Here is a 71,890-nt window from a genome sequence, read left to right on the forward strand (position 1 = left end):
TGGTAGAGCAGCTAGAACTAGAGTTTGAATATCCTCCCTCCCAATCCAAAAAAGAACCAGAGGCCTAGGAGGAATTCCCAGCAGCATCTGTGCTCCTGTAGCCTGGCAGAGATGGGTCCATGGGGAGCTGCATCTCCAATCTCCAACAGGCCCTCCTGCAGGGATGGGAAGATGGTGCTAGGAATGCAGGAACACCTCTGGTGAACGCTTCTCCTGATTCTGGGTTAGAGTGAGTGTTTGGGGCAACAACTAAGGCTTCAATCTCCTCCTCAGGCCCCAAACCAGCCAGGACCCCACCTCTGACACCCTTTTGACTAGAATCCAAGGCCCCCCCCGAAACTAAGGACCAGTTTCTCTTTCTCCTCAAATCTAAGAGGTGCTCTTGGGCCAGAAGCCCTCACAAGGTCTCAGAGCAGCCCTGCACGTTCTCATGGCCGAGGTCCAGAGATAATATTGTTCCAGGCGTATTACTCCACCCGACATGCTGGAAGTCAAAGCTGGCAACTCTCTCCAGTCTCCGAGGCAAAGGGAGCAGTTGCACAGGCGTGGGCCCGAAGGAAAATAAGGCTGCAGGTTAGACTTGGATTGAATTCCAAGAGAAACAAAGAGGCCCCAGCAGGGAACTGGGATTGTCTGGGCAGAGGATGCCTCTTTGTGTTGGATCAAAATGGGAGACAAGACAGACTCAAGGTCACAGGGCTAATTAGTGGTGGGGTAAGGACCAGAATCCCAAATCCGTGGGGGAAATATGATACCTGTGGGGAATTCCCAGGTCATGCCTCACCTGGCCCAGGGTGGGAGAGATCAGAGTGCCGTACAAACATAAGGAATTAACAATTGATTATTATTCCCTCCTTTAAAGAATGAGTGGCTTCCAGAAATGTTGGCCACAAATAGCAGTGGCCCTTTTTGGGGCTCTTACAACGTGTCAGGAGTTAAACAGATGGCATCACTCAACACACACAACGAACGTCATTTTACTGCTGGGGGGTGTGGGTGTCAGGCAGCTTGCCCACAGTTACACAGCTTGTAAGTGGTAAGCTGGGATCACACCGGGCAGCCTGATTCCAAAGACTGAATCTTCCCACTGCACTACATTACTTCCTGCTTCATGAGGTGGTTTAGGGAGGCTTTGGAGTTTGGCTGCTGGAGTTTGTATTATATGACTCTAAATAAGTTCATTAATCTTTCTTGCCTCCGTTTCCTCATTTGTAAAGTGGAAGGAAGAACGCTGGCTACCTCTGTGAAAATTAAATGAGTTAATTCTTTAAGAGCTGTTAGCCGAGTGCCAGGCAAATAAGAGAGCATCAGGTTTAGCAATTATTATAGTGCTGCACAATATACGCACATTTCTGTTAACCGAGTTGTATTTTCCATCCAGCTTCCCTTAACAAATGGGAAAATCACTGCAAGCAGAAAAGCATGGATCTGTGATACATTGTTAAGCATACAAAAGATGCAGGAAAGCTTTTCTTTAATGATGTACTTAAAGGAATATGGCAAGTTTTCAATCTGTTTGAAACAAGCCAAAAGCATCTCTTCTGTCGTTAATCTAAAGGCGCGTCTCTCCACACTGCATTCACTGCCAGGGGGATGTGTAACTAATAGTGGGTTTGCTTTTTTTTTTTTTTAACATCTTTATTGGAGTATAATTGCTTTACAATGGAGTGTTAGTTTCTGCTTTATAACAAAGTGAGTCAGTTATACGTATACATATGTCCCCATATCTCTTCCCTCTTGCATCTCCCTCCCACCCTCCCTATCCCACCCCTCTAGGTGGTCACAAAGCACCGAGCTGATCTCCCTGTGCTATGCGGCTGCTTCCCACTAGCTATCTATTTTACTTTTGGTAGTGTATATATGTCCATGCCACTCTCTCACTTTGTCCCAGCTTACCCTTCCCCCTCCCCATATCCTCAGGTCCATTCTCTAGTAGGTCTGCATCTTTATTCCTGTCTTGCCCCTAGGTTCTTCATGACCTTTTTTTTTTTTTTAGATTCCATATATATGTGTTAGCATATGGTATTTGTTTTTCTCTTTCTGACTTACTTCACTCTGTATGACAGTCTCTAGCTCCATCCACCTCACTACAAATAACTCAGTTTCATTCCTTTTTATGGCTGAGTAATATTCCATTGTATATATGTGCCACATCTTCTTTATCCATTCATCTGTTGATGGACACTTCGGTTGCTTCCATGTCCTGGCTATTGTAAATAGAGCTGCAATGAACATTTTGGTATAGATGCTACCAGAAAACTACTAGAGCTAATCAATGAATTTGGTAAAGTAGCGGGATACAAAATTAATGCACAGAAATCTCTTGCATTCCGATACACTAATGATGAAAAATCTGAAAGTGAAATTAAGAAAACACTCCCATTTACCATTGCAGCAAAAAGAATAAAACATCTAGGAATAAACCTACCTATGGGTTTGCTTTTGAGAGGTGAGGCTACAGCCCCTTCGAGCACAGGCTGCAGTGGGCAGTCGCCAGGCTTCCCTCTCTCTGCATCAGGCTATTCCAGGTAAGCCTTTCACTCTAGAGCTAGAACATTCTCTGTCGAAGCTGCAGTTGTATGTTGTGTTTTTCTAGGCAGTGAGCATTTGGCAGCCATGTGCTTACTTAGCTAAGAGTTTCGGGGATCGCCAGAAGGCGTGTTTATCTGACATTCTTTTGTCAGTCTTTTACGCTAATGAGGACCACGCTTTAAAGAGAAGGTACCCACGTATGTACTCATGTTTGTCCACGGGCATGTCCCTGGTTTGAGAGGGGCCTCCTGGGCCCTGCGCTGAACCCAAGTTTTACCCAAGTCCTCCTGGATCTGCCTTGATTCTGTGCTGTGTCTGGGGTAGGGGTCAGTGGTGAACCGTCACAGGGCCATTCAAGTTCTTTGTCAGCTCTCCTAAATCTTCGTATTTGAAGGCTCCACTCCGCATCATAGCAAACATGTTTAAATACACCCTCGGCATATACAATTTTGTGTTATAAAATATTCAAATTTTAATAATTGCTTTTGAAAATATTTGACTATCAGCAACTCATTGGATTATGATTAGCTGTGATTACTGGACAATTTCAGACATGTTTGGAATTATTCGAAAGCAAGGAAATCTAACCTACAATATTTTTCAAGTGTAATGAAACTTTCATGAATTGAAAATCTGATCAATGAAGGGAGTTGATCTGTGTCATGCATAGTGTTCAGTGGATTAAAGGGCCAGCCCCTCCCCCTTGAGAACTCTCCGAACTCCCTCCCTAGGGTCTCCCTTCAGGCTCAGGCCAGAGCTCTGTGCACAAAAGGGACTGCCGTGAGCCACTGGCTGTGGAGATCAGACCCAATGACCTTGGAATCCGGAAGGAAAAGTCTACCACTATGTGTGAAACAATGCAGTTTACTGAAGATACAGAACAGAGAATTCTTATCTTAGTGCCAAGAAAGGATCAAGCACTGCTCTAGAGAAATCAAAGCATCAGCAGGAGATTGGCGGGGGGAGGGGGGCAGCGGCCGGGGCTTGGCTACAAGGCTTGGGAGCCGGCTGTGCACAGGGCTGGCTGGGGCTCTCCATAAGGCAGTGGAACATGTGGCTGGCGTGGGGCTCCCTGAGGGGTGAGGGCGGTGACAAGGCCCAGCTCCTGGGCACTGCCCCGCGGCTCGGCCTTATCAATGGGAGTAGATGGTTTTTCAGCCAGATCATCCTTCCCAGCAAATTCTGAGCTGCGATGCCAGCCGTCTGGGCGGGTGGGGCTCCGGGGCGCAGGTCAGAAGCTACGTTGGGAAAGAGTCCCACGGGGGTGTGAAAGGGCGTGCAGAGCTGGGGTGTGAAGGAGTCTGGTGGGTCCGGGACACCTCGGGCGCCTCATTCAGAATTTGTGGTGGGACCGCAGGCTCTGGGAGGAGCTCAGTGTGACCCGGACCGAGCTGCTGCTGCCACCCCCGCTGACGGCGCGGGAGCCCCCGGAAATGGAGAAGCCCCGGCGCACAGCGGAACCCCCGCCTGAGCCCAGGCGTCCGCCCCCGCTACCCAGACCCCCAGATACTCAGGCCTCCGCGACCCCCAACTCCTCCTCGCAGGGCTCCGCTGCCGCCACCGCCGCTGCTGCTGGTGTTGGGGACCATCTCTGGGGTCAGCTAGCTTCTGGGACGTCGGTCCAGCCCGCCCACAGTCCGGGAGCTGCTCCCCTCTGCCCACCTGTCTTCCCTGGGTACCGCCCACTGAGATTTTGCGGAGGGGGCAGAGGGCAGGCCTCAAGAGGGGCAGGGGAGGTTGGCCTCCCCGGCCACTACCCTACAGCTCTTCCCAGCCTGCAGATAGGATGATCTCCCACCAGCTCTGGCCCACGGTCCCCACGGTTTGAGAAACATTATCCCACAGCATCCAGCCCCTTTCCAGAGAAGGAACCCCATACTCACCAATGCTCACAGAGCTCTGGCCCTCCCCAAACATCCTGTTGGGGAAGACCAGACCTCAGTGTTGGTGATCTGTGCCAAAGCCTCCTTTCCCTAAATGCACCTTGCTTAGGTCAACAGCAATGAAAGCCTTGGCCCGCGCAACTCCTTCCTGATTGATGCTGAAAATGAGAAATAGGTGCTCAAAAGGCCATGATACGCGTTTCTCTTTCTGTTGGGTAAGGTTGGACTTAAATCGTTACCCTTCCCACTAACATTCCCCAGAGAGGAACAGAGCAGAGGGTTGTTCTTATGCCTACCCATCCTCTCCCCACTCCTCAGGAGCCTATATAATAAACACTATTTGAACTGACAAGGGCCAGAGCCCTATAACCAAGTACCAGCCTACAGGAACGCACTCTTCAGAAACCTACAGTTAAGGCAATAATAAAGAAATAACCTAGAAATAGTATTTATGTATATGAGTCCTCCTCTTTGCAGACATGTGTTTTACAGCTAAAACATGAGGCATAAAGGATGGGGAAATCTATCCAAAGTCAGTTTCTGGTGGCGTCACTATTGCACAGAAAACGCAGTTCTCCTGGAGGATTGGCAGCATCTCGAAGCCCTTAAAAGGAGGGGGCTGGGCCTGCGGAGGGATACTGCCACCTCCAGCAATGCGCGCATGCCCACACACAGTACCTGGCAGCAGGCTCAGGCGAGAAAGCCACCAGGCCTCCGGGCCTCCTGGGAACCAGAGGGACTCCAAACTAACCTGCACTCCTCACCCTCCAGGAGGGTCCGGTAGGTGGCGATCTCGATGTCCAGGGCCAGCTTGACGTTCATCAGCTCCTGGAACTCCTTCAGCTGCCGTGCCAGGTCCTGCTTGGCCTGCTGCAGGGCGGCCTTGAGGTCCTGAAGCTTGGCATTTGTGTCCTTGAGGCCCACTTCCCCACACTGCTCTGCATCAATGATGGCCATCTACAAGCTGGCATTCTGGGTGTGAGGGACTGGGAGTCCAGTTTAGGTTCAAGTGCATTCATTGAGGGCCTGCCTGTGTGCTTGGTGCTTCCACGTGGATCACCCATGTTGGAAACTTCAGCCCAAGAAGGTAAAGCCTGGGCCTCAATCGAGATCCTAGCGCATCAAGCGGGATTAGCAGCATCTGGCCTCAAGGATCTAGCCCAGCTCAGGAGAGTCAGACTCCTCCTATACCTCTCTCCTCTCTGAGACTATCTTCTGAAAACCCTCCTCCTCCAGGAAGTCTTCCTGAATTATCCGAGAAACTGTCTCTCTCTGCCCTAACCCAACTAGATGTGAGCTGCTTTGGTTATTCTCCCAATTTGGTCTTCACACAATCAGCTTCTTTCCCCGACCTCCCTAATCGTGTCTGAACTCAGTTATTTCTGGCCCACATCAGCCTCCAGTCTCCAAGCAGGCAGGACCCGGGTCCACATACCATAGCCCAGAACCACGCCCCTTCAATCTTAGTGTGCGTGAGGCTGGGGCATGAGTGCTGAGCCCCGATTTTACCGTGCAAGCATCAGCCCACAGTCTCAGGTGGGTGCTCCTCCTCCTCCTTCCCACCTGCTTCTTGACACTCTCGCTCTCAGCCCGCAGCCTCTGGATCATTCTGTGGAGCTCTGAGATCTCACTCTTGGTGCTCTTCAGGTCATCCCCGTGCTTGTTGGCCGTGGTCTACAGCTCACCCAACTGTGTTCGAAAAGAGTCACACGTTCAGAAAGCCAGCAGGGCCTTGCAGGTCCCCTAATCCAACACCTTCGTGTCACAAACAGGAAAACTAAAACAGACGTGTGGCCTGTGCGAGATCACCCAGCTGGAGGAAGCAGGTGCTCTGTCCCCTGCATCAGGGAGACGTCTTCCAGTACAATCACTGCTGTTTTTTTGAGCATCCACTTTGCCCCAAGCCCCGTGCTTTACCTCATCGAACCTCACAACTCCCTGACAAGAAAGGCATTATTATCCCCATCTTACACATGGGAAAACTGAGGCACAGATTGCTTGAGTACCATGACTAAACTCACCCAGCTGTGGAGTGAGAGGGATGGAGCATGAATGCAAACATTTCAGATGCTGGAGCCGCCTCTTACCCAGCAGGCTATACTTCCTTGGGCAGAAAAGCCGGAACAGTCTGATGATGTTTAAGGGCTAGCTGGTGCCCATTCAGATTTGGGGATCGAGGGGAGGCGTACAGAATTCCTTGTGTCTGTCCTCTAACTTTGCTCAATCTCCCTCTCCCTCCCCCCACTTCCTTCCAGACACTGGCTTCAACCCCTCAGTGTGATCAGATCAGAATCACACAAGACAGGGCCCAGTTTGGTGCAAGAGAAATGAAAGTGTCTCCAACAATAAAGGAAATGCAACCAGAGGGATTTAGGTTAAGGATTTCTCAACCTTGGCACTACTGACGTTTCGGACAGAATACTTTTTTGTTTGGGGGGAGGGGGTGTCTCATGCATTATAGGACGTTTAGCAGCATCCTTGGCCTCTACCCACTAGACTCCAGTAGCACCCCACCCCCACCCCTAGGTGTGATGACAAAAACTGTCTGCACACATTGCCAAATGTCTCCTGGGGGAAAAGCATACCTTCCCATCCAGTTGAGAAGCACCAGGTTAGAGCAAAGTCAGAGCTCTCTGATTAGGAAGGCAGATGTCTGTTGGCAAGACCAGCCCAGTGGGAAGGGGAGGAGCTCCCATACTGGAGATGCAGAGAAGAATGACTCTGGGGCAGGCTCTGCCCTCCTGGGTCGCCTGTCCAGCTAGGTCGATGGGGGAGACAAGATTTTCCAAGGCTACGTGATGGTGTCACCCATCTTGGTCTGGTACAGGGCCTCGGCCTCGGCCTTGCTGCTCTGGGCGATGGCCTCGTACTGGGAGTGGACCTCGGCCATGATGCAGCGGTTGTTTTGCATGGAGAGAACTACGGAGGTGTCACGTGTGTCTGACTGCATCTGGGACAGCTCCTGCAGAGCCAGACAGACACGCCCCCTCCTGAGCTCCCCAGAGGACGAGAGCCACCAGCTCGGGAGGGAGGGCTCTGGACTGACTGAGGGACAAGTGGGAAGGTATCAGTTTTGTCAGAAGGACAGATAGGACTCAAACTCCTACTGCTGAACATTTTTCTCTAGGAGACGGGAGGCAGGTGGGTCACAAGGCTTGGGGATGCAGAGCAGACTTAGAGCATCGTAGAGGGCCTTCAGGAAGTTGAGCTCATCTGTCACACTGTCCACCTTGGCCTCCAGTTCCACTTTGGTCATGTAGGCAGCATCAGTGTCCTGGGAGAGAATTCAATATGGTCCCCTCTAACCTGTGGAAGGAGCAGGAGGAAGGGGGCACAGGGGCCGGCCCCATGGGAGCTCCCACTCGGGGGAAATGAGACACCCGTCCGGGCACAGGCAGACCTGGCCTAACGTTACCAAATAGACTATCTTGCAGGCTGGGCTGGAAAACACCTCTTGGAAAATAGCAAAAGAGGCTATGAGGGTGGGCTGAGGCCAGGGCCATTATAGACCAGGTGAGGAGAATTTGTAAGAAGGGTCTGGGGGAGAATCTAAATTTGCAGCACTCAAAGCCTCTCTTTAAATTGCTCCTGGGTACACACTACTATATATAAAATAGATGACTAACAAGGAACTACTGTATAGCACAGGGAACTCTACTCAGTACTCTGTAATGGCCTATATGGGGAAATAATCTTAAAAAGAGTGGATATATGTATATGTATAACTGGTTCACTTTGCTGTACACCTGAAACTAACACAATATTGTAAATCAATTAGACTCCAATAAAAACTTTTTTTAAAAGATTGCTCCTGGGAATACACTCCAGAAAAAAAAAAAAAAAAAAAAAAAAAAACCTATTCCTTCTCTTCATCCACTTTCTATTCACAACTCAAGGCCTAATGGGATTCATAACTCACATGCCCATGAGGGAGCCAAATGGCAAAGGCTGTTGAACCCTTCAGACCGTCCTCCTGGGAGGGGAGCTGCCGGTCCCTGAACTACCAGGCCTGAACCATCCTGGCCTGCTAGTGGGGGACTCCCTCCCTGACCCTCCCTCACCCACGTGGCCTGAAGGAGACCCTCAAAGTAGGAGGACTGGACTTCACCTCCCCTCAGCCTCTCAACATTCTGTTCAGCTGGGCTCTGGGGTGGGAGGTGGGGGAAGGACCCTTCAACTTCTTCAAGACAACGAAGTCGTTCTCTGCCACTGTGCACTTGTTGATCTCCTCTTCGTATCTGTGAGAAAAGAGTCGCTTTCTGGCCCACTTTCCCCAGGAGGTCACCATGGCCCCAGAGCTCTTCCCATGAGTAACAAGCACTCAGGGCTTCCTGTCCGGCCGTTTAGTTCGAGGCCTGGGTCCTTGTGATGCACCACCTTCCAGGTTCAGGTGAGACCTGGTTTTTCTACAGGCTTCACTGAGCCCTATGTGCCCTCGTGGGGGAAGGGCCTGGGGTCAACTCTATGTACAGCAAGTACAGTAACACCATGGGCTCTCAATAGATACTTCTTTTTTTTTTAATGAGGGGATTTATTTTTTTTTTTTTGGCTGCTCCACACAGCTTGTGGGATCTCAGTTCCCCAACCAGGGATTGAACCTGGGCCATGGCAGTGAAAGAGCTGAATCCTAGCCACTAGGCCACCAGGGAACTCCCAGATACTTCTTGAATTAATGAAAGCCAAGAATGGTCACTAAGAATGTGCCAGGTCTTGTTCTGTGAATGATGTTTGTATTAACTCATTCAATCCTCACTACAATCAATAGAGTAAATACTATCACTGTATCCATTTTACAGATGAGGAGACTGAGGCTCGAAGAATCTAAGGAATTAGTTCAAGATCACAGAGCTGATAAGTGGCACGATAGACCTTGACCAAGGCACTTGGACCCCAAAGACTGTACTCTTAACTATAAAGTAAGTTGCTTCTCATTTACAAGTCTACTGACAAGAGAAATAAAACTCGTATTTGGAGGGGAACTTGAAGATGATCTAGTCCAGGGAGGATAGAGGGTGTTCTCTGAGTTTACATGGTTTGTGAATGAACTTCAGTGTGTCTTGGAACACCCCACACACACAAACTTACATGTATATACCTTTTCATTAAATTCCCGAGAGGGTTTCTGCCCCAAACAAACCATGAGCCACTATTTTAAAGACTGGGATATTGAAAGTTGGAGAAGGTGGGGGTAAGTTCCCACCAGCTTGCAGCCAGCTGGGACAGAGCTGCCCCCTCCCACCTTCCAGCCCACCCTCCCCCCAACCCCCCGCAGGACTGGGCAGAATGCACCTCTTCTTTTTTTTTTTTCTTTTTTTAATTAATTCATTTATTTATTTATGGCTGTGTTGGGTCTTCATTTCTATGCGAGGGCTTTCTCTAGTTGCGGCGAGCGGGGGCCACTCTTCATCGCGGTGCGCGGGCCTCTCACTATCGCGGCCTCTCTTGTTGCAGAGCACAGGCTCCAGACACGCAGGCTCAGCAATTGTGGCTCACGGGCCCAGTTGCTCCGCGGCATGTGGGATCTTCCCAGACCAGGGCTCGAACCCGTGTCCCCTGCATTGGCAGGCAGACTCTCAACCACTGCGCCACCAGGGAAGCCCCCGCACCTCTTCTTGAAGTCCTCCACCGTCTCCTCCACGCTCCTCAGTTCCTCATGCAGCTTGTCCTTCTCAACGTGCAGCCCATCCAGAAAGGCCCTTAGGCTGCTGATGTAGTTCTCAAAAAAAGGCTCCGGTTTGCAGTTGTCGGTGTTAGGGCCAGAGTCCTGCTCCTGCAGGAGGCTCCACTTGGTCTGCAGGACCTTGTTCTGCTGCTCCAGGAAACGCACCTGCCGTCCAATAAGAAAAGAGCATCAGGGAGCTGTCTGCAGCCAGCTCCAATCTTGGATGACTTCCCAGGGGTCTCCCCATCTCTCCTGCGGGGCTGCATTTTGTATGCTGCAATAGTTCAGTGCTAACCCCGTGTGGATAGCAGCATCGGTGTCATGCAAGGGAGGAAGAGCCCTACTGTGCAGATAAGGAAACCGAAGCCCAGAATAACCAAGGTCGCACGGCAAGTTAGTAAGAAAACAGAACTGAGGTTTCCTGATACCTAGGCTGGATGATCTTCCCACTGTATCATTCCTTCATTCATTCATTCACATTCCTCAATCATTTAGTACTCGACAAATAGCAGGAGATCTGACAGCCTACAGCAGATGCAGTCTCCAGGAAGAGGTTTACAGTACGTCTGGGTGCCCTGCACTAAGGTGGGAAATAGAGAAAACCATAGAGAAGTGGCTCTTGAGCAGCCCTAGTCCCGGGAACAAGGGTCCAGATGCCTCTAGGTCGGGTCAGCCACCACTGCCAAGCCTGCTTAAATGTAAGTCTCAGTTGCATTTAAATTGAACCACTGGCTAAAGATGTCTCAGACTTTCATTTCTGTACACAAGCTCAAGGCCAACTGTATAAACAGGTGGAGTAAACATCAATCAACTGGCCATTCAACAAATGTTTGCACGGCACCAAGCATGTGCCAGGCCTTATGCTTGCCAAAACCTGGGACCCCCTTTAAGGATGATGAGAGCTGCTGCTGAGAAGGCCTTGGGTAGTGAAACCCACCTTCTGGGGAGAGCGGCATTTTCACATCAATTTCTACCTTTCTGTGAATAATTTTTCTGGACACCCAGGTGTCTGCTGGGAACTAGCAGGTCACTAGACTTTGAAGAGTTTCACCTCTACAAAGTCTGATATTCCAACATTAAGATCAACTTCGCCTTCAGTTTTGCCCAGGACTCCTATGTATGGTGAGGTGACCGCCCACCCCCGCCACCCAAAGAGTCCCTACAAACCCTTTCTTTAAGACCTGGTACTATCCCACAGTCACAAAGAGATCTCCTCACATCATACTCAACAGTACTGCTGAAACCCTCAGTTAGCAGCTGACCAAGCCTGAATACCCTCTAGTCACCACAACGATTGTCATAGTATCCCCTGCATGGAGTACCCATAGCACAGAAATCCCTCTAAAACATCGCTTCAGCCTAACCCACACACGGACACATGTATACAAATGTCAGTGACCTCAACTTTCACACCTCTTCCCACTGAAGTCTTCCTGCGAGACCCACCCAGGAGGAGGTACCCCTCACCCTTACCCCATCCCACCCCCCAAAACTCTCTGCACCCCTCTCCTTAGGTTGATGGCACATTAACTCATCCCTCAGGTAAATATCCAGCTTTGGGAGAGCTGGCTTCGCTTTCAAAAAGGAGCAGCTCACATATCCCCTGCAACAGAGAAGGGGAATTCTGTTTTGGGTACAGAGGGCAGCAGTCAGGGGACACTCACGATGGCAACAATCCTGCAGTGCCTCTGGCGAGCTGCAGTGATGGGTCATATGGAGGGGACAGTATCTCCGTCCAGTAAGGGACTGAGATCTTTTCATCATCTACCCCAGAGGGCTGGAGGTAAAGGATGAACCCACTAGTCTTTCCTCAGATGCAAAAGGAGAAGAGGAAAAAGAAACCAACCCAGGTAGGTAAGATTTTCTCACTGTCCAGCTGTCCCAAGTTGGGCTCACCTTGTCGGTGAAGGAGGCAGACTTGTTTGTTGAGGGTCTTGATCTGCTCTCATTCCTGGGCCTTTACTTGCACAATCTGGGGGTCAGACTTCACATTGAGGGGCTGCAGGAGGCTCTGGTTGACAGTCACTTCCTGGATTCCCCCAGGGAAACCACCTGGACCACCAGGACCACCAAAGCCACTAGGGCCACCAAAGCCACCAGGGCCACCAAAGCCACCCAAGCCTCCAGCTCCTCCTCCAAAGCCCCCAGCTCTTCCACCAAAGCCCCCACCTATCCCTCTTCCACCACCTCCAAAACCACTGCCCCCTAAACATTCCCACTGGTGCCCCCAAACCCTCCAGCTCGGGTGCAGCCTCCAGCCGTGCTGATGGAGAACTTCTTGTTCCCCCGAGGTGCTAGAGACTCCTGCTGCCGAAGCCCCCTCCCATCATGGCACAGGCGGCAGGCCCACCGCCACCCCCGCCAAAGCGGGAGGCCGAGGAGGACTTGGTGGAGGTGACCCGGCTCCGGCCTGCCACCACGGCTGAGTGCCCGCTGAAGCCCTGGTGGCGGCCCCCACTGGAAGACCTGCAGGACTGCTGGCTGTAGCTGGCCTGGCGACTCATGGTGGACAGCAAAGTATTCCAAAGGGAGGGTGGACCCAGAAGGCAGGAGGAAACTCAGAGACCTTCTGAAGCTCTGGGCCAGGGGTGGCTCTTATATAGGGCTGGGGAGCTTGGCTGGCTGATGGTGCCAGCCAACTAACTGAGGTATTATCAGCTTTGGTTTGCCTGGCAGCAAGAGGTCGAGTCCAAAACTCGAAACACACCTTGGTAATCACCCCAGATTTCCAAATTGCTTTGCCTTCCCAGGGTTACTCATCTGAAGTAAGCTTCAGCTGGGAGAGGGGTCATCCTGCAGGGCTGGACACAGCCCCTAATCCCCGAGAGACTTACACTCCCATCCTGAGAGTGACAGGTCCGCGTTTCTCTACCTCTCCTGCATCCCCATGGCCACTCTGCCAACGCATCAAGCCTCAGCAGGTTATGGGATGGGTGCAGAGCCCCACTGAGGACCTGTACGGAGAAGGGAGAAGAAGGGAGAGGGCTGGGAAGAAGAAAGACAGATGAGGAGATGGAAGATGCAAGAGTGAGAGAAAGTAGAGCATCCCTCTGGGGCTCTGGCCATCCAGGCAGGAGAAGGTACACATCTGAATCACACAAGAGGATGCGTTCTTGACCACAAGGATCTCAGATGGAGAGCTGGGGGGCAGGGGGACGGCTCAGTCTGAGAAGGAGAGGGATGTGCAGTGGAGTGAGAGGAAGTACAGACCATAGCCAAGGACTTCGAGACAAGGAGCAGAAAGGGAGGGGAGCATGTGGGGAAGGGAAAGCTGGAGGAAGGCCATTCCAGGCAGGAAGAGGGTGCAGACCACCTGGTCCAGTCCAGGGAGACCACCAGCCTTTCTCTTCCGAGCTCACATTAGGGAAATGAATCCAGGATTTCTAATCTCTCCTCTTTGATATAGGACAGACACCACCTTCACCATCTAGGAAGCTTGGGTCCCTTCCCAGGAACATTTTAGAAGGATGGCTATAAATAACCTCCATCTGCAGCTGAGCAGTGGCCATTTAACTTGACTCAGACCATAGGCGAGTGAAGGTTCTCTCCATCATAACTTTTCTAAAATATATTTTTGTTTATCATCACGATGTATACAATAGGGCTAATTACTTCCAAACACATCATGATCTAGGAGTAGATTTTTTTCCTAATATTCTTTGCATTGCTCTTTATTCCATAGTAGAAACAAAAGTTTCAGGTAGCTTTTGATTCAGTGAACATATCATCAGTATTTCCCACTATCCTGTTGTATTCTTGCCTCTCATCTCTGATTCCTTTTTCCAGGACACACTAAAAAAAAAAATTTGACTAAAATCCATGAAGTTTACAGAAGCTTCATTTAATCTTCTAATTTCCCTTTTCTTACCACCATCAAGGTTCTAAAAAAAAAGAAGAAGAAGAAGAAAAAGAATGATGGCTATTCTTAAGGTTGTTGAGAGGATAATTATGAGAAAAACAAACTGTCATGTCACTTGTCATGTGTGTTACGAATGTTTAATCACTTTTACAACACTTGCCTCCTACTTCCCTTCATCAGCAAAGACCAGTCTTGATGATTCTGATCCTGACAGCAAACCCACAGGCACTCTCTGGAAAATGAGTCTTTACAGAGCCCATCCCCCTTGTAAATGAGCCTTCCTTTTCCTCTTCCAATTTGACCTCCCATGTCCTCAGATATCTGTTCCTCCAAGAATCCTCCCTCACTTATCTCACCCGTCCCCTTTGTTCACCCCCTCACCTTCTGGTTGCTGGGCACCTACGCTTTCAACCAGGAGTTCAGGGAAATTGCTCCCCTACAAGGTAACTAGGGATAGAGCCAGTTTAAACCAGTGACCCATCAAACCTTGGAGCCGTTCCAGAGACTGTGCTCCTGTTCCCTTCAAGCACACAAGTCACAAAGACCTTCAAGTCAAGCGGGCTAGCAAAGTGTGGACAAGTGGAGGTTCTGCCTGATCTAGGTCTCCCTGCCCCAGAATTCAGGGTCCTCGAACTATCAGACTTTCTAGACACATACACACACACACACACACAAACACACAGGAGCAAAACACAACACATGTACCGTGCATTCACAGTGACCACACATACATGTATACATACTCACAAAACCACGCACACACGTGCACACACACACACATGCCGACACACCCTCATCATGGTTCCCTGCTCAGCACTCTCTTCCCCATGAAGCCCCTTTATGTCACAGCTGGGCATTGCCCTCCTTGCCTTCAAAACCTCATTGCCGGTCTCATTCTCCCATGGCCCTGACTCTTGCCCAAAGCATCTCACTAATCTGAAAAACCAAGATATAGCAACTGGGTCCAAATAGGGGAGGAGACTGAGAGTTAGTCAGCCCAGGTCCTATCCTGACTCAGCCACTACTGGAGTCTTCTCTTTCCTGCTCAGCTCCCTCCTCTGCACGAGGAGGGCGGCACACCTGAGCCGGGGGTTCCCACCGGACCTACTGAAGCCCCGGTGTTCAAAGGAGGGGTGGGGGCAGGAGGACAGGGCAGCCGCAGGCAGTGCTCCAGTGTCATTGCTGTCGCCGCCTCAGCCCACTGACATCCATGAAGCTGAGGATAGTCCGCCTGGGGAAAGTGGACAGAGGGTGGCTTTGCGGCTGTGGTTGGGAAAGGGGGGCTTTAACAACACAGCACATAAAGCCGCCCTCGTTGCCGACACGTGAAGCTGATCCTGACTCCAAAATCCAAATAGTGCTTTTGCTTCCAAGCATGGCTGATGCCTTCACCAAAAGAGACCCTGGGAACAAGGGAGGAAATGCCCTGCCCTGTCTTCCTGCCCCCACTTGCCGTTCTTTTTCAGTGCATGCTATTAAAGGGAAACACTTCAGAACTAGGAGCTGGCTTCCACCCCGTGGCAGCTGCCAATGTCCTGGCCCCATCTGAATATGCTGAGAAGTCACTTCGCATTTTAAACATTTGGGACTAACGGGGGCCCATCCCAAATCCCTCCTTCCTGGCCAATACCCCTGCTAATCCCCACACCCAAGACTATAAAAGCCCAGCTTCTCTCCTCTGCTGCCTCTTAGGGAGAGAAACAGAGTGCTGCTGTCCAGGGAGTCGTCACCACTGGAAGTAGCCCAGATGGGCCTTTCTGGGAGATGAGGGCACGGGCGTCTCAGGAGAGACACGGGGCCCTACACCCGCTCCTCTCCATGCCATGGCTGTGTCTCCCAGGCCGGCACCATGAACAAGGCCGCCTCTGCCTTGGGGAAGCTGGGCCCTCACTGGGGGAACTAGGGAGACAGAGGAGCCATTGCTCCTGCCCACAGGCAACCTCGGCTTCTCTGGGGACCAGGGCACTCCGATGCAGGTACTCAGGGCTAAGGACAGGCTTGGCAACACATGGCACAGCAGCTGGCACGTGATGCTGAGCGGGGACAGCAGGTGGGAAAGGGCTGAAGAGGGAGAAGCTTGTGGGGCTGCATCAGGATGGGGGACCCTGGGCCGGGAGGCATTGTAGGGAGGGCAGGGTGGAGGGCTCAGCTCTGGGGTCCTTCGCAGAGTCTGCCCTGGGGTCTGCAGTTGGAAGAACGCTGTTCTGTGAGGAGGCGCTCCTCCACGCCAGGTGAGCTCTGAGCCGGGTCTCCGCGATGAGGGGCCAGCCCCATGGCATCTGGAACTCGGGAAGGAAGGTCTTGGGCCTGGCAGCTGTAGCTTTGAACTTGGCTCAGCCGGGAAGCAGAGGGCCCTGAGGGACAGGGCGGCCTCCTCAAAGTGCCCAGACCCTCCAACCCAGGAGGCCATCAGAGCGGATCCCCAAGAACCACACTGGCCAGAAGCAGGAGGCCCTGGCCCCAGGCTCTAGACTCCTCTGGGCCTCCATTTAGCCAGTTATGAAACAGAGCTGATACACATCGCCTCTGCCTATTGAGTAGAGCGAATGGGAGGTGAGTTAATTACAGTAAAGGGCTTTACCCACTGAAGAGCAGAAATGCCGTGTTAGCTGAGGGGTTGTAATAGCAGCAGAAAAGCAAGTCATGGGGCGCTGGCCAGGCAGCAGGCTCCGTAATGAACATTTTACAGATCTCTCCCCACTCAACCCTCCTAGCAACCCTATAGGGAAGGTTCATAGCTCCATTTTACAGATGAGGAAAACTGGGGCTTGGGAATTAAGTAACTTGCCCAAGACCATAAGTGGCAAGGCCAGGCCTGCGACTCAGTTCTGTCCCAATCTGGAGCCCATGCTTGTGGTCGCACAGGGCATTCAGTGTCTGTTCCTGCTTGGACTTCAGTGCACAGAGCAAGCCCTGACTCTGAACAGTTGACTCGGATTTGATCACATTCGAGAAATGACAGGTAAAAACAGAGTGCGGAATCAGGAGAAAAGTCACAACCAACACCACACACTTGTCCGAGCGTAGCCCCCAGGAGGGCACTTTGCATTTGTCCCCAGCAGAGGCGATAGTTTGTGTTGTACCGTCTCCCTCCTTCCTGGTCAGGCCCATGGGCCGGATTTTGCAAGCTGGAGGCCCACAGTCTGGTGCCATGGACCCCTGTGACACTAAGCAGTTCACAGCTGGTGACCTTTGCCTCCCCCAACCTCTAAATGAGGCCCTAGTGTGAGGCTCCTCCGCCCTCCCCCTCATCCATCCCCCAGCCACCACTTCCTGAGCACCTCTCGGTACCAGGCACGGCCCTGACCTCTTCTGACCAGCTCTCCCTCTGTCCTAGGGATCACACAGTATCCTAGGACTTAAAGCCCCCCCTCCCCTTCCCTTTACACCCCAAACTGATGCATCATTTAGGAGCCAGCAACAACCCAGCCCCATCACGATGTGTCACATGACCTGCCTGGCCCCTTGGCCTCTCCTGTCCTATAGCACCTGGGATGCCGCTTGCCCCTACCACACCCATAAGTCAAATGAGAACATCTTCCCTCCCTTCAACCAGTGTGGAAGCCCTTGGAGGGCAGGCCTCATACCTGGGACAGTCCCCTATCCCCCAGCACCCAACCAGCCTTGTACAACTCGGGAAGTTCTTGGTTCCCCCAAAACCCAAGCCACAGCCTCACAAGCATACGTGCCAACACTTAATAGTATCTGACATTTGTGGAGTGTCTTCAGCTTTTTAAAACCCTTTCACTTATCTGACCCGACAGACAAATGGGGAAACACGCCACCCACAGACACACACCCTCCTGTGACTCATAGACAAAATACTTTCATACAACCTGTGACCTCAAATGGAAATGACAATGGCATTAAGCATGAACTAGATTTGAAGACTGATGCATTCAGAAGGTAGATGCTTTCCCAGCTTACCCATTGACTCTGATTTCTGCTAAAAGGCATGAAGACTAGAGCAGGAAGTGACGATCAGGCACAGTGTTCAGAGGACCCAGCAGGAGTGTCCAGCCCTTGTTTCCCTAGAACTTCATCCTTTCCAAGGGATCCAACACGGACCGCTATCCATTCAGTCATCTCTCTAAACATCCATTCATTCTCTCAGCAATCATTTGTTAAGTCCCTACTTATGGCAGGCACCAGGCTACCCAATAGGAACACGATGATGCACGAGACAGGGTCCATGATCTGGAAAAGCTCACAGTTGTATTGAAGGGGGGGTCAGTCATGTGAACAACTCCTTACAGTACTTTGGGGTAAATGTTTTTGACAGCAGATCAAACAAAGTACTACGAGCAGAAGAAGAAGAAAGGCTATGGAAGGCATCAGAGAGAAGGTAATTTTGAGTGGGGTATTGAGGGATGAGCAGGAGTGGGCCCAGTGGGTAGAAAAGAGGAGAAAGGCACCCCTGGTAGAGAAGAAAATATTTCAAATGTGGGTGAGGGGAGAGTGTTGATGAGAGATCCCACATGCTTGCAGAATAGGAGACATGGAGGAGGAGGACAGGTGATAAGCAGGAGCTGAAGGTGTAGGTTGAAGCTGACGGTAATGATCTCTCCAAGCTATGCTGCAGAACTGGGACTTCACTCTGTGGGCAATGGCCCTCAGTGCTGACTGCACATCAGACCACTGGATAGTTTTTTTAAAATCCAGATCCTCAAGCCCCACTCCTGACCTCTGGAGTCAGAATCTCAGGGAATGTGGCCCAGGCACTTGTATTTTTTTTTTAAAGCTCCAGTTTGCTTTGATTCTGATGGACTAATTTTTATAACATAAGGAACTTTATTAAAGGAGGAAAATTCCATGTTTTTATGAAAGGCTGGGTAACGATAAGGGAGAATCACCTGTTCTGTCTTCAAACCAGATGCAGAGTTTCATCTAGTCCAAGAGGCTAGGCCAACCACTTAGCCTTGAGATGCAGTTTCAAATGCTGATGATAGCGAGGTACCACCAGAGCCATTAAAAGGGGGCACGGAGCTTCGAAACACATCGCTGAGAACAAGACAATGCAAACCAGAGCCCAGATCAAAATATTCACGATACATATATCTGATGGATCTTAAAAACATCTTGATGAGATAAAGAAGCCATATGCAAAAAGAATATGTTCTGTATGATTCCATTTGTATGAAATTCCAATACTAAATACCATTTGTATGAATTCTAAAACTAACCTATACTGACAGAAACCAAGCCCATCCTGGGCCTGAGGGCTGACGAGCAAATGACTGCAAAGGGGCTGGAGAGCATTTTGGAAGATGTCGTAGATTTTGATTGTGTTTGTAGTTACACGGGTATATACATTTGTCAAAACTCATTGAAATGGGTGCCTTGTTACTGTATGCAAATTATACCTCAAAGAAGTTGATTTTAAAAGGGGGACCATAGAAAGAGGGGACAGGAAGGACAGAATACTCATGCTGAAGATAACATGAGTTCTGGGCTGTTCTTTGGAATAGCTATTCCAAGGAACTTCACTATATTGATTTGTCCCTATGAAATAAAGTAACTCTATTTTATCAAAAAGCTCCATTAAAGAGTGAAAAGGCAATCTACAAAGTGGGAAACAATATTCACATATCAACAAAGGGCTCATATCCAGAAGATCCAAAGAACCCATTTAAATCAACATGAAAGATAACCCACTCAATAGAAAAATGGGCAGAAGACAGGCACAAAAGACAATATCCAAATGGCAATAAACCTATAAAGGGAGCCCAGCATCATTAGCCACTATGGGACATGCAAATTGAAACCATAAAGATATACAATAGTACCTCCTCTAAAAAGGCTAAAATACAATACAAAAAAAAAAGAAAATATCAAGTGTTGGCAAGAATGCGGAGCAACCGGAACTCTCCTACACTGCTAGGAAGGCTACCTAGGGAAACTGTTTGGGATATCTACCATAACTCAACACACCCATACCCTATGAACCCAGTGATCCCACTACTAGATATACACAAAGCCATTGTGGGCACACATGTATTCACCAAAAGACATGGACTACAATATTCATTGCAGCTTTGTTCATAATAGCTGAAAACTGGAATTGAATCCCACGTCCATCACAGTAGAGTATGTAAATAAATTGGGGATGCTGTACTAATAAGAATGAATCAACTCCAACTACACAACTGGTTTGGGATGATTCTCACTATATTGTGTTAAGCCACAAACTGTATGCTTCTACTTATATAAAGTACAAACACATTAAAAACTAACCTATGCTGTTGGAAATCAGAATAACAGTTTCCTGGGGTAGGGTGGGGTGGGAAGTGGTTGGAAGGGAGCCCGGTGTCGGAGCTTCTGGGGTCATGGGGATGGATGTTGCGTGCTGGTTACATGAGTGGGTTCAGTTTGTGAAAATTCATCAGGGTGAACACTTGAGGTCTGTGCTCTTTTCTGTATGTCCAATAAAAAGTTTTTAAAATGTTGCAGAACTCCAGCATTTAATGAGTGGACAGAGGAAGAGAAGGCCAAAGAAGACATTGAGAAGGCAGGGCAAGAGAGCCCGCGGGAAAATAAGGAGAAAAGGGGTGAAAAGAGTCAGAGCTTCAGAGCTTCAAAAATCAGCCACCGAGTGGACCTTGAGGCCGTCCCTGGAAACTTCAGAGGGTGCTGAGTCAGTGGCTGGCAGAGCGAGATCCCGATGGTAGAGGGCAAGGTAAATGGAATGTGCTGGGCAGATTCGCATTTCGCATTGCCCCAGGGATCTCCCTCCAACTCTGAAGGAGGCTCCTCCAAAGCCACCTCTTGTGCCCCTCCCGCCAGCCCCACACAGGCTCCCTCCAAAGGCACCTGTACATCTCTGTGCCAAGCCTGCAGCCTGGGCAGTACCTCTGGCCACACTGAGTGAGATCTTCTTGTACTCCCCACCAAGGCTATACAGGCTTCTGCTGCCAAAGGCACCCCCTCTCATGGCACAGGCTGTAGAGGCTGACTGGGGTGGTGCAGCTCTTGCCAGACACTGCAACGGCAGAGAGACAACTGGAGCCCTTGGTGGCCTGGGACAGCCTGCTGGGCTGCTGGCTCATCATTTTCTCTGGATGCAGGAAGATGTCTTGGTTCAGAAAGCCTCGGAGGAAAGGGCACCTTCTGACACAGGGAGAGGGGTGGTGCTTTTTATAGGTTCCAGTGAATTGGTTCATTAATTGGATGATTTGCTGAGCTTGACTTTTCTAGCCAAAACGGGTCAATGGTTCAAATCTTGAGCACACTTTAGCCCAAATCCTGGAGTCACCAGCTGCTTTGATTTCTCTGACATTAGTCTTATTTTGCCTTCACCGACCCAAGGCAGAAAACCACTTAGGCTCTCCTATGGATGGGCTGCTTCCTAATGGGACCCAACCCTAAACTTCAACCATCTGCTTAATGACTTTCTATGCTCCTCCCGTCTCCAGTGATCTGGGTCATTGGCTCTTGTCACTCAGATCCCAGCTCTTAAGAAAGAGGTTTGGTTCCTTAAAAAACTAAAAATAGAACTACCATATGACCCAGCAATCCCACTACTGGGCATATACCCTGAGAAAACCGTAATTCAAAGAGTCATGTACCACAGTGTTCATTGCAGCTCTATTTACAATAGCCAGGACATGGAAGCAACCAACTGTCCATCAACAGATGAATGGATAAAGAAGATGTGGCACATATATACAATGGAATATTACTCACCCATAAAAAGAAACAAAATTGAGTTATTTGTAGTGAGGTGGATGGACCTAGAGTCTGTCATACAGAGTGAAGTAAGACAGAAAGAGAAAAGCAAATACCGTATGCTAACACATATATACGGAATCTAAAAAAAAAAAATTGTTCTGAAGAACCTAGTGGCAGGGCAGGAATAAAGATGCAGACATAGAGAATGGACTTGAGGACATGGGGAGGGGGAAGGGTAAGCTGGGACGAAGTGAGAGAGTGGTATGGACATATATACACTACCAAATGTAAAATAGATAGCTAGTGGGAAGCAGCTGCATAACACAGGGAGATCAGCTCAGGGCTTTGCGACCACCTAAAAGGGTGGGATAGGGAGGATGGGAGGGAGACGCAAGAGGGAGGAGATATGGGGATATATGTATATGTATAGTTGATTCACTTTGTTATGCAGCAGAAACTAACACACCATTGTAAAGCAATTATACTCCAATAAAGATGTTAAAAAAAAATAAAAGAGGTTGGTAGAGAACTTTGTCTCTAGAAATTGTGTACAAAGAGTGGTCCTCCTTAGAGAAAGCCCCTCCAGCAATACTGGGAATCACATCCATGGGCGGCAGGGTGGGTGGGCTCAAGATGTTGGGGTCATTAAGAGCCTCTAAAGCCAGGTGAAGCTTTTCCTCTCCTCTCCTGAGTAATGAGCCCCCCTTATCTCTGGACAGTTCCCAGACTGCCCGGACAGGACTCTCCACCCCTGGGTATGGGGCTTTACCCCACCACCTCATGCCTTCCCAGTTCAGCAAAGCCCCAGCCCCACCCAGACAATCAATTGAAGGGATTCCACATCCTAGGGCTCTTGCCAAGGATTTAGAACCTCACACTGGGTTGAATGGGCACACAGACATTTGAAGGGAAAGAAAAGAAGAAGAGAAGTTAAAATGTCCTGCTAAAGCAAACGTCTTCAACTCTGCATCTCCCTGTCCTGCTCCAAGCTCAACACAGGGCCCTGTACATGGATGCTCTGGAATTAGTATAGTCACAGCCTCCAAGAACTGAGCTGGAAGGCAGGGGCCCCGTGTGGCTGGCCACACCAAGCAAGCAGCACACACTCGAGGTTGACTCATCATAACTAACAGTCACACTGTGGGATGTCTCTGTCAGCATTAAACTAACAGCATTAACACAAAAAAAAAAAAAAAAAAAAAGAAGAAAGGGTCATTTGTCGTGCCCGACTCAAGTACATTAGAAAAGCAGCTGACTCTTGGTTATTCACATAATTGGTGAGAGAAGAGGCTTAAATGGTATGGACCAGTCCCTCTACCAGAAATCATCCTATTTGGCTTTGGGGTCACACACACACACACACACACACACACTCACCCATCCTCAGCTCCTAGGTTCCAGGTCCTGAGCACTCCACCCTCACCCCAGCCTAGACCCTTCTGCTGGCAATCTGGCACCCATTGGGGTGACAATCAAGCAGGTGACAAAGTGTAAGCGGGAGGTACCAACCTGGACCCCACATCATGTTGCAGCAAAACCACTTAGATAATGAAGACCTAGAGGAGACCTATGTCCCACCATCTCCTGGCAACAAGGCAAGCGAGGCCGGGTTTGCATTTCAGTAAACATGTCTTAGACTGCATGTTAGACACGACTTCTTGCAGAGAAAGCAGACCCTGAGAGGGAGGGGTGCTAAGGGAGGCTTTGCAGCCTGACTCGCTATGGATCTTGATATAAAGTAAGAGAATATGGCTTGACAGCAACCAAACCCTCCGGCTGGGGGCTAACTTTTAACGTCCAGATATAAGAAGCCGTTCAGAATCAGAGGCCCTAAGAAAGTGTGACTTTCTGTGTATATCTGCACATAAGGGGAGTCTGGGGGGCAAGCAAAGCCATGACATATGCAGGAAGTCACAAGCAATTTAGTGTGACCAAAGTACAGGGGTGTTCTTTGTTTGTTTGTTTTTTTAATTTATTTTTGGCTGCATTGGGTCTTTGTTGCTGCGTACGTGGCTTTCTCTAGTTGTGGCGAGCGGGGGCTACTCTTCGCTGCAGTGCGCGGGCTTCTCCTTGCCATGGCTTCTCTTGTTGCGGAGCATGGGCTCTAGGCACGTGGGTTTCAGTAGTTTGGGCTGAATCTCTGGCCCCCTCCTCACCCCTTCAACTGAAAATCTTTGCAGTAAAGCTACACTAACATTTGCTATGGCTCTCATTAGTAAGAATCCTGAGAAGTGTCATTATTTGTTTGTTGTAGGGGATTCATAATAACCAGGTAGACTCCACCCTCTACTTCTGCACCAGCCACGGGGATTTAGCATTGACTTTGCAATGCAGATTACTCCTCAGTAATGGTGTCACATTTCCTAAGGACAAGGTTATGTTGCATTGTGATGCAATAAGGAATTCCATCTCCTGTCCGTCCCAAGTAGTTTGGTATTGGATAGTGAGAGAAGGTGGTGAAGAAGATGCAGGAGGTGAGCTGCAAACTCCTTCATAGAGAACGCCCCATCTGAGGAGGGGAATGGGAGGCACACCCAGGACATTGAGACCCTGGAGCCCAGGCAAAGCCATGAGCTTCAGGATACACGCTCAAGACAAATTTCAGGAGATCTTCACACACACACACCATGAAACCTCAGGGGTCAGCAAGGCTTTACTAAGGACAGAATGTGACAGACTAACTTTATCTCACTTTCAATAGGGGCAGCTTGCCTGGTAGGCCAGAAGATACTATAGATGTGGGGAAACAAGAGTGCCCGCAAGATGAATTGCGTGTGAGGCAGATAGAGAAATACCTGGAGGAGGCATAGTACCATTAGACACACCCATGTCCAGCTGAATCCTTTACTCTGAGTTGGACTGTGTCCCCTGAAGGGATGCTCTGTCCTCAGCCCTCACTCAGTCTGCATTTATCTAGTATCTGCTCTGGGCCCAGAATTGCCAGGCACTAGAATCACAAAGACAAAGAAGAGCTGGTGTCTGCTATCAAGGAAGTCATAGTCCGGTAGGGAAGACAGACATGTCAGTACAAGAGTATTGTGCACACTGCTGGGGGGTTGCTATGTACCATAGTACATCCACACAATGGAATACCCTCAGCAATAAAAAGGAGCAAACTGTTGATACACACAACAGCTTGAATGAATCTCAAAGACATTATGCTGAGTGAAAGAAGTCAATCTCAAAAGGTTACTACTGTGTGATTTTTTTATATGAGATTCTCAAAAGGACAAAACTATAGTGACAGAGGAAAAATCAGTGGTTGCCCGTGGTTAGAGGTGGATGGAGTGTGTGACTGTAAAAGAATAACAAGGAGGAGTTGTAGGAGGTAATGGAACTGTTCTGTACTCTGATTGTGCTGGTGGCTTCATGAATCCACACACGTATAACTGTGTTACAATTTATAGAAGAGTGCATCCAAAACGGTCCATTTTAATGTATAGACAAAGAAAAGAGGAACATTCTGAATGGATCACAGTTGAGGGGACCAGGGGGGACACTAACTTAGTAGGACACTAACTCTACAAGACAAATTACCAGGTTTCTCCAATAAATAAATTAAAAGGAATAAAAAGAAGGGATGGAAATCTGTACCTATGAGCCAATTACAGTGCATGAACATTATTTAAACTCTGATTCAAACAAACAATTTTAATGAAAACATTATGGGAAATGTGAACTTGGACTGGATATTTGATCATATTAAAGAATTAGTGTTTATCCTGTTAGGGGGTCATAATGTTATTATGGCTGTATTATTTAAAGAGTCCTTGGGACTTCGTGGTCCAGTGGTTAAGACTCCAAGCTTCCAGTGCAAAAGGGGCGCAGGTTCAATCCCTGGTCAGGGAACTAAGATCCCACATGACGTGCAGTGCAGCCAAAAAAAAAAAGAGCTACTTCCTCTAAGACTAAATATAACACCTTTCTTCTCTATGACAAAAAAGCAGCTTTTGCTTTACATAGCAGTTTTTCTTTCCAGTACACCCAAGTGAGGACATCGTTGCATGTTACTCAAATTTATAACTGACCTGAACCTAGTCAGAGTAACAAGAAGTTGGGTGGCAGGATCAGAATCCAAAAATAATTTGACAGTTTGGAGCCTGAGCCAAATCTAATATGAAAGATTTAACAGAGATTAATGTAAATCAAAAACTTACATGTATTCAAACAAAACCAGCTGTACAATGCAGCATGGGGAGATTCACAATGGCTTGTATAAAATGGCACCAGCTCAGGATCACTCAGCAGCAGGAGAGGGCTGCCAGACTCACCGGCAAGGTTGGAGGATGTACAAAGAGTAGCCCCATGCCCACCCTTTTCCCAAGCTAGTCAAGCCTCACCTAGAGGGTGGGGTTGCATTCCAGATATCCAGAGTATGTCTGTGGGACATGCAGGCTGACGGGGGCATGCCAAAGCAAAGGAGGAAATGGAAGTGTTCAACTTGGAGAAGGAATCTGATAAAGGAACAACCAACCTCAAACATTTGGAGATTCTCATGCACAAGGGGACTTGCTCCCTATGGCCACAGAGGGAAAAACTTGGACCAATGAGTGGAATTTACAAGGTAGGACAAAACTTAGCATCCTCTGTGAGGGAGAAGAGTTATCCCCCACAGGAGGGTGGGCTGCCAATTATAGAACCCTGTTTTGGACTCTAGTATCTAATCGGGGCTCCTCTTTAGGGACTCTGAACTCATTTCTAGCCTCAAGAGTCTGATTCCTGGGGACTCCCCTGGTGGCGCAGTGGTTAAGAATCCGCCTGCCAATGCAGGGAACACGGGTTCGAGCCCTGGTCTGGGAAGATCCCGTATGCCGTGGAGCAACTAAGCCCGTGAGCCACAACTACTGAGCCTACGCTCTAGAGCCTGTGAGCCACAACGACTGAAGCCTGTGCACCCTAGAGCCCATGCACCACAACTACTGAGCCCACATACCGCAACTACTGAAGCCCACAGGCTCTAGGGCCCGCGTGCTGCAACTACTGAGTCCATGTGCTGCAAATACTGAAGCCCACGCACCTAGAGCCAATGCTCCAAAACAAAAGAAGCCACCACAATGAGAAGCCTGACACCACAACGAAGAGTAGCCCCTCCTCGCCGCAACTAGAGAAAAGCCTGCGCACAGCAACAAAGACCCAACTCAGCCAAAAAAATTTTTTAAATAAAAAGTCTGATTCCTCAGCAATCAATAAACAATGGTAACCCTAGAAATAATGATAGTAATACCTCCCACTTATTGAGTACATACTTTGTTCTGGGAGCTGTGCCAACTCTAGCATGCATTAAATTATTTAATCAGTCCATCAGTCAACAAGTGCTATGAAGTACACATTTTCTGTCCAGTATTATGCAAACAATGTATGACATAGTCCCTCTCTTTAAAGAATTTATAATCTAGTTGCTAATCAAAATTTTCATACCTGTAGTACAATACCTGTACGAATATCTTTCATTCTGTAAAGTGCTTTTCACATATATTATTTCATGTATTCCTTGAAACATACCTGAGAGACAGATATTATTTTTATTACCACATTAATGAGAACTAATAGCCAATATGTTTAATTGCTCTCTTCCTCTGTGAGTTCCCCCTTTTCCAGTGTTGCCCAGTATGATCCTAACCTCAAACAAAGACTAGCTTTCTAACTTTATACCCCTCTCATCCTGAGTTAAATTAAAAATAATAATCCATGCTTGAAAAAAGGAAACAAGTATTCTAATCACTCAATGATAAATACTCCCCAGCAGATGAGACAGTAAGTAAAATGTGCTAAATTATCTAAGTTTTATTATCCATGAATACTATGAGAGAGAGTTTTTTGGGTGTTGTTTTTTGTCTTGGTTTTAAAGAAAACACAACAAAATGGACAAAGTCTGGGCCTATTTAAAGTTGAACTTTGGAACAAAGACCCTACATCCTTTTTTTTCTTTTCTTTTCTTTTTAAATTTATTTTTATTGGAGTATGGTTGCTTTACAATGTTGTGTTAGCCTCCGCTGCACAACAAAATGAATCAGCCATACACATACAGATATCCCCTCCCTTTTGGACTTCCTTCCCATTTAGGTTACCCCAGTGCACTAGGTGAGTTCCCTGGGCTATACAGTATGTTCCCATCAGTTGTCCATTTTATACATAGTATCAATAATGTATCTGTGTCAATCCCAGTCTCCCAATTCCTCCCACCCCACCCCTTTCCCCCTTGTTATCCATACATTTGCTCTCTACGTCTGTGTCTCTATTTCTGCTTTGCAACTAAGATCAGCTATACCATTTTTCTAGATTCCACATAGATGCGTTATTATACGATATTTGCTTTTCTCTTTGACTTACTTCACACTCTCTAGGTCCATCCACATCTCTACAAATGACCCAGTTTCTTTCCTTTTTATATCTGAGTAATATTCCATTGTATATATGTACCACATCTTCTTTATCCATTCCTCTGTCGATGGACATTTAGGTTGCTTCCATGTCCTGGCTATTGTAAATAGTGCTGTTATGAACACTGTGGTACATGACTCTTTTTGAATTACGGTTTTCTCTGGGTATATGCCCCGTAGTGGGATTGCTGGGTCATATGGTAGTTCTATTTTTAGTTTTTTAAGGAACCTCCATACTGTTCTCCATAGTGGCTGTATCAATTTTCATTCCCACCAACAGTGCAAGAGGGTTCCCTTTTCTCCACACCCTCTCCAGCACTTACTGTTTGTAGATTTTTTGACGATGGCCATTCTGACCTGTGTGAGGTGATACCTCATTGTAGTTCTGATTTGCATTTCTCTAATAATTAATGATGTTGAGCATCTTTTCATGTGTTTGTAGGCCATCTGTATGCCTTCTCTGGAGAAATGTCTAATTAGGTCTTCCGCCCATTTTTTTATTGGGTTGTTTGTTTTTTTGACGCTGAGCTGTATGAGCTGCTTGTATATTTTGGAGGTTAATCCTTTGTCAGTTGCTTCATTTGCAAATATTTTCTCCCATTCTGTGGATTGTCTTTTCGTCTTGTTTATGGTCTCCTTTGCTGTGCAAAAGCTTTTAAGTTTAATTAGGTCCCATTTGTTTATTTTGGTTTTAATTTTCATTACTCTAGGAGGTGGGTCAGAAAAGATGTTGCTGTGGTTTATGTCAAAGAGTGTTCTTTCTATGTTCTCCTCTAAGAGTTTTATAGTGTCTGGTCTTGCATTTAGGTCTTTAATCCATTTTGAGTTTATTTTTGTGTATGGTGTCAGGGAGTGTTCTAATTTCATTCTTTTATATGTAGCTATCCAGTTTTCCCAGCATCGCTTATTGAAGAGGCCGTCTTTTCTCCATTGTATATTTTTGCCTCCTTTGTAAGACCCTACATCTTAATTACCAGTTTCTCAGGCAAAAAGTACATCAAATAAATTCATGGGTATTCAAATATGGACTGTGTTGGCCTTGACCGTGAGTAATCACATCTAGAATAAGGCAGAACGCCTGGCTTAAAACAGCCAAATGACTAGTCTTAACAGTGGGAGTGGGTAAGGAGCTCTAATGCACCCATTTGCTAATTGCTCTCCCCTGATGCTACTAAGAGTAGACTTGGGGAGGTCAGCCCTAGCAGCCTGGAGGCAGAGAAAACACTTAAGCACTTATCTCTGTCAGCTAAGGATCAGCAAACCAGTGTCATTATTTCAGTGACCTTAGGCATCAGAGTGGGATCCTCAGAAACTCAGCCAGTAGGAGAAAGAATGTCCAGGATGGACAGATAAGGCAGGAGGAGGGATGGAGAGACTGACCCAATTAGCACATCATTCCCTGCTATCAGTCATATAGCAGCAAGCCAAGGAAACCCACTCCCCCTCTGAATCACTGCAGAATTTGCTAATGAATTCTTTGGTATATGCCATGGGCTACCCACTGTCCCTGGTCCTTCACCTCTAGGGTCTTCAAGGATCTCAGGGTCTTCTCCACTCTTCCCAGGGCACCAGTTCTCACTAGAAGAGAAACATCCTCTCCATCCAAATCCCAGTCAAGCAGACAGCTGGCTGGTCCCTCTCCCCCACCTCATGTCAGATTCCTGGAAAGCAAACTCTGAGATGGAAATCTGTGGGCAGGAAATGCATGGGGAGCACCCTTAAGATTAATGTGTGAGGGAGTGAAGGAAGCAGGACTGGGATGGAGGGACCCCTAATCCATACAGGGCCGATCCTGCTTATTTTTCTCTTAGCCTCACCCCACTCCATCATCTCATCTACCACTGCAGGCATGATTTTGGAGGTGGCCCCTCCCCCAATTTAGCCCCACTTTCCTGCAATCCTGTTAGCCTCCTCTGGCCTCCCTCTTCCTGAACTAGGTTCTGTCTTCCTCACCCGACCCCAGCTATTCCCAGCATCCCCACAGGGCACTAATTCTGGCCCAGTGATGAATGTTTCTGGAATTCTGGACTCCTGAATGGCTCAAGTGCTGTTGGAGTCCTTGCCTTAGACAAGCAGATTAATAAGAAAAACGAAATGCCCACCCAAAGAGAAAATGGACTAAACAAATGAAGAAACAGTTCACAGAAAATGAAAATTAAAGAGTTGATAAGCATAATTACAATGCTCAACCTCATTAGTAATCAAAGAAATGAAAATAAAACCTAAAAAAATGTCAAAATTTCAAAAGAATACCACAAAGTGTTCATAAGACTGGAGGAACAGGAAGTCATACATTACTTGTAAAAGTATCAATTGGTACAATCTTTCTGGACAGCAGTTTGACAATATAAATCAAAATTTTAAAGTGGCCTAGCAATTCCACCTCTAGGAAGTTATCTTAAAGAATGAACAGGACAAGCTTTCAGAGATATGTGCTCATTGCAGCAATGTTTATTATACTGAACAATAATAGAAATAACATATGCATCAAAATGCTATGCTACAGCCATATAATGGAATATTGTACAGTCATTAAGAATGATGATGTTGGGGCTTCCCTGGTGGCACAGTGGTTGAGAATCTGCCTGCCAATGCAGGGGACACGGGTTCGAGCCCTGGTCTGGGAAGATCCCACATGCCGCGGAACAACTGGGCCCGTGAGCCACAACTACTGAGCCTGCGCGTCTGGAGCCTGCGCTCCGCAACAAGAGGCCATGATAGTGAGAGGCCCGCACACCACGATGAAGAGTGGCCCCCGCTTGCCACAACTAGAGAAAGCCCTTGCACAGAAACGAAGACCCAACACAGCCAAAAATTAATTAATTAATTAATTTTTTTAAAAAAAGATAGTGTGACCATATTAAAAAAATAATAATAATAATGATGATGTCAGCCATGGTGATGGGAGGCCAAGCATGGCTCCTAGAGATCAGTAATGGGAGCCAGGTGCAGAGTGGCGGGTGGTGCATGGAGACCCCGGGCGCCCTGCGCAGGCGCAGTCAGCTGGCCCCAGGCTGGTGGGATGGATGAGGCGGAAGTGACGGAAGTCTTGGAGGAAGAGAACTTCTTTCACGCTGTCCACCTCTTCCGCCGCTGAAGCTGAATCTGATGCTTTGGTTGGCTGTATGGAGCACGTTATCATGGATGCCGAGTTCCAAGTAGTGCAGAGAACTTTCATGGACAAATACTACCAGGGTTTTGAAGACACAGAAGAGAATAAACTCACCTACACGGCAAGTTTTAATGAATATTTTTCTTTGGTAGAAAAGTATATTGAAAAATAGCTGCTGGAGGGGATACCCGGATTCAACATGGCAATTTTCACGACAACGTTAAAGCACCGTAAAGGTGAAGTGGCTCATGACATATTCAACATGCTGCTCACATTTACAGACTTTCTGGTATTTAAAGAGATGTTTCTAGAGTACAGAGCAGAAAAAGAAGGCCGAAGACTGGACTTAAGCAGTGGTTTAATGGTGACTTCCTTGTGCATATCATCTGTACCAGCTTCCCAGAACAATCTGCAGCACTAGCTCCCCACTCCAGGCAATGGGAACCTTCTGATATCTTGAGCCCAATCGTCTGGAAGAGGCTTCTGCTCGTGATGATAAGAGAATACACCTTGGAAAGACTGGCTCTGTTCTGCAGCTTTCTGTTAATGTTAGGTATTGATGGGTCAAAAAGATAATTACCTGACCCTCTAGGACTTCTGCTTTTTCTGAAACACCTTCTATTCAATAATCCCTGCCAAAGTGAACACCTTTCTAAGGTGCTCCTGAGAGTCTGACTGCTCTGGAGCAAGATTGTGTCAAGCATTCCACCTGGAAGGCCCCTACCTCAGCATATATGTTCCTGTGTCAATAAAGTGAAATAATACCATAGCAAGCCCTCCCTGTCCCAAATACCACAGAGGCGGGCTTCGCCTGAACCTTCCATGTGCTCACAGCTCCTTCACTTGGGGAAGCCTTTCAGTCCTTCAAGCACAATGGACCACCGTGTTCTATTTTTTATGATTTTAAGAGTACTTATGTAGGGTGTTAAAATAGCTGCCCCTGTCTTCAGATTTCTGAAACTCCTATTTTCTGTCCACCGTGATGGAAAAATTAGAACTAGTTTTGGCTGTGGGAATAGACTGGAAAAGATGTCCTTTACCCAAAAGCTGCATGTGAAAATCAACTCCTAGTCCTGAGTTTGCAATTCTTTTATCACTGTCTTCTAGTCCTGATGTAGTCTCAGTGTTTTGAGAGAAACCTCTATTTTTTTTTAGAATCATTTTTGAAAAAAGAATTTTTTTTTGTAGATGAATACTCTAATTCATCTAGTAGATTTAATCTTAGAATTTCTATGATTAACCACTTTAAAATCTAAGTATTAAATGGTTTTAATTTTTAGTCGTTAGTGCTATGATGGCAAAAATACTTCACTAGTGTTATTTATTTTCCCTGACACCAATGAATATATGCTATACGTTGTAAATAGACTAAAAGATATCCTTTTTGTATAGCATATGAAGTGTATTTGTACAAGTTTGCTTAAAATTCTTCTGTATAAATCAGTTGGTTAGTTTTGGGTTGGGGTGGGGATAAGTTTGGTAAAAATGTGATTCTTCAAGCTCTGCACTTCCAACTCTATTCTTTTTCCTGTCAAAATAGTGTTCCACTGGTCTAACTCAGCCTGAAAAAGAGGGGATAGCAAAGAGCTTTGATGACCTTCTGTCTGGATTTGGTTTAGGAAAATGTTTGGTAGAACATTACAGACCAGAAAACACGTATGTCACACCTCTAGATAGAAGAAAAAATAGTAGTTTAATTCCCAATGTGTACCTTTGATTTTTTTCATGTAAAAATTAAAAGCTGCACTGAAAAAGAAAATAATGATCTCCATCTATATCTCTTGTATGGAAAGATGTTATTTGGTAAATTTCTTCCCAGCTAGACTATAAATTCTATGAGAGCAGAGGCTGTATGTGTTCTCCACTCTATTCCTGGGCCTGGCACAGTGTCTGGAAAATGGTAGGCACTCGATTCAGCTGTTGAATGACTAAATGGGTAAATTTCCACAGTCGATTAAGTGAAAATCAGGTTACAAAGCAGTATGTATTGTAAGACTCTACTCTGTAGAATGTATTTACATGTATCTATCTCTATGTGTATGTGTGTGTGCATGCACATGATTGCACATAGGAAAATATTACAGGGTGGTGGAATTATAGATGATCTTCCTTTTCTTTCTTTTCTTTTACTTTGTTAAATTTTTTGCATTTTTGCTATATGTTCCTTTTATAATCTATGAGAAGATCTTTAGAAGGAGAGGGGAAAGAGTGAAGGATAAAAAGAATAAACAATAAAGGATAGAGAAAAAAGAAGCAGTTGCCACTAGGAGACAGATTGTTTAATGCTAAATATATAGCTGATAGGATTTCAAGTATCAATTTGGGAAGGCTGCTGTCACCCCTCTGACCATTCCACATAGGTAAATACCTATTCTACCCACCCTGGCTGCCTTCAAAGGCAAAGAGCTCTAGCTCTTTGGTAGCTCCACTGGCACGTGGTTTAGTCCCAGCCTGTGTCAAGAACATGGAACATGATGCCAGTCCTGGAATTCTCCCGGGATTTGGTCTGGATATCTGCCCTGTAGCCTTGTCCTTCCTCCGTGTTGCCCAAACTCTCTCTCTTTCCCAGGCCTGCTCCAGGCTTCCCTCCACATGTCTTTCTTGATTAACCCCCCTTCCCCAATCCCAAGCATGCTTCATTCTTTCACTTCCTCCTTCAGGAGCCCGCTCTATCATCTCTCCTCACGAGAGTTCACAAGGGGGTCCTAGGTTCTCACTGTCAACTTTCAGCCCCATCCTGCCTTGCAGTGTGACCTATCCCATCTTCTGGTCAGCCTGGGGGAGGAGGGAGGACCTGCTCTCCTTATTCATTTCAATTCATTCTTTCAATTGGCCACCAAATTTTTACTGAGTGCCCCACACCCTATGCAGGGACCTGAGACAGCACCCAACACCAAGATCTTCACACATGCAGCAGATGGATGGAGAGACTAAAGTGGCTGTCCCAACCCTGCGGAACAAGTGTAATGAAAAGCTGGGTTGATCCAGGACTCTTCCCAGTAAATTAGGCAACACATGGAGCAGAGCATCTGGGGTGTTTTCCTAGCATTAGTGATGTCTCTTGTAATGTCTCTAAAGGGCCAGTAAGAGCAGCAATCCAGAGTGGCCTGCCCTGCTCCTAAAATACCCAGAGCTGGGTAAATGGGGAAGGGGGCTACCTCCTGCCTGTAGGCCTTGAAAACATGGGCAAGGATTTATTGAACTCTCAAGTGTAGGAACTTTAAAATGTCTCCTTCTCCAAGTCTTGAGACCAGGGCTGCTATACGTTAGAGATTAGATGGGGTGAATATAGGCGATCAGATCAGGCTTGAGAATGTGAATCTTGAGCAATCTCCTGGTAATCTCCTTGGACCATCAGACAAATGTACAGATGCCCTCTCATTAGTCCAACTCTGATCTCACTTCTGGGAGGTAATGCATGATCTACAGTGACTTACAAATCAGAATTTTACCACACTCAAAGACATGCAGATGGGATTGGTTTGGCAGGTGAGGAAAGGAATGGAGACTCTAATTGTCATCTCCGCAGAAGCTCTCAGTCTCCCTGGTTTCATTCAGTGGCTGTCTCATTACCCTGATCCTTCCTGCGTTTGGGACTCAGCTTTCTGAGAGTGACTGGGAAATGCTGGCGTAAGGGCAGACACGCATCTTCCCCACTCCTAATTTTACATCCATCTGGAGTGAGCTTCACTAGTGTGGCACTCCTACCTCTTACCTGAAAGGAGCCAAAATCTCACTGGAATCTACTCCCTTGATGAACTGCAAAACCCTCTTCTTCCAAGACTGGATCTCGGAGGCTTGATAGGAGCAAGAGGAAGGATGGGAAGACCTCTCTGGGAGTGGGCGGTCCCCACATAAACAACATAAATACTCTTGGGCAGACCTATCACAAGAACACAACCAAGTGGATAAAGGAGAAGCCAAGACTATTCAGTGTCCTTTATACTTACTACTGAACTTCTAGAAGACCACCATCCACACCTGACTTCCCTCCATTCTTGGACCTTGGTTTATTCTGTGACTCCTTGAAAGCCAAACACCAGAATGTGAAATACAGTGCAATTTACTGAGAAAAGAAAGTGCAACAATCATCAACAGAGGATCCACAGCTCAGGGAATTAAGGGGCCAGAGGTAAGTCAGGATATGATGCCCAGATGTGGGGCGGGAACCCTGAGAACCAACAGTCTGGAGATCTAAACCATCTACCCTCTTGCAGCGGCCCCACTGCACTGCCCTCCTCAGGCGGGCGCTGAAACATGCCAGCCTCAGACCACCAACTCCCAGTGAGAGAGGGAGATGGGCCAGGACAGGAACAAGTCAGGCTGGGAAGACCCACACTGGTTTGGGCTGAGGTGTTGCAGTCCAAAGTCAGGGGCCTTTATAAGGGCGCATCTAGGAACATCATCAACCAGACTAGCAGCTGGACCTCCCTAGCCTAGGAGAGGTCTTGGGGATGGAAGAGCCAGGAAGAAGTTCAACCACTTCTCCAGGGAACTTGAGGAAAAGCAAGGTTGGGGGTGGCAGTTTGTTGATGCCAAGCAGAGAGGGGTAACTGCTGTCACAGGCTGAGGGAAGCCAGTGGGTGTGGAGATTTGGCCCCAGAGGATCACTTGCAAAGCTGGTTCGAGCAGGTGGTCTGGGAGAAACAGACAGTGGTGCTGCCTCCACTGCCAGACTGATAGCCAGTGCCTCCTGGGCTCTGGATGCCTCCAGAGCTGGAACTGGTGCCGCTCTGGTTCACAGAGCTGCTGCCCCCGCTGCTGCTGCTGCCGCCGCCTCTGTAGCCACTGCTACTGCTGCCACTGACCCCTCCAAATCCTCCACAGCTTCCACCAGAACCGCTGCTTGTGCTGGTGACGTTGCTGACCACCTCTAAGGAGAACAAGTGCTTGGTTCAGGCTAAAGCCCTGGGTCTGTATCCCAACTCTACCCTGCTTGGCTGTGTGACTCAGAGAAAGCTACTCAACTTCTCTGAGGCCTCAGTCGGTAAACAGCAAGCGTGAGCCCTGGCCCTCTGGTCCCCTTTCCCAAGAACGAGAGCCAGAAGTATCCACAGGAATTTCTGGTTCTCCAACCTAGGGAACTCCCCAAGACCACAGGGGTTTCAACTTTGGCCTGCCAGTTGGCCAGCTTCCACTAGGAGCAGAGTGTGTGGCCGTGGCCTGAGACCCTAGACACTGTTTGGTGGCCTGGCCTCCTTGCATGGGTCAGGCTCTCCCACCTGAACATCAGTCAGTGGGGATGTTTCTAGCCACCCTTTTTACATCCCAGGGAGAAAGTTTTTGAAGGGCTACTTACAAATCCACACAGCACTCTGTCACTCCACAGACATCCTAAAAGGCAAGAGAAGGAGATGTGGATTATTTCTGCAATGAGTCATTAGCCAAAGAGCTGAGGCTTCATAACCTTGGGAGCTACGTCCTCCCATTTGCCCTAATAGAGGTCAAGTTCCCGGGGGAAGAAAGGCTATTCCAAGTCTGTTTCCAGACACAGATCTCCCTAGGAAAGGGGCCACTTCAGGAGACTGAGGCGTCCAGAAGCTCCACCAGTCACACTTCAACTCTCCATCTTCCCATCCTCTTTCCCTAATTTCCCAGACTACCTTCCAGGCAAACTACTCATCAGCCAATGCCCCCTTGATTAGCCCATCCTCACCTCTCCTCCCCTGCTGAGACTGTCTTCCCACCTTAGCTGTGCCCTTCCCCTCCTTCATGCAGCCCTGACTTTCTTATTTCTACCTCTCCTCTTCCAGGAAGCCTTCCCCAATGAGCCCTCCTGGTGGGGGGGGGGGGGGTGTGATGGCTGTTCAAGGTGGGTAACATGTGAGAGGGGCTGACGCTCAACACATGATGAATTTGGAAATGTCCCGCCCACGCTCCCCATCTTCCTGTGCCTCATTCTTGTTCATGGAGTGGACATGCCCACATATCTGAGCAGACATGGAACGTGTCTGCACACCTTGCCAACGTGGGCCCGACTGGTGTCGCTCACTCCTTCCTCCATCCCACGACTCCCAATACACGCAGCACCATCTGCACTCTCATTCCTTTTCCTAGAGACTTATAAGAAATCCTTAAGTTTTCTTCTCACACTTGAGCTCCGCTTCCTCCATCAGATTAGGAGCTGCCTGAAGACAGAGGCTCTGAACATGGGATCCAAGGAGCAGCTAGTCAGCAGAGGGATCTCTCAATTCTTGACACTCCTTTGGCATTTGACATGCACTCACTAAGCCCCTATCTGCTACTTGATTTTGCGTTATTTTTCCAGAGTATGTATGCATCAGCCACCTTCCCATATGGACTCAGCCTCGCGGATGGGGGTGTTATAGGACTGTCTATACTGAGCTGTCCAATATGGTCACCACTACCCACATGAAGCTATTTAAATTTATTTAAATTAAATGTAAAACTCAGTTGCACTAGGCACGTTTCAATTGCTCAAGTGGCTAAGGGCTACTGTATTGGACATTGTCATCATCTCAGAAAGTTCCAGTGGACAGCGTTATAACTTTTATCATAAGCCCAGAGCACTTTTCCTTACACATTGCACATAGTGAGGTTCAGTAGAGCTATATGTAATGCATTATTGATGTCCATGGTAAATTGGAGAATTAGATGATCTTGACTGACAAAAAAATAGTGGGGCTTGAATCCTAAACTCTGTCATTCAGGAGATTCCTTGCCTGTTGTCTGAGTTGTCCTCTCCCTGTAATCTTGCTCTCTTTCTTCATTATCCAAGGTCACCTGAAGCTTCACCTGAAGCTCCAGGTGAGAGCCCAAAGCAAACAAGGACAAACATCAGTGTCTTTGACTCGCTTCCCCTCCCTTGGCTCCAGTGCTGAGGCAGTGGGTGGCAGCCTCCTAAGCGTGGCTCGTCTCTGCCACCCTGGCAGGTACTGGAGAAGAGGGATGGACAGAGGTGATGAACAGATCACCAAAGCACGGGTTTGGGTTGGGTTCCCCCAATCCACATCTCCCGAGCCTGCCAAAGCATCACCTTATTTAGCCAGTTGGGGTTGTTTTCTCAGCAGTTGACTGAAGCTGCTGAAAATATCCACAGTTGGCATCCTGGGCTATACTTCTCTTATTCACTGCAGGATCTTTTAGAGCAGTGGTGTCTGAATGAGCTGCCTGCTGCCAGCAGTCTGAGTTCTAATCCCTCAGCTGCCAGAACCTTCTGTGTAAGGTTGCCAAGTGGCAGAGCACTCTGCATCCTTATTTCCTCACCTATAAAATAAGACAATTGTCATGAAGCAGAGTTATTACCTCTAACCAACTGTTCTCTTGTGCTCAACTGCGGTGAAAATGCTTAAGAGCTGCCTATAATGTAATTGCAAGAGGAAGAATGAATCACGAGACAGTAGTCATTACCTCTAGGTCAAAGTGAGCAAACATCCCTCTCTATCTAGGAGGTGAGGATGAAGGGGTGATGCTTATATGCCCCTTTCTACATGTGGATTCGCAGATGTAATTTTCAAGATAATCATTAATTTGTTCTCCCAAAAATAAACCCAAACAGTCATTCTGGATCTCCTGCCCCTGGACTAAGAATTATCATTTTCTCCTTTTTACCATGTCAAAATAAAAACTCACCACTACTGAAATAACTTTACCTAATGAATGAACAGTAAAAATATATTACCCTGTAGAGCTAGCTCCCGTTATAGCTTAAGCTTGATAAAGAAGTGAACACCTAAGTACAGTTAAATCCTTTTGTTACTAAGTCTTAGCTGTTAGCAATCACAATTTATTCTAATTCTGGTCCTCTCTCCAGACTTGATTAAAGTACTCTTCAACTCACCCCTAAATCCTTATCTGGTACTAGATTCTCTCCCAGGACTTGTCTAGGGCAGAAATCTATCCCCAAGTTAGCCTTGATAAAAAGGTTCTGTGGTTAAATAAATTTGGGAAATGAAAATTTTTTACTTTCTCTTGGGTTTTTAGTAAAACTTCTTTGCATATTAAAAGCCTCTTTCCTATAGAACAGAATCATTTTTACTAAATCAGAGCCTCCCAAACAAACCTAGCAACAAAATCTTTCTATCTTAACCCCTATTAACATGCTGTTGAATATACTTGAAGAAACACTAATCCAACCATGCATCCAAAATGGATAAGAAAGTACAGAGAGGACAGTCAAGGGGTTAAGACATAAAGTCAAGGAGACTTGCCTCATCCCTGGAGAGAAAGCACTTGCTCCAAGTGACACAGAGGAAGGTGAGGGCAGACTAAAACCTGTGGGTTGAAGAAGCAGGGAGAAGGGCTCTGGGATGCTGGGAAACGGAGAAGGTCCCTGAGGACCAATTCTCCTGTCAACCTATATTTCTCACCAGCAGTGGATCTTGCTGGGTCTTTCCGAAAGCCATGGACCTTCCCTCAGGAAGCACCCTGGGCAAGGGGCTCATCCCTCTTCAGTGGCGTGCTGGATTTTCTGAAACTCAAATGACAGCAACTTCTTCCTCTCTTTCCTTGCAGCTTGGAGGAATGAAACATATGGAGGCCTTCAAGTTAAGCCTGTGTTCACATCCCAGGCTCACCACTTTCCACTTACATGGTCTCCAGGGAGTCGTTTTACCCTCTGGCCTCAGTCTTCTGTTCTGTAAATTGGGGTGAGCATAGCCTCTTCATGAATTGCAGTGAGGACCATAGGAAGTAGTGATGGAAAGCCCTTACGCAGGGGCAGGTGCTCACCACACAGCAGCCCTTCTGATGATGACGATGATGATGTCAGTGCATGGAGTCCTCCTGGAAGTTGTCGGCTTAGAGGTTGGCGAGGAGGGAGGAGTTCTAAAGGGTAGCCTAGCTTAGGGTCCATGCGGCATTGTAGGCTGATGATTTTCGCATAAAATTGCAAGGAATCATTGTGAGTCACATAAAAGTCATTCTTCCATGCCTGGCCAAGCCAGTTTCCCACTACAGGGGCTCATCAGTAAAGCAATTCATCAACCAGCAAACATTAATTAAGCTATTGCATACTTCTCAGAGTTGTGGGGACTACGATTTAGTGAAAATAATTTCCTCTTTCAAATATTTACTCTTTCTCCTGTCTGTGAAAGAATATTAAAATGTCTAACACTGAGTTCCTGCCATATACCAGGCACGGAATTAGGTTATTTACAAGTATCATTTCTAGTTGTCCTAAAAACTCTGCAAGATTGAAATTTTCATTCACATTTTACATATAAGGACATAAGCTTAATGAAGTTAATTAACTCGCCCCAAGTCAATTAGCTGACTGAGCTGGGATTTTACTCAGACTATCCAACTCCAAAGCCTGTCATAAATTCATGGATCATTTTTATCTACGTGGGCTTCAGCAAATCAAACGACAGCATCCCAGAGTGGAAAGTCCTCTTTGACGTTAAAAAACCCACAATAGAAGGTGATGGATAGATGTGACTTGAAACAGCAACCTGTGTTAATGAAAATAGCTTTAAATCTTATGAATTCCTCTTTGGCATCAAGGAGAAACATCCATCATTATCAAGGAATTTCCCCCAGTCAATCTCTCTAACTCCTCCGCTGGAGATCGGAGCTCTCCAGAGCTGAAGGTGGGCCTGCCCACAGCAGAAACCTGAGAAAACCTGTCCTGCTAACGTCGGAACTTCAGGTTTGGTTTCTGGCTCCTCAAGACTCCATAGGGCTGTTAGCAACACATGCCAGAGCTGGTGGAAAAGAGGGCCTCCAGGAGACTGAGAAGAAGTCAGCCGGCCCCGTTCTGCAGCATAGCACAGGGGTTACGGGTGTAGACCTAGGATTCAGGGCCCAGATCTTCCATTTCCATTGCTAACGCGGGCATGTTACTCTGCCGCTCTAAGCCCCAGTTTCCTCATCTGGAAAGCGAGGATAATTACTACCTGCCTCCTGTGGTGGTGATGAGGATTACATGAGATGACGTGCACAAAGTGCCCGGGGTATGACTGGCACCAGAAAGTACCGAACAAAAGTCAGTTGGTTAATCGTGTTGTTTTTGTTCAGTGTGTCAGGACAGCTGTTGCATTTAAGAATCCAGCCCTCTCCTTTTCATGTGCCCCCTTAGCTCACTGAAATTCACAGCACCTAGTATGTGCTGGGCAAGGAGAGGCACAAATATGAAGGCGGCACATTCGTCCCTCCAAGGAGCTTCCATTCTAGCAGAGAACAGTCACTGAAAAGAGTCAGTTTAATAGAATAGCGCAAGTGATAAAAAAGGGATTAACAGAATCCAATGGGATCCCAGACAGACATTCATTGCCCTGTATGCAATCCAGGAAAACTTTCAGGAGGCAGTGCTGGAGTGATCTACGGTGAGAAGTAAGGGCTAGTCCAGTAGTTGAAGGTGGGATGAGCATTCCTGGCTAGGGGAACAGATTATCAAAGGCACAGAGGCCTAAAACAGCTGGGCTTGTAGCAGAACTGCAAGCACCTCACAGGCCATCGGCGCAGGTCTTGAAAGTACCCACATAAGGCTACACTGTCTGCCTGGCTAGTTTCCCATGTCTTTGCCCAAGATAAAAGGGTATTTCTAATATAAATCCAAAAAATGTCTAAAAATGTATACTTCCATGTATAACAGATTCACTTTGCTGTACACCCGAAACTAACACAACATTGTAAATCAACTATACCACAATAAACATTTTTAAATAAAAATTAAAAAATAAAAATATATACTTCCTTCAAATTCAGAATGGTGTTTGTTCAGCTCAGCTACAACCAATATGACTCTAACCAAGGATCCTTTTCCAAGGAGAGGGGAGAGTAAAATGGCCTTCTACTTGGGTGCAGGGTTTCTCAATGGCAGCTCTGTTGACATCTCAGGTTGGATAATTCTTTGTCGTGGGGCCTGTCCTGTGCATTGTAGCAACCAGGCCTCTACCCTCTAGATACCAGGAGCTCTCCTCCGATTGTGACAGCCAAAAATGTTACCAGCCATTGCCATAAGTTCTGGGGAGCAGGAGAGGGGGGGTGAGAATTGCCCCCCATTGAGAATCACTGTTTTATTGCCATCCAGAACCACACTTTCCTGCCCTGCCCCCGTCTCCTCCCAGAGTTGATAAAGCTGTCACCATCTGGTGATGTCACCATGGATTCCAAGGGTATGGATTGCTCCCACCATACCTTTGTCAGTGGTTTCCTAGGAGAACCAACTAGCCTTCAGCCTTCTATCCTGGGCTGGGCTGGAAGTGTGGTGGTGAGGAGCTTGACCTTAGCCACAGCAGAGACGTGCATCTGTGCAGCTTGCAGGCCAGAAGGGCTCGGGAGGGATGTAGATAAAATATGTAAAGTGTTTTCAGAACTCAAATGAGTCTTCCTAAGTCATCCTGAGATTGTTTCAAAGGATGCACATTTCTGGTCTTGGCGGCAGAGAGAGAATGTACCTGGGCTAAGGTGCTGAGAAGGCAGAGGGAAGGGGCAGCCCAAATCCCAAAAGATGAGATCTCTGTTGATTGGGTAACAGAAACCCCACCCAGCTCGAAGGCAAAACGGGAGAGTCATATAGAGATTGACCTACAAAGTACCCAAAATTTTATATGCAGACTTGATCATCAGCAGTCAAGTCTGGATTATCCACAGGCATATTCTTATGGGAAACAATCCCCTGATTCCCTTAACTGAGCCTTTTGTAGCTATGTCACCATCGCTGTTGATACTTTCTCTGGCAAGTAGCCCATATCCCAAGAGGAGATAGAAAGAAATAACCTGAAATCTAAAAACATGTCTTGGTCTCCTTAATATCAAGGGATGAGTTAGCAAGCTCTTGGAACAGGAAGGTACTGTTTTGAGCATTCTTTCCAACTGAGGCATAAGGGGAATAGGCAAAGAGGAATGGATGGGGATGGGAATGTGGGGGGCATAAAGCTTGGGTCCTCTGTGTCGTCACAGGAAGAGGTACCACTCCACACCCAAGGAAGAGAGATGTGGAGCAAAACAGAGAGAGCAAAAGAAGTACTTGATCGTTGACCCATGGTCCCAAATCCCAGTTTAGGGTCCAGCACACAAGTCAGCATGATTCAACAATCTCTGTGGGTTCCTCCGTGGGCGAGAAAACATGCCTTAGAAGATAGGAAACGGAATGGACAACATAGCATCAACTGGCTGCCTACTCAAAGAATGGAGAGTCAAGTACAAGCAAACCCAAGGCCAGGGACCTAAGAGCATTTGAAAAATCAACATCGAACTTCACAAAGAAATAATGTAAATGCTGAGGCGAAAGGAAGAGGAGGAGCCCTCAGAATCAGGCAATGTTCCCTAGAGGTGCTGTCAGTCTGGATTAGAAACGGTCAGGGCTGGGCTGAGAATATCCAGCCAAGCATAGGATTGATTCTTTCGGTCTCAGGTCCTGGTGCCAAGCTCACCTGCCTGGCCATCCTCTGGGACAATGACACAACAGAGAAATAGCCCTCTCCACGGGGCCAGTCCTTCTGAGCGAGGCTAACCTTCGTTACTCTCTCCTTTAAGAAGCTGCATGGACTCCCCCCTGCCGCTCAGTGGTGGGGGCTCCCCTATAAGCCACCTGCCCAGGATGAACAAGGAGCTGTGGGTATAAGTTAAGAGTCCAGGAAGGCACAGCAAAGGCAAGGAACATCCACCATCTGCATATGAGCCTTGAAACCAGTGGACGGTGTCCCCAGGAAGACTGAGCCCGATCTGGGCTTCCCTTAGGGCCCATTTAGAAACCCCTGGACCTCTTAGGTGTAAGCATTTTGGAAAACTTGGACCCGGCTCTATAGCCAGGCTGTCTCCTTCTCTCCCTGATTCAGAATGCCGGGCTTCCTTGGCGCTCACCTGGGCCTTCTTCCCTCCCCCTCTCATCAGTTCTCACGGCTTAGGAACCACCCTAACCAGGCTTATGATGACGCTGTCCAAGTGGGAGCCTCTAGCCCTGACAGGCCTCCCTCTGAATCCACACTCACATCTCCAAGTGTAGTCAGGAGACCGCCCCTCGTCAGTCCCGTGAGCTACTCAATCTTATCTAAAGCTTCTAGAGCTCCTGAAGCTCCTCCTCAGACCCATTCCCCCTCCCACACACCACCCCCCACTCCACCTCAGTACATGGTATCACCAGCCACCCAGTTGCTCCAGCTGAGAAACTGGGCATCACAGTTGAATCTTCCCTCTCCTCCACCCCCATGTCCAATCCATTCACAAGTCCTGTCATTTCTCCAGCTCAGCCCCTGGTTTCTTCTCTTCCTACTCTTATGACAGCTTCATACTCTCATGACAGCTTAAAGCTATTTTCTTTATTTACTTTGTTGTTTTTGTTGGAGTCCCTTACAAAAATGAGAAATGATATTCACTCACCAATGCACCTCCAACATTTGGCCCAGGGCCAGAGAGTAAACACTTAATGAATATAGGCCGAAGGAAGGGGATGAATTGGGAGATCAGGTTTGACATAAATGCACTACCATGTGTAAACTAGATAGCTGGTGGGAACCTGCTGTATGGCACAGAGAGCTCAGCTCAGTGCTATGTGATGGCCTAGTTGGGTGGGATGGGGGGGATAGGGGAGGGAGGTCCAAGAGGGAGGGCATGTGTGTATGCGTATGGCTGATTCACTCCACTGTGCGGCAGAAACTAACACAACATTGTAAAGCGATTATACTCCAATAATAAATAAATAAATAAATAAATAATGACTTCATCCAGGGTGAAGCACCTGTACCGAAACTGGCCTGGCATATCACCACAGGGCCAGCCCTCTGAACTGGGGCAGGCGTTGAATCTCCCCACCTACCTCTCCCGCTCCTTTTCAGCAGAGGAATGTCAACCAGAAAAGGTACCATCCTGCCCCAGAATGAAGCAACAACTACTGAATCCCACCTCCGTCAAAGAGCCTTCCTGGGAGATCCAAGGAGAACTGCCAGTGACTAGATTGCTCCACCAAGCCTGGATGTGGGATTTCCATATGAATCTCTTAGAGCCCCAGTGGCCAGTTTTCTTTGTTTCTTTAACTGTCCTTTCCCTTCTCTGAAATAAATTCAGCTTTGGCCTAAGATAGAAATACTGCTTCCCTGGCCTGGCTTGGCTAAGCATTCCACTCCATCATCTATGTGTTCCCTGGGTACCCAGGCAGCCAGCTGAGCCTGGAAGGCAGCAGCTGCAGCCTCAGAGACAGTGGGGAGGTGGAGGAGCTCCAGACTCCGGAACCTCAGGTGTGCTCCCAGCTCAGCCCCTCGGATGCTCTCTGGCGGTAAGCAGGTCACTCCACCTCTCTGCCTCAGTCCTCTCCTTTGCAAATGAACTTCTTGGACTCCTTGTGCCTGAGTCCCTTCCAGCCAGGACCTTCCAGACAGCACTCCCAAGGCCAACTAACACTTTATCAGTGCTTCCTGGTGCAGGGCAAATGCCAGGAGCTTCCATGGCTGCCACACACATCCGGGGACCCAGAGTGCATACAGACAGTATCCAGGAGCAGGACATTTTCTGAGGGGTGTTAATAGCTGTTTACCGGGAAGGGGGTGTGGAAAGTTCCAGGTTAGAGTTAACCAATAGGTATTCTTTCCTATGAGACTTCTCAGAACCTCTCATATGTGCTCCAAAGAGGGAAGATTTAATGGACATGGAACACTTTGGTGGGGGGAGGAGTTCGTGGGTCAGACTTGGGTCAGGTGGCTCTTGGGAAACCCCTGTAGCCCTGCCATTCTATCAGCTCACACCTTCCCAGGTGCACCTTGATGGGGGAAAAGCTTTCAGGATGTCAGCTGGAGCAGGGACCAGCACCAAGGAAAGAAATCCTCTGTCCTCAAGCCCCTCCGCACCTCAAGGCCCTCTTAGTTTCCCCCAAACAAGAGAAGGCAAGGAGAGGGATGTCTGCGGGGTCCTGCCTTCTCCCCCCAAGAACTTGCCCCCATGCTCCTGGGGTGTGCCCCACCCTCCCCCCAGGATTCCCCCAGTGCTCAGAGAATAAATGAACAACCAGATCTTGCCCATTTAGACCCCATACAAGGGACAATAGAGAGGAACTGCCTGGGTTTCAGAGGACTGGTACTCAGCTCTTCTGTAGGCGGCACAGCCCACGTGAGGCAGGATGAAAGAAGTCAGTCCAGTGGGGAGAAAGGCGGCCAGAGAGACTCAGAGGCCTGATGTGAAATACAATGCACTTTGTTGGCGACAGAACGCATGGGCAGAGGGGCCTGTGTGTTATATACATCAGAACTGTGGTGACCATGCCACCCAGGGGGGGGGACCCCAAGGGCAGCAGAAGGTGGTGGCACCCCAAGGGCAGCAGAAGGTGGTGGCTGAGGCCACACCTGGACAATCACAGACACAGGCTGGAGCCGAAGAGCCTGAAGTTCTCACGGCTGTGCTTGGTCGGGGATCAGGACGGAGGGGCAAGAGACCCTGGTCTTCTAGCGCAGAGAGCGGCTGCCGGAGGGCCTGGGGTCGGGGTGGGGAAGGGCGCTAAGGGGGCTGCGGATGGCGGAGTGGAGGAGCGGATGGGGACAGGAGGCGCTGGGGTGGCTGCGGTGCCCCTGAGCGATATTTATCTGGAGCTGCGCTGGGAGGACTGGGAGACCTTGACGCTGCCGCCATGGTTGCTGCCTGAGCTGAAGCCTCCCCCACTGACTCCGAAGCGACCCCCGGAGCCGGAGCCAAATCCGCTGCCGCTGCTGTAGCTGCCTCCGAAACCCCCCGCTGAGGCCGAGGCCGTGTTGCTGCCGCTGACCACGGCTGCAGGGCAGAGGACAGTACAGCGATCAGCTCCCGGCACCCACTTGCCTGTATTATAACGATCCCCTGGGCCCAGGATGATTGGGAGGCGATCAAGGCAGCTTTGCACCTGATGATCATTGTGATACATTCTGATGTCATCAGGTGATCACCACCCCCCAGTGTTGTCAGTCTGAATTTCCCAGTGGTTCCTTCCACATAGATGAACTCTTGATGACCCCCTTGGAGATTGTCCAGAATTTCTCCTCCCATTAACAGGCTCCCTACTGGATAATCCCCATCTGCCATATAGACCTATTAATAGTGCCTTGAACCCAGAACAAGTACAAAAGCATATCTGCTGTCCCTTCTGCCCCCAGAAAACCCCTCCAACCACTATAGAAATATTTTTTAAATCAGTTGCTACCACCCCGTATTAGTACAGATATTTCAGAACCAGTTCGCACTGTCATGCTTTCTTTGGCTACTTACAGATGCTGACAGCACTCCGGCACTCTCCAGACATCCTGTCCGAGAAAGCAAGGGAAGGATAGCTCCATCGCAAAGCCAATTTCCAACAAGTCCGTGGATGAAAGTGACAAACAGCAACCAGAACGGAATTCAGAAACCTGGCAGATCAGTACTTTTTCTCCGCCCTTCCATGGGCCATAACAAGAGCCCCTGTGTATGCTGGTTAGTATGCACTTGGCCGCCTAGGGAGGGAGGGAACTAACAAAGGCAAGCGCTTCCCGGCAAAGCCTGTGCAAGCTGGGGGCCTCTCCGCCTAGGGTCTCAAACTCTTGCCAACCAGCCTCTTCCGCTTCTGAACAGCTCTGTCCTTTAGACAGAGCTCTCAGTCCCCAGCTGAGACTCCCTGCCGGACTGTGACCCTCTGAGTCCTGTCACCGCCAGTCTTCCTTGCCTCTGTGTCCATCAGCATCTGGTCCTGGCAGGTCTTCTATGTGACCTGAACTGAAATGGATTTGCTCTCATCTGGCCTTTCAGAGTAACACACACCAACTTCCCTGGCTTCTGTATGATGACTCTTCCAACATTAGAAAATACTGTTGAATTTCCAGAAGCTGTTCTCCCAGTTAAATATACCCAGTTGCTTCTCCCAGTCTTCAATACACATGGTTTCTCTTCACTCCATTTTGCTCTTAATATCATGGTGCCTAATTAAGATAAAATAATTGGAGGTGGGTAATAACCTATAATGGAAACGAATCTGAATCATTTTGCTATACACTTGAAACTAACACAACATTGTAAATTAACTATACTTCGATTTAAAAAAAAAAATCAGAGGTGGTGTAATGTGCACCAAAACTATTAGGAGGACCCTTACTGTCTGTGATGTGGATACAGCTTCTTCCAATGCAGGCTGAGATTCTATGCCTTTCTTTAACTGTGGCTCATATCGATCCTGAGGGGTTAGAGGGGTTAGACATGGGCTTTACCCATGTAAGTCGGGCCATCCTGGGTTTGAATTCTGGCTCTGCCTCTTTTTCATTTACTGTGTGACCTCGGACAAGTTACTAAACCTCCGCAAGCCTGTTTCCTAAATAAAATGGAATTAATAGCAGATTAATCTTCCATAGCTGTTGCGAGAATTGAATTAAATAATGTATGGCAAACACTAAGAATGGAACCTAGACATGGTTAGTACTCAGAAAGCACTAGTTATTATTTTGTATTTGTCATTTTATGTTACTTTGGGATGTGCTTCTGTCCTAACATGGCAATAGGGCCTCTTCTGTTGCTCGGGACAAACCACAGGTTAATTCAATGAATTAATTTCTCCTGTGATGACCCAAGCACCTCATTTTCTCCATATTCTTGACTTAATGTTCATCTTCCTCAGAGGCAAAGCATCAGCCCCGATCAGCCTGCCCTGGCTCTCTCTAAATATGCAGTGAATCCTTATGGAACACTTGCTATTTGCCAGTCACTGTTTCAGGCACCAGGAATGAAGTAATGAAGTTCCTGCTCTTCTAGAGCTCACACGCCAGTGGCGAACAGACAATAAAGAAATAAATACACATTATGCCAGGCTGTGAAAAGTGTTATAAAATAAATGCAGCAGAAAAAGGGGGGTAGACATGAGAAGGGTGCTATTTCATAGAGGGTGGTCTGAGCAGACCTGAGCAGACATCTGAGTGCAGTGAGGGAACAAGGCATGCAGACAGCTGAGTAAAAGGTGTGCTGGGCAGAGGAAACCACACGTGCAAAGGCCCTGGGGCAGGCCGGTCAGGAGTGTTTGGGGAGCAGCATGGGGCCAGCAGAGCTGAAGCAGAGTAAGGGAGGAGGACAGGCATCAGAGATGAGGTCTTGGCCGGCGGGGAGACCGATGACACACAGCTTTGAGACGCTAAGACTGGCTTTTACTCTGAGAGGCAAAGCCACTGAAGGGCTCAGCAAAGGTGAGCCTCAAGCTGACTTTTAAGCGAATGAGTCTGGCTGCTGCGTGAGGATAGATTCTGAGGGTAAAGGGGGAACTTGTGAGACCCACTCCACCTTCCTTACCTTCCAGGTCAGAGACTTGCCTTCTGCTTTTAAGCAACTCACTTCTACCTCCTGCTGGAAGAAGAAATTGAAGGGACAGCAGCCACAGAGCATTCCAGAGAAGATCAACAGGGTAATAAAATGGAATGCGAGGTTCGCCCTGAAGAACCTTTTATTTATAAAAGATTCCTTTGCCTGATAGGCGCTCCCCACCATATTTGTGCTGAATCATGTTTGTCTGGTGTGTCTCCTCAAACCAGAAGTTGTAAACAGCAGAAATCACATCTTGTCCTTGCTGGGAAATTCAAAACAAAACAAAAAAGGGAAGTTATTAAATAAGTTGCTTGAAACAAAAGGTAAAAGGGGAGGAGGAAAAAAATGGTTAAGCAATCATTTAACCTGGGGAAGAGAAGCTTAAGAGGAAATTTAAATTGATTTTTCAGTGCAATGATATTTAAAAGCAGGGCTCTCAATCTCTCCACTGCAGAATTTCAGGGAGTCCAGCTGGACGTAAAGCAGAGGGTGTGATCATGGTAGGAAATAAGGTGACCGTGGGATACCGTGTAAGTTATCTGAGGAGATTTAGAAACAGCGATTCACAGCCTCTAGCATAAAGCAGGTACTCAACAAATATTGAAGGAATGAATATCATTGCGGGGGAGACGATCCTGCCAGGAGACAAGGGAATGACAGCAAAGAATCTCTCCTCCTGGCGAACAAGACTGGGAAAGGAGGCGGAGTATGGCAAGGCTTAGCATAACAGCCACGTGGAAAGGCAGTGAGGTGCAGATATGGCCATTCCGAGACAGGAGTCCAAAGCATGTAATGGGCCTAAAGACCACTCCCTGAAGGCAGGTGACCCAGAGTTCCCTCTCCGTGTCCTTCAGACCTGTTCTCTCAGACGCACCTCATTCTGAGCTTGCCTAGTCTTGGAACACAAAGCCCAAGCACAGATCAGACTATGGGCCAAGCCACAGTCCTCCACTGTGGAGGCCTGGGCCTCCCTCTCCAGCCTCCCTCCCACCACTGCCTGTTCTTAATGCGGCGTGATGCCAAGCTGCTGTGGGTTCTTACACACGCTGCACGGCGCCACGCTTCCCTGCCTCTACTCTGGTATTCTTGCTGCCGAGAGCACTCTTCTCCCCTGTGCCCCTTGCCGCAACTTCAAGTCTACACCCCTTTCACCTGGCTGACTCCGTCTCAGGCTTCCAGATTTATCTCAGGGGTCACCTCCTCCAGGGAGCCTTCCTTGAATCCCTTGGCAAAAGTGAATGCTTCTCCCCTGTGCTTTCAGAGCCTTGCTGTTTACATCTACCATTGCTCTTACCAGTCTCCGGAAAGGGTGGGAAATCTGTATTTAGTATGTCTGCCTCCCCAGCAATTCCCATCCTCAGGCACTCACATTCACGTGAAAAGATGTCCATCCCAAGGGAGAGAACCCCGCTGCAACGCCTGTCCAGCTGAAGCTCTTAGACTGTGGATTTGCAGGCAGGGGAGCTCCCAGTCTGCTGAGCGAAAGGCCACAGCCCCTCGGGGCGCTGCGCAGGGCAGGGGGTGTGAGCAGGATGAGGCCCAGGGAGGCCCAAGGGAGGCCGAGCAGCGGGCTGAGCTAAGAGCGTGGAGCGGCCCCGGGGGACTTCTTGGAAGAAAGGACTTCCTCTTAGAGGAGACTAGAGTCCTGCCCTCTGTCAGAACACCTACCTACCCCCCACCACCCCTCCCATGGGATAAAGAGGTGACTGTTCAGGCCCAACCTTCAACACAGCCAAAAGATGGAACAGCCTTCTTCCCTCAGCCCACCCTTCCCTTGGCCCCGGGCTGTCCCGCTAGTACCGTGCCCTGGGGAGTCACAAAGAGGGGCACAGTTCCCTCAGTTATCTCCCTAAGCAGCTGTCTCACTAAAACTTGCCCGTCCACCCAAGACACGGTAGTGCACACGCCTGATCCTCTTTTTTTTTAATTAATTAATTTATTTATTATTTATTTTTGGTTCCACTGGGTCTTCGTTGCTGCACGCGGGCTTCCTCTAGTTGCGGCGAGCGGGGGCTGCTCTTCGTTGCGGTGCGCGGGCCTCTCATTGCGGTGGCTTCTCTTGTTGCGGAGCACGGGCTCCAGGAACGCGGGCTTCAGTAGTTGTGGCTCACGGGCTCTAGAGCACAGACTCAATAGTTGTGGCGCACAGGCTTGGTTGCTCCGCGGCATGCGGGATCTTCCCGGACCAGGGCTCGAACCCGTGTCCCCTGCATTGGCAGGCGGATTCTTAGCCACTGCGCCACCAGGGAAGTCCCACATGCCTGATTCTCAGGTCCTCTGGTCTATGAAGCCAAAGCCTGCGTCCCAACAGTAAGCTTAGCCAAAATCCCACAGCAGGACCACACTAATTAAACCCCCTCCCCTCTGTCCTTCTGGTTTTCCTAGCAACAAGCGAGGGAGGCTTCAGAAGTGGTAGCAAGAATTTCCTGGGAACTGAGTGGGCTGGCCCCAGAGCAGAAGGCCTTGGTGAAGGGGGAGGGACGTATGCAGCTGTGGTCATTGCCTGAGAGCCAGAAGCCTGAGCCCAACCGAGGGCAAGGTGGCAGCCAGGATGGAGAGAGGGGTTCAGGGCCAATGAGCCACGTAAACTGACTGAAAGCTTTGCCAGCCCACAGCTGAGCCATTACAGTGATGTGAGAAGTGATTTCAGTTACCTCAGGGTAGAGCATTTCCGGGGGTGGGGGGAACGGGAGAGCACGGGGCCTTCCAGGGGGTGGGCAATGCACAGTTCCCTGAACACAGAGAGCAGCGAAATCCAGTTCAAAGGATCTGAGAGAAGGGTGGCACCTGTTATCTCAGAAGTGAATCTCCCCACCACCACCATGCATCCCCTTTGACTGGCCAGCTCCAAACCCTGGACCATGGCCAGGATCCACTCCCTGGGACTGTTCTGGGAGTAGAAGCCAACATGTAGGTTTTCCCTCTTTTATGTAAAACAGGAGTCTTCTTATATAAATAAAAATCAAACACACTCGCATAGCCACTTGCCTACAAATAAGAACACGTTTATTCTAAGATACACACGCACATGTATAATCTACCATCTAACTTTGTGTGTAAGTAAGTCATTAAATTCAACTGAAGAGGCCCTGAGAGACCCGACAGTGGTACTCAGGCTGGCTACTCCCCGCTCCCGCACTCCACCCAGTCAGAGGGCACAAAAAAGGCAGTAACCTGCCCAGCTTCTGGGCTTTGGCTTCTCGGCGTGGCCCGTCGTGACCTACAACTTCCCGGTGGGTGAACTTGAGAAGCCCCTCCCCTGCTTCCAACCCTTGACTCCTCCTCCCCACCCCAGAAACTCAGAAAAGAGCCGATTCAGCATTCTCCCAGGGGAGGGGTGCAGTGATGGAAAGAAGTCAAAGACTTCCTGCTCTGCCACACGGGGTGAGCCCCAGGTCTATGGGGAGATTAGCTTTTGGAGGACCAGCTGGCCAGCCCAGGGAGCAGGGAGCGGCTGCTTCTGGCAGGAGGCCCCCGCCTGGGAGCGCAAACCCCTGAGGTTAACATTTCGCTGCTCTGCCCTGCTGCCCTGAGCCTGCCTGCATGGGGCGAAGGCCCCGTGGGCAGAGGCCAACCTTGGGCAAACGGTGTGCCCTTCGGTCTGCACATAGTAAGGGCCCGTGGGAGGCACCACGTGGAGGGATTGGAGTTTGCATGCACTCCCTGACAGTCGAGGGTGGGAGGCACCGACTGATGGCCAGGGGAGTGAGTGCAGTCTGCATCCGTAGTAGGAGGGATTTAGGTCAGACTGCGCAAGGGGAGCTGTGCAGACTTCCTCTGAAGAAGGGAAGACTGTGATACTCCAGGTATCTTGGAATCGGTCCAGTATAAAAACAGGATGTCCACAAAGGCTATACCCAGACCCCCACCTCTGAATAACCAACCGGAATCTCCAGGGCTGGCCCCAAACAGGAAGCTGCACCCTCCAATGCCCCCAAAGACCTGCCTCACGCCCCCCTCTCTCCCACCACTCAGGGACAGACACTCAGACGTAACCTCTGACAGAATCACCTGAGGACAAGGGCAAGTGAGCTCAGCACGAAAGCTCTGTGAGAGCGACATGTTCTCACTTCTCCATCCAACAATCATGACCTTGTTGATTCTGTGAACAAGTTCCTGAAAGCCTTGCTGGCCTGGTGGGAAAGCCCATGCCTGGAGTTTCGTGAAGACAGGGCCTTGCTAGACGCTGAGCATAAACTCTCCATAAACTCCCTAACCTCTTGTTCTATATTCAGTGGAGACCTCTGACTGCCTGTCCCCATACCTGCCCTACACCCCACACCTCCAGACCTGCACCCCTTCCCGCCAGATACTCCTGGGTCTCAGCACTGAGACGGCCCCACCCTGACTGTCTGCAACGCGCGACCTTTGGATAAGATGGTTGGTTGCTTTGAGACTGTGCTCCTGTTCTGGGGGCAGCCTTCAGGCTCCACACATGACCCTTCTCTCCCCATAATCTGGGCAACTTAGAAGTAGAGATCTGAGAAATGAGCTGATAACCTTGATTTGGACAGACAGATCCCTCAGGCCCCAGCCTCCTTCACTTTCACCTGAATTCTGGAGACTTCTCCCCAAGGAACAAACACGATTGCTCAAAGTGAATGACAAAAGCTTTTTATTGAAGATTCACCCAAAGATGGACAGAGAGAAGGAGAAGAGGTGGACAGGGTACTGAGTGGCTCTTGTCCTGACCTTGCAGGGTCAGTTGCTGCCAAGTGATGGAGAAGGAGTTTGGTCCTGATGTAGAGGGAGATCCGGGATCTGGTAGGAGGTGGCATTGGGCTGGGAGGGGATATATGTGACCCTAATAATTCTGGAGATGAAGCGCCTGGCTGGATTCTCCTCTGTCCATGAGAGGTGAAGAGTCAGCTGACACCTCTCCCATTCCAGCTGGGTCAGCAAGCCCAAATTAGGAAGAAGCTACCAAACTCCAAGAGGGCAGAGTCCACGCCCTGGCACTGAGGTGATACTGGTAAGACGAGCCCCAGGAAGGGAGGGTGGAGGTGGGGGTGAAGGAAGCAGAGACACCAGGGCTGGGCCAGGCTGGCCTCAAGCGGCTGCAGGGACCTCACCTCATCTATCGGTGGGATCTCTTGGTCAGGGTGGTGGTAGAGGTGATCTTGCTGCTGGAACTGCCGCCGACACCAACACTACCACCAAACCCAAAACCACTTCCGGAGCCAGAACCCAGGCCAAATCCGGAGCAGCTTCCTAACCCTCCACCAACACCTCCTGCGCTGGCAGCACCACCAACTACAGCTGCGGGAGAAAGACAAGGACAAGGTCGTTCCAACCGTGCTGGAAACCAGGAATCTCACCCCAAACTGGGGTGAACAAACGGCCACAGCGGGGGCAGACGGTACTTACAGATGCTCACGGCACTCTGGCATTCTCCAGACATTCTGTGGGCGACAAAAAGAGCAGTGAGCATCAGCAAGCCCGGAGCCACACTTCGTTCAACAAGCAGGTGTCAAGCACCCTCCCATCCTTCAGTAGCCAGATTTGAGGCCTGAATGTGAACCTGTTATATAACACCGTCCTGATTCATAACACACCAGCACAGAAGCAAGTGGTCCAGCAGAGGTGTCCCGGACTGGCCATGGCTCTGGACCCTCTCCCTTCCTCCTGTTCCCACCCTGCCTTCGCCCCGCTCACCGGCACTCCTCGCCCTCCAGCAGCTTGCGGTAGGTGGCGATCTCCACGTCCAAGGCCAGCTTCACGCTCATGAGCTCCTGGTACTCGTGCAGCATCCGGGCCAGCTCCTCCTTGGCCTTCTGCAGGGCGACCTCCAGCTCTGTGCGCTTGCTGTAGGCATCTTTCAGGGCCACCTCGCCACGCTGCTCTGCATCAGCCACGGATGTCTGCAGAGTCTGGTACTGCAGACAAGGGCACGGGACAGGCAATCACCAGGGTCCTGCTGTCAAGACCTCTAAATCTGTCCCCTCTCCTGTAGCAGCTTTGCTTGGGTTAGGATGTCAAGATTCTGTCTGTCCTTCTCCCCACCTTCCCTGACTCTTATGCATTTTATTCACTCCAGCTAGGGTCCACCAATGCCCCCACCAGAATGGTTAGATAAAATGAGCAAAACCAATGAACAAGAGCCAAGAAAACTTATTTGCTGAGGTTATCATGTCATGTTAACTAGGATATTGCTGAAAAGATCTGGGGATGACTTATGCAAAGAGCTACAAATGCCCCGCAGACTAGCTCAAGATCTTCTGGTCTGATGCCTTATCTGCTTGTCTACTGTGGAGACATCAGGCCCCTGACCCTGTACCGAGGCCGGGTAGAGGTGACACATACTTGCTTCTTGACATTCTCGATCTCAGCCCGCAGCCTCTGGATCGTCCTGTTAAGCTCTGAAATCTCATTCTTGGTGTTCCTCAGGCTGTCACCATGTTGTTCGACTGAGACCTGGAGCTGCTGGACCTAAGACCCAGGAGACACAGGGAAACAGGGGTCAGGGGTGTTTGGGTAGAGTCTATTCTCAAGTGGACTCAGCAAGAATAGCCACAGGTGGCAGGGATAATACAAAATGTCATGCTATCTCCAGGCAGACCAGGATCAGTGCCACCCAGAAGAATCAGTTTACCCCTGACTTCTCTTGGGCTCGAGCTGATGATCGTCTGCTCACAGACATCAAAAGCAGAGCCCCAGAAGCCACTCTCGGCTCCTGAGAGACCCCCGACACCCACCTTGGTCTGGTACAGCGCCTCGGCCTCGGCCTTGCTCCTCTGGGCAATCTCCTCGTACTGGGCGCGGACCTCGGCGATGATGCCGTCCAGGTTCAGGTCGCGGGTGTTGTCCATGGACAGGATGACAGACGTGTCGCTGACGTGGGTCTGCATCTGGGACAGCTCCTGCGGGGAAAATGTCTCACATCAGCCCTCCTGGAGAGTCTTCCCTAATCTCTGACACCAGAGACCTGCCATCACCGTGGAAATGGCCATGCCACAGGCTCAGGTGGAAGCCAACTTGGCATTCCCAAAGTGTACAGAGAAGGAGGAGGGGTAAATTTCTATGTAGAAATCAAGCGGTTGGTGATATCTCAAGACAGAAAGGCAATGCTTGTAGTCTTTACTGCTCCCTAAGCTACTCCAGGTCAGGGGGCCCTGAGTATGTGGCATGGAAGGGAAGGGAATGGATCTATTTCACTAGAGAAATGCTGGACGGCAATAAATTCTATCCCATGCAATCTTTAGACCTAATCTTCTAAGACAACCTCTGGTTTTGAGACCTCTCCGTTGAATCTCTCACTTCAACCCTTTCTATCCATGACCTTGCTGAGAGCCCAGGGCCCTGAAGTAAGGGAGCTGGAGTCCTTTCAACGAACAGTCAATTCCGACCAGCAGCCTCACAGATGGAGGAGCCCCTTCCCTGAATGGGGTCGTGGGGGGGCGGCGGAATGGAGTCCTCACCGCAGCGTAGAGGACCCGCAGGAAGTTGATCTCATCATTACGGGCATCGACCTTGGCCTCCAACTCCGTCTCGCTCATGTAAGTGGCGTCCACGTCCTGCAGAGGAGGGGGAAGGATAAGAGACAAGGTACAGGCATTCCAATAGGGGGCAGGGAGTGTTATGTGACACACAAGGTAGCACCAGGTGAGGTGGCGGGGGACTATTCATTTGGCCTGTTCTGCCCCTAAAGCCACCTGCAGACATGGAAGTTAATTATCCAAATGGGCTTTTTTTCACAGCCTTAATTCCTAGTTCAGTGAGATCTGGATAGTACCAAGTGGGGTGGAGATGAGAGAGATGGAAGGAACCCATGATTCAAGCCAAAGGCCACTCCCGAGGGAAGTGGGAACACATCCCTACCCTCCTTCAAACCTTACCTTCTTTAAGACCACAAAGTCATTTTCAGCAGCTGTGCGTTTGTTGATCTCATCTTCATACCTGGGGATGGGAAGATGCAAAAAAAAAAAGAAAAGACAAAAGCCCCACAGTGAGCTAGTGTTTCTCACTCTCTCCTGCTGGTTTTCAAACATCTAACTATCTGGAAAAATCCATCTAATTGGCTACATTTTCCCACGTTCATACAGATATTCATTCCACCTACATTTATTGAGTAATTACAGTGTATGAGGTACCAGTCTAGACTCTAGTTTACTCAGAGAAGTGAAAACCAAATTTTAAAAAGACTGTTTGCAAGAGATAAGATGTGAGGAGGAGAACCAGCAATGATCTGGTCGATTTTATTTCCATAGAAGGGCTGTCCTTTGGCCATTGGGTGGATTAAATTCTCAGGAGGGTTGCCAATACTCCAGTTCTTTTTCTTTGGTGTGAGAGTGAATTGAGAGAGGGAGCTGGTATTTTTCTCAGCTCCATCCCATAATGAGCATAATAAGAACTACTCTGCATTCAATGTTCATTTTATGGCCGGCACTATGCTACCAGCTTTCTCTATCTCATTTAATTTCATTTAATTCTCACGACCTATAAAGTAGAACTATTATTGCCATTTTAAAGATGATGAAAACTAAGGTTCAGAGAGGTTAAGCAAGTCACCCAAGATCACACAGCTCGTAAGTGAAGGAATCAGTATGCCAAGCAGGTCCATCTATCTCTACAGCCTGTATTCTTCCAACAATGCTGTATTACTTTCCATCTGTTTGGTTTTTTATCTTATTTGTATATGGTAAGCCCAGCTCTCTGAATACATCACTCATTTTCTGTTTGGGGCAACTTAGGGTTACTAGACCTCACCCCATTAAAAAAGTGACCATGTAGAAGCATGGGAACAGACTGGAGGTCCTCCCTGACCCTTTGGGGGTCTCTTCAGAGCCTGAGATTCTAAATGATGAAGAGAAGCCCGGGGGTCCTGGGGCATGGCTGGGCAGATTGTCACATCCCCTCCCCACATACTTGGCCTTGAAGTCCTCCACGCTGTCCTGCATGATCTTCAGCTCACACTGCAGGCGTCCTTTGTTGTTGGTCAAGTTATCCAACTGCTTCCTCAGGGCACTGAGGTAGGCCTCAAAGAAGGGATCAAGGTTTTTGCTGGATGCGGTTGTCGTCTGCTGCTGAAGGAGGTTCCACTTGGTCTCTAGAACCTTGTTCTGCTGCTCTAAGAACTGCACCTGTATTTAACACAAGCACCAACCGACCGATGAGGACCTGAATCTCTGGCAGGAGGGCTGGCCAACACCATCCCAGTCAATCGATGCTAACCAGGGAGCCCAAGAGCCATCCGAGTAGGGCCACCACGTTGCAACTGCAGGCACTATCTGCTGGGGTCAACATGGCGGCCCCGCTCTATAGCAGCAAGTGGGCCATGTGTGTTGGGAAGAGCAGAGCAGAGCCCAAGCATCGGGGCCTGACTGTGCAGCAAGAACAACTTCCCAACCACAGGGATCCAGAGTTACTGAGAAGGGATGAGTTGCTGAGAATACTGAACTTCTATGAAATAATAAAATAAAACAAATTTAGGAGATACAACCACAGCCTAAGGGCTATTGCATTCAAAGTGATCCTGACCCAAGGCAAAGGAATGATAAATTCACTGAAGATGTTTTAAACAAGCTTTCTTATAAATGCACCTGGTGTGTCCCTGTGAACCTGTGCACAACTGAGTATAAATATTTAAGATCAAGCCCCAGACATATTCTGAGTCTCATAGACTCACTGCTGCAAGGGGACTTCCCTGAACTTTCCCTCTAGGGAGAGATCTAGCCAGATAAACCAAGGTTTGGCATGATATTTCCACTTTAGGTGCTTCAGAATTGAAAGAAATGCAGGTAAGGGTGACTGATCACAGTTTGAACTTAAACTGATGAAGGGAGATTAGACAAGGAAGCACCCAACCCTTGGTCCTACTTTCCCATCTATAGGTCCTAGAGTCACAATAAAGCCCTTTTAAGCTACTATGGGTTAATTCAAACTAGCAAGAAGAGCAAATATTCCCACTCGATCTACTCCAAGATTGTTCATTCTTGCCCCATTCATCTAAGAGAACTAAGACTTCGCTGCACAGAGAACCAGGGCACCCTGGGCCAAATGTGCTGCAACCATCTATTCAGTCATTCATCTTTGGATTAATGACTCTCTGGAACTAATCTCTTTGCTATCATCCATCATACAGAAGCACAGCATGCAGCAGAAAAGACTTGAACTTCCAGACCTTGCATGGAGAAGGGAAGTGGACTACAAAAAGAAAAGCAGAGAGCCATCCCCTATCCTCTTCAAACAGACCCAGAGATGAGCAATTTTGCCCAGAGTCAAGAGGATGAACACAATGACCTTCCAAGGTCCTACGAGGAACTCTAATCTGCCATTAGAGCCAGTCCCTTTCTCATTTGGGAAACCAGCCTGGTTTTCTTCTGCTCTGACAACAGAAGTGCCAGTCATTAAGCTATTATATTAACTATAATTAATTAACTATTAAATTATTAACCATATCATTTATGAAACCAAAACCTGAGAAGAAGCAGGGAAACAAGGAACCCACTTTATAGCTGGGGTGACTGGACCCAGAAAAGTTGAATGATTTGCCAAGTAACACATAGCATGTCAGGAAATCCAAGTACTGAACTGCTTCGAGCAGCCTGTTTTCCCACCAGCCACAGGACAAAAGAGAAAGAGTAATGACTCTTCTTAACTAGGTGGGAAACAGTGGCCCAGAGAAGTTCACAGTTTTCCCAAGTCCGCAGCAGGCTCAGGTCTGAGATGCCAGGACTCAGAAACCCTGGCTTCTACCACCTTATCTGACCAAGGGGCCGGCTCACCTTGTCAATGAAGGAGACGAACCTGTCGTTGAGGGTCTTGATCTGCTCCCGCTCCTCGGTCCGGACCTTCTGGATCTCAGGGTCAATCTCCATGTGGAGTGGCGTCAGCAGGCTCTGATTGATGGTGACCTCCTGAATCCCTCCAGGAGGGCAGACGGGGAAGCCAGCACCACCCCATCCACCAGAGGAGCCCCCGAATCCAGGGCCAAAGCCGCCAGCCCCAAAACCTCCAGCGGCCCCAAAACCTCCAGCAGCCCCAAAACCTCCAGCAGCCCCAAAACCTCCAGCAGCCCCAAACCCAGTGCCTCGCCAGCACCCAGCCGTGCCGATGGAGATGCTCTTGTTTCCCCCGAGGTTGCAGAGGCTTCTGCTGCTGAAGCCCCCGGAGGAGAAGCAGCCTGTGCCCCCAGACATGGAGGTCGAGCTGAAAGCAGACTTCTTGCCTCCACCTACGACGGCTGAGCCACAGCTAAAGCCCCGGGGCCCGCCTCGGCCACACTGCTGTCTGATGAGCATGGCTGGAGAGAGAAGAACACGCTCAGAGTTGTCAGGGAGAAGCGAGAAGGGCCAGGCCACTGACTGCCACAGCCGTAGCCTGGGTCTCTTATATGTGCAGGAGAGCAGGGCTTGGTTGCAGGGGCATAAAGGGAAAAATCTGAAACATCCCTGGGCTTGGCCTTTGGCACTGGCCCATCCTTCTGACACCTGCTGAGCATGTCACAAACACACCTACAGAAGTCATTCAGAGGGCACGCTCTCCGCCGGGAGAAGCTGAACCGGTGACACAGGGCCTCCTGGGTCACAGGCCCCCCACCCACTGTACTCCCATCTCACCAGCCTCCAGGGGCCTCCCTGCTCCAGACAAGACAACCCATCGCTCTGTCGCTCACTCCACAGAATGTGGAAACTGTGGGCCTGACTTCAAATGCACGCTCTGCAAACCTGCCGCAAGTCATTCTCTGGGGCTCAGTTGCTTCACCCATAAATTGGAAATGCTACAAATATTTGCCTTCGCCTTCTGTCACGATCCTGAGATTAAGAAGAATGAGTGCTTTGTAAACTGTCAGAGGCTGCACGGCTATTTGTCATTATCATTACTCTTCTTCCATGTGCACTTGGCCCCATGTAGTCATACAAAAGGGGAAATCCATATTCCAGCCTTCTAGCCTCCCAAACCTAGATCAAGACTCACCTCAACTTGACACACAGTTATTGAGAACCTACTATGTGCCAGGCGTGGAGCTGGGGACAGAAGAAAGGTGACTCTGCCTTGGGCCCTCAAGACTCACATTCCTTCTCGGGGCTTCCAGTCTGGGTTGGCAGGATTCTAGGTCAGCATTCTCCAGGCTGGGTGCTTATTGTGTGCGCCATGCTACTCAGTTTACTGCCCAGTTGTTTGCTTGGCTCCACCGGAACAGGCCATGTTCTGTTTTCCCATAATGGTCCCGACATTCAGGGCAGGAGCTTGGAACTTCTTGTTCCAAGGTGCTGGGGACCCCTTTGGCAGAATGGTGAAACCTATGAGCCTCTTCCCAGAGCAATGTTTTCAAATACAAAACCCTAGTTTTAAGCTCGAACTTAAATTCTTCCCCACTGAGTGCAACAGATCTGTGTTCAAATCCCGCCTGTTGCCACTAACTGGCTGTGCAGTCTTGGGCAGGTCACCTAACCTCTCTGAACCCATTCAACCCATCCTCTCATCTATCATATGGGACGCCTGCCTCATAGATCATGAGATGATGTATCTACAGTGCGTGGTACGTAGTAGGTCAGTGGGCATTCATTCTTATCCTGCCTGGGCTTTGCCATTGCCACTTCTGAGGAGAAATTAGATGAATCCTCATCCCTTTTTTCAATCCCTAATGAGACTGCTATTCCAAATCTGGGGAACAGCAGTGATGAGGGCCTACATAATTCCCACAGGCCTGAGCTGACCCTGACCGAATGAAAGCTGGCCACCACAAAAATGAGCAGCCCATCCCGTGCAAAGAGAGAGACCAGGGCGGGCCCATGGGGTGAGAAGAGGGTGGTCAGTGGATGCAGGTCTTGGGGACAGGGTTGCGGGGGAGGCTGGACTGGCTGGGAGCTCTCTCCTCTGGCCGGCTCCTCTCTCCCCACCTCCACCCTCATTGCCTCTCCCTGCTCTCTTCTTCCCTCTACCTCTGAGCTGCACCCCACCCTCTGTCCCCATCTACTTCAGCCTTTGCTGGGCACTCCCTGCCCCTGCCTAGGTGACCTCTAAGTAAATGGAGAGTGGGTGGAAGTGCTGTGGCAGGGAGGACAGGAGACCCCCTGAGCCCCATCAAAGGTCCATGGGAGAGAGCCCAAGGGATGGTCCGTCCACCTGTAGTAAGTGAGCATTCTAGAGCCAGGACTATCTCTTACGAGGGACAAGGTTGAATATCCTCTCATCCTTTCAATGAGTATTTATTGAGTGCCAACTTCGTGCCAGGCACTGTACTGAACGCTCTGTATACATGTGATCATGTAATCTTCCTAAAAGCTCTCTGCAGTCAGTATCACAATCGTGCTTACAGTTGATGACTTGGAAGCCCCGGGGAGGTGAAGTAGCCCCCCAGGGTCACACGGTAGCCTGTGATGGAGCCAGGACCCGAACCCACATCAGTCTGCTCCCAAAGGCTCTGCCCTCCCTGGCATCTCACCCGTACCATCCTGCCTGGTGTGAAGCTAGTTTGTCTAATTTGTGCAGCGGCCAATCCAGAACTGGGCACCTGAACAAACCTGATTGAACCAACTGTTCAGGTCAAGGAGGCTTTGAGGGCACCGGCATCCCAGGGTCTACCGATTTCCACCCTGGTGTGCACGGCTGGGGCTGCAGCTGTAGCAACAGGGGACACCTGGAGCCACCCTTTGGAGGAGCTGAGATCTGATTGCTTTCCTGCCCCGAGAGGAGGTGGGAGGTGGCCAGGACCACAGCCTGAGTGGGAGCCCAGAGCTCAGACCCCTGGATGCCTCACCTGGGTCTCTGCACCTGCCACTCACGGCTCTATCCTCCCAGCTGCCCCTGGGGGTTGATAAGGACTTTCATGGGCTAGGAGGAGGGTTTGCATCTGCAGGGTGCAGCCTCAAGGCATCTCGTGATGTGTCCATTGTGTCTTGTAGTCTGTAACTGTGACACCCCAATACCAGGAGAAAATGCTTTGTCCTTAAGTTGTGTCCAGTGCCTAAGACAGAAAGCCAGCGGGGGTGGAAGGGACTTTAAGGGAAATAATCTATAATATACAATCAATCTTATTTTGTGCCTGTGGGGCACCCAAACCAAGGATCCCCAATTGAGGTACTTCTCATCAAGCTAACTCTAAGTTGAGGCAGACGCCATCCCTGCGACAAAAATTTAGATGAGGGAAAGCCTGCCTTGCTTTCCATGTAGCAGGACCTCTCATATAGAGCTGCCATCACGTGCTGGACACTGGGTGCTTTTCGTGTAGGGGTTCCCTTCCTCACAACAACCCTGCAAAAAAGAGGAGTTGCTATGCTCAGTTTAGAGCTACAGCCACTGAGGCTCAGAGAGGTTATGTAACTTGCCTGAGATCACATAGCTAGGAAGTGGTGGAGGTAGGAGGCCGGTCCTGTCTGTCTAACTTCAAAGCTTGTGACCTTAACCTCTGCACCGCAATGCTGTAAATCAGAATCTGCAGGAAAAACAATTATACAACAACTTAGACAGACTTGTAGCTTATGGTCCATCAGAGCAGCCACGGGGTCTCGGCCAGCACGCTGCATGTTCTGTCCTCGCTTTTGCCACAGGACTTGTTGTTTGGATCATGTGTCCCTGTCCTTACAAGTATCCAATAATATAGGACACTGTCCTGAGGGGGCCAATTCTGTGTCCTCCAACTAACTAAGTCCAAATTAACTAAATGACAAATCCTATAATAAACCCAAACCAAACAGGAAGAAAGCTCTGGACTAGAGCCATATTCTGTGGCTCTCTTGTGAAGTCAGAATTGCCAGAAGTTCACAAAATCCTCAAACGGCAGCCTGAGAAACTGAAGGCAGGCATGCCTTCAGTGTGCAAGAGAGCATTGACCCTCGAGGGAGAGAGGCAAAGAAGAGTTTCCATCCCTGAGAAAGGGAAGATTTCCTCCTGCAGCTCGTGGGCCAGCTCCTGGGTGACTCCCCCTGGCAGTGACAGTTAAAAGCAGGTTCCCACCCCCCCATCCACAGTTCCACTCTTAACCTCTGTGACCCTTCCTCAACTGGCAGCCATTCCCCGTCTTGTCAAAGAGGGATGAGCACTTGACAGGGGTGTGGAGCGGAACGGAGGGTGTGTGTGCCTAGGGTTTTCTGGGTGAGGGAGGCAAGCCCTTGCATTCATTCAGTCCTGGGATTACAGGGATTCCAAGTCTTTTAGCCCAACACCTGGTGCGTGGTGTGGGAAAGCACCTCCGCCTGTCCTAACCGGGTTTGTGCCCTCACCCCGCTCAGTCACCCAGCCTCAGCCGCCCCAGAGTCACTCCGTGGGGAGCCAGAGCCAAGTTGGGGATCAGAGACTCTACAGAAGAAGACCAGTCAGCATTTCGGCGAGGGGACAGTGAGGGCAGAGAGAGGGTGGGGAGCCCTTAGGATCGGGAAGGGGGGGTCTGTACACAAGGTCCCCCGTTTCCCAGGGGTAGAGAGCATTCTTGATCTCCCCCCGCTCCCCAGGCACGTGTCAGCAGGGGTTACCCAACATGTTTTGACAGCAAAACCATTCTTGTCATCAAAAACATATGCACAACCCCATTTGAAAACCAAGTAAAAGGAGAGATGCTCTGATTGGTGCAGAGGAGGGAACCGTGAAACTTCTCCCATGCTGGCCTCTCCCTGGACCCCCTGAGAGCAGCCCCTGGGGTCCTGAGGCTCCAGGAATTCAGCATGGAAAGCCCGTGTCCAGGCCATTCCCAGCTTTACACAAATATTTCTAAGTAACATACGCATCATTAGCGGATCTTCCTGGTCCATAGTATAATCTTTGAGTTTTGTTACTTGATAAAACTGTCTCTATTTTTTAAGCCGTAAATATAATTTCAATAAAATTGTTTCTCTGTTAAGATATATATATATGTATAACTGAATCTCTTTGCTGTACACGTGAAACTAACACAGCATTGTAAATTAACTAGACTTCAATTTTTTAAAAAAATCTGATTACCACCTGAAAAAATCTGTTTCTTTGTTCTACTTTGTCGTTAGCAAGTTCTTCCCCTCTCTCAGCTCGTTTTCTCAGCTATAGAATGAAACGTTTGGGGAATTCCCTGGCAGTCCAATGGTTAGGACTCCATGCTTTCACTGCCCGGGGCCCGGGTTCAATCACTGGTCAGGGAACTAAGATCCCACAAGCTGCGTGGTGTGACCAAAAAAAAAAAAGAGAGAGAGAAAGAAACATTTGGACTAGATTGCCTCAGGTATCTCTCCAGCTCCAGTACCCCTGCTTCTCAATTTTTTTTTCTATAAAACAGCATAACCCAGTTGTTGGGCTCTGGAACCAAGCTTCTTGGATTGCATACCCAACTCAGCTACTTACTAATTGTGTGACCTTAGCCAAGTTACTTAATCACTCTGTGCCTCCATTTCCTCATCTGCAAGATGGGGATGAAAATAGTACTTCTCTCATAGGCTGCTGTGAAGAGTGAATCAGGTAGAGGGTTGACAGGAGAAGAGCAGGTAGGGAGCACCCACTCATGGGAAAAGGAGCCAGAGGGGCGAAGTGATGGCACTGGAGCTGGATCCCAGAGGGAGCCCCCGGAACAGAGGGAAGCCACGAGGTAACTTTCCTGCCCTGTACAACACACCAGGGATTGGTGGTTGGCCTTCTGGGTTTCCTTGAGAACTGGCTTGACCAAAACCAGACCGTGAAATCGATTACCAAGTGCAGTGTTAGCCATCACGCCTGGTATGCAAGCAAGGGAATGACTGCTCCGACCTTCACTCTTCCCCCTACAAGGAGGTGCCCATAGACGTGAGGAACTCTGACCGGACGTGACCCTGGCATGGTTCCAGCTCGCCTTCCCTGTTCACCTCCTCATCCATTTCTCCCACACACTTGATGCCGGGTCACCTGCTGCTCCCCAGACACACCGTGCTCTTTGGTTCTTCCGCATCATGGCGCAGGCTGGGGCCTTGGCTGGCAGACCCTCCCTGCTCCTCCTTCAGAAGTCCCGCCCTTCCTTCAAAATCCAACACGAATGCTGTCTCCTCTGAAATGCCCCCAGACCTCCCAGGGAGGGTCAGCCACAGCCTGCCCCGTGCACCTTGTCCCCGTCCCAACATGGCTCTCATCACATGGTAACCCACAGAGGCAGACTGTCCTTCTGTGGTCGTGTGGAAGGTATTCAGCAACGTGTGTCAAATGGGCAGCGAACAGCAAAGGAAGGGAAAGCTTTCTGAGACAGTAGGAAAGCCAGTTCCTACCCATTCAGAGAAGAGGAGCTAGGCACCCTTGACCTGTCCTAAAAGAGAGACCACCCTAAGAGAGGAGAATAAGGAAGCCCCGGATGGTGAATGCCCATCAGTGATCCTACTAAAGAAGAAACTGGGGAGGCACCTAAGAAATCAGCATCATGGCACAGAACACTCCCCAACGAGCTCATCCCGACAGGCATGTAGAGATGTTTGAAGGGGAACAACACAGCCAAGGATGAACTCGGAAAAACGCTAAGGCCAGTGGCCAGGGGTCATTAGATAAGCTCCAGGTGAGAAGAACAGGGAGGCAGCATTGGGCTAACCCTACAGAAGACCCAGGCAAAGCCAGCAACTCAACTGCTATGTCATTTGCTCTTTCCCATCAAGAAAACAGTCATCAAACTGGAAAGGGCAGGATGCTTGAGAAGAAATGGAAGCCAAGACAGACACTGAGGGTATGAGAGGCCTTGGCCTTGTTGGGAATCTCAGGGGTCCAGGCCAAAGGAGCAAATCCTAGGACCCCATGGCCATGGCCAAGGAAATAAACACCCCTGGAGATCCATGAGAAATATAGACAGTAGAAGAGTTTCCAGAACCTGAAACAGGAAAATGTCCTCATTTTCAAAGGGGAGAGATTTAGACTTCTCCAAGTTAAATTTGATATCAATTTCCTATGAACCTCCAGAATGAATTCTAAAATGTGTGTGAGAGGCAAGGAGCCAGCAAGACTTCCCTAAGGAAAAGTCAAACCAAATAGATTTCCTTCCATGGCTGTGTTACCAAACTACTAAAGGATGCCACGGATGCTGTTTGACCAAGACTTTTTTTGGAAGACGGCTTTTTTTCCCTCTCTTTGGAAATGCTTTTTTTCTGACATTCTTAAAAGTAAGACAGAAAAATGTGGGCCAGATGATGACGTGGTTAACTGGATTTTAAAATAACTGAGCCACTTGAAACACAAATTATTTATTAGTGGAGTGATGAGATCAACCTGGTGGGAAGGCACCAATGAAGATCTAGTTCTTGGATGAGGACTCTTTTCTTGGCTCTGTCTGCCTTAATGTGTTTTATCAATGATTTACACTGAAATGTTGTAAAATAACTAAACTGAAAGTTTATCAGGTCTGCAGATAACCCAAAGCTGGGGCGTCAGTAATATATCCACTTATCCACTTGGACACCTCCAATATATGGATAGGAGAATCAAGTTTCAAAGCACCCACAGTGACCTAAAATGATGGGATGAAACCACAATAACATTTCACAGGAAAAAGGGGAGTCATTAACTCTTGCGTTCAGTTTCAAAAATTCAGCTGCCCAAATACAGAAAGTTGGAGGACAGGGGATGCATGTCTCACTTGAAGGCATTCACGTAAAAAAACCCAGGGAGCTTTTAAGGGGCAAACATTGTGAAATGGCTTCTAAAAATAACACATAAACTAGTACAATATTAGGCTGCATGAAGAGAAGTCTGCATCTGTAACCTTCCTCCCCACCTCTCCGTTTTCTGGATTCTGGACTAAGGATGCTATTTCCCCTACTTTCTCACATGCCACAAATGTCAGTTCACTAATCATCCCGACCACTAAATTGTTGTCATATGACAGACATGTGTCACATGGAAGACAATTGGATACGTGCAGCCCAGAGGGCAGAATCAGGGCCAAACAAGAGCAGAATTCATGGGAAGAAGATTCAAGTCAGCTTTCCAATATGGTTGTTCAACAATGGAAATGCCTGCCCTAAAAAAGAGTGAGCTCCCTGCCTCTAGAAGTATTCAAGTAGAGGTTACATGCCCCCCGTCAGGGATATTAGAGAAGAGGCTCTTATTCTGAGCATAAGGTTGGCCTTGGGCTCCCTACTGAATCTAAGAGTCTATCATCAACTCATGTCAAGTTCAACCCTCTTACCTTAGTCTTCAAAGCCCCCTTGTTTCCTGGGACCCCTCCTAGATTCTGTGATCTACCTGCTACCCACACCTCACCTCCTGCTCTAACATGGAATTTCAGTCCCCACTCTCTGCCCATCTCTGCTCCTATATCCCTTGCTCCATTACAAACTGGGCAAGAAGGGGAACAGTATAACAGTCCAAGGACCAGGTTTTAATTTCAGAACTGCCTCTAACTAGTTGTGTGACCATGGGCAAGTTACTCAGAGCCTCAGTGTCCCTGACTGTAAAAGGGAGACAATAATAGAATCTATATTATGGAGTTGTTGCGAGGATTATGTAAAAAGCTTAGCTCAGTTCCTGGCCCATCATAAGTACATAAAAATGGAAGCGAGTATTGATTAAAGGTCCAGGTGCTATATTCTATCAATTAAGTTGCACTAGTGAATTCTTTTTTTTTTTTTTTAAATGAGTTTGGTCTTTTATTTATTTTTTTAAATTTATTTATTTATTTATTTATTTTTGGCTGCATTGGGTCTTCGTTGTTGCGCACAGGCTTTCTCTAGTTGCGGCGAGCGGGGGCTACTCTTCGTTGCGGTGCGCAGGCTTCTCACTGCGGTGGCTTCTCTTGTTGCGGAGCACGGGCTCTAGGCACAGGGGTTTCAGCAGTTGTAGCTCACAGGCTCTAGAGCGCAGGCTCAGTAGTTGTGGCGCATGGGCTTAGTTGCTCTGCGGCATGTGGGATCTTCCCGGACCAGGGCTCGAACCCGTGTCCCCTGCATTGGCAGGCGGATTCTTAACCACTGCACCACCAGGGAAGCCCCTGCACTAGTGAATTCTGATCAGCCTTCCAGGGGGAATCCCCAAAGCTGTATGTGAATGCAAGTATCCCTGTCCTTTGGCTATCTTACTTCTTCATAAAGATGCCTCAAGAACTCCATCTCCTCTATCAGGATGTCTATCATGCCGTGCAGATCCATTTGGCCCACGTATGCAGCATCCACATCCTGGGGGCGAGAGAGAGAGCAGGGCAGTTGGCTCAGCCCCCAGGGCTCTCGCCGCTCTCCGAGTCAGCCCAGCACCCTGGCAGCCGAAGACCACCTGCCCCCCATCCCTGCCACCTTGCTCACCTTCTTGAGCACCACAGACTCGTTCTCTGCGGCAGTGAGCTTGTTGCTTTCATCCTCATACCTGTTACACCTGAGGGAAGACTCAGCCCAGGCTCCGCCCAGTTCTGCCTTTGAAGACATTGAACCCAATTGGCTTTAAGGAAGCCCTGATGGGTCCCACAATGGCCAAGAACACCTTTGGGGAGCAGTTCTGTAATGCAGCCAACCAATGAAGAAACAGGGAGACAGTCTTTAAACATTCTTCCCACCTCCTTTGATGAAATGAGCACAATATTTGTGCAATAATATGGCAATTGATAGCAGCCATCTGTTTGGATCAGAGCCCTTAGGAGGCTTTATGGAAACAGGTTGAAGATGTGTCAACAATGATTAACCTTTGCATTCACTTTCTACAACAGGATGTCATTGAAAACACCAACTTCTCTCCAACTACTTTTGCAGAGACTTTAAGGTTTAGAAATTGCCAGTGTCAAGCAATGGGAAAAGTTATGAAAGTTTATACCTTAAACTCATAAATATACAGATCAACCAATCATAATATGTGAACCTTATTTGCATCTTGATTCAAACAAACTGTATTTTTAAAATTTATGACATTTATGGAACAACTGGAAATTCAATTGTTGATTGGATCGTTGGTGATACTGAGGATTATTGTTTTAAAAGATTTAGGTGCTCTTAGGGCATTGTGTTTGTGTGTTATTAAGTCACGTTATGCAGATGAACTATATGAATATATCCAGCAAAAATAGTTGTGAATGAAATGACATGATGGCTGAGATTTACTTCAAGACAATAAGGGAAGAGGAAAAGCGAGTGAGTAGGGGTGTAGACAAAATAAAATTGGCTATGAGTAGACAATTATTAAAGCTGGGTAATGAGAACATAAATGTTCATTACACTTTTCTCCCTACCTTATAATATTTTTTTATATTACAATATTACACAGTGTGACAATCCTCCAGGAGGCAATGGGTCCAGGACCTGAGCCCCCGAGGGAAGCAGCTCTGTCCGGACACTCCCCCAGCTGGGTCCCTGGACCCAAGAATAGGGTGGTCCTCTCTGGGGAGATGTCCCACGCTGGCCCCTCCCCATCCCCACATGGCCCCAGCCTGTCCAGCCCTCCTCACTTGCTCCTGAAGTCCTCAGCGAGATCCTGCACGTTCTTCAGCTCTGAGTCCAGCCTCCCCTGCTCGCTCTGGAGGTTGTCCAGCTTCCCCCATAGGTTGTTGATGAAGTACTCAAAGAGGGGCTCCAGATTGTTCCAGGTGATGCCCAATTTCTGGCCCTGCTCCTGTAGCAGCGCCCACTTGTTCTCCAGCACTTTGTTCTGCAGCTCCAGGAACCGCACCTGAGCCAGAGCAAGAAGGGTGGCTGGCGCCATCCCCAAGCCCAGGAGGGACCAAGGACCCGGCCCATCATCACCATCTGTCTTGACCAGGACACCACAGGGCAGTGCAGGACCTATGTCTTGCGTGGGGAGGAGTTCCTGAGGGAACAATCTTTGCTGGAAAAGACAGTCCAATCCAATGACAAGGACTCTAAAGAGTTAATAAACATAAAAGCCCAGCTCCGGGACTTCCCTGGTGGCGCAGTGGTTAAGAATCCGCCTGCCAATCTAAATGTCCATCGACAGATGAATGGATAAAGAAGATGTGGCACATATATACAATGGAATATTACTCAGCCATAAAAAGAAATGAAATGGAGGTATTTGTAATGAGGTGGATGGAGTTAGAGTCTGTCATACAGAGTGAAGTAAGTCAGAAAGAGAAAAACAAATACAGTATTCTAACACATATATACGGAATCTAAGGGGAAAAAAAGCCATGAAGAACCTAGTGGCAAGACGGGAATAAAGACACAGACCTACTACAGAATGGACTTGAGGATATGGGGAGGGGGTGGGGTGAGATGTGACAGGGTGAGAGAGTGTCATGGACATATATACACTACCAAATGTAAAATAGATAGCTAGTGGGAAGCAGCCGCATAGCACAGGGAGATCAGCTCGGTGCTTTGTGACCACCTAGAGGGGTGGGATGGGGAGGGTGGGAGGGAGGGAGATGCAAGAGGGAAGAGAAATGGGAACATATTGTATATGTATAACTGATTCACTTTGTTATAAAGCAGAAGCTAACACACTATTGTAAGGCAATTATACTTCAATAAAGATGTTTAAAAAAAAAAAAAAAAAAAGAATCCGCCTGCCAATGCAGGGGACATGGGTTCGAGCCCTGGTCTGAGAAGATCCCACACGCCGCGGAGCAACTAACCCCGTGAGCCACAACTACTGAGCCTGTGCTCTAGAGCCTACAAGCCACAACTACTGAGCCCGCATGCCACAACTCCTGAAGCCCGCACACCTAGAGCCCGTGCTCTGCAACAAGAGAAGCCACTGCAATGAGAAGTCCCCGCTCACAGCAACTAGAAAAAGTCCACACGCAGCAACAAAGACCCACGTGGCCAAAAT

The 71,890-nt window shown here is 48.7% G+C and overlaps 2 pseudogenes across 2 annotated transcripts; one reads left to right on the forward strand and one right to left on the reverse strand.

Moving 5' to 3' along the window:
• Positions 1–3,837: 3,837 nt before the first annotated feature.
• Positions 3,838–14,596, reverse strand: LOC309609288 (keratin, type II cytoskeletal 3-like; annotated as a pseudogene). The gene is made up of 9 exons: positions 11,974–14,596; positions 10,022–10,242; positions 8,593–8,653; positions 7,594–7,689; positions 7,211–7,377; positions 5,979–6,089; positions 5,167–5,387; positions 4,416–4,450; positions 3,838–4,123 (listed from the first exon to the last, which is right to left on the reverse strand). The product of its transcript is annotated as a keratin, type II cytoskeletal 3-like (transcript).
• A 16,443-nt stretch (positions 14,597–31,039) lies between these two features.
• LOC309609304 (ADP-ribosylation factor-like protein 2-binding protein pseudogene) lies at positions 31,040–46,101 on the forward strand (annotated as a pseudogene). The gene has a single exon. The product of its transcript is annotated as an ADP-ribosylation factor-like protein 2-binding protein pseudogene (transcript).
• Positions 46,102–71,890: the final 25,789 nt, after the last annotated feature.

The sequence above is a fragment of the Balaenoptera borealis genome (genome assembly GCF_965194805.1).
Source record: "Balaenoptera borealis genome assembly, chromosome: 13".
NCBI lineage: Eukaryota > Metazoa > Chordata > Mammalia > Artiodactyla > Balaenopteridae > Balaenoptera > Balaenoptera borealis.